General features: G+C 43.5%; 1 protein-coding gene across 1 annotated transcript; it reads right to left on the bottom strand.

The window, feature by feature from the left end:
- Positions 1-25,152: 25,152 nt before the first annotated feature.
- LOC147425306 (plastid division protein PDV2-like) lies at positions 25,153-54,451 on the bottom strand. The gene is made up of 2 exons (XM_086500705.1): positions 54,117-54,451; positions 25,153-26,501 (listed from the first exon to the last, which is right to left on the bottom strand). The coding sequence occupies exons 1-2, from the start codon at positions 54,327-54,329 to the stop codon at positions 25,653-25,655; spliced, it is 1,062 nt and encodes a 353-aa protein (XP_086356831.1). The 5' UTR covers positions 54,330-54,451; the 3' UTR covers positions 25,153-25,652.
- Between the last annotated feature and the right edge of the window lie 17,638 nt (positions 54,452-72,089).

Genomic DNA, 72,089 nt, shown 5'->3' with positions numbered 1-72,089 from the left:
GTGGGAGCAAAAGTCTCTTCATAATCTATGCCTTTTTGTTGTGCATAGACCTTTGCAACAATTCGAGCCTTGTGGCGATCAATCTCACCATCCGGCTTGCGTTTCAACTTGTAAACCCACTTCGTACCAATGGCCTTTCTGCCAAGAGGCAAATCACATAAAGTCCATGTGTCATTTTCTATAAGTGCATCATATTTTGATTGCATGGCAACCATCCAATTTTTTGAATTTTGTGCTTCATCAAAATACAGAGGTTCCTTAACATCATATAAGCTAGACACAGCCAAAGCATAACAATCTGATCATAAGATGCATGGCGAAAGCCTGAACGAGTATGACTAGACAAAGGTGCATCCAATTTACTATCATGCAATGTATGCACCAGCCATTTTGGCATACCTCTAGCCTGCTCATTTTCAGTCCTTTCCTTATCAAGTACATCATGTACATCTGCATGACTTCCACCACTGAAAAGAGGCAACAAAGTGTCATAAATGTCTTGTGAGCTTACATTACTGTCTCTAGTACATGATAGCAAGGGCTAAAAAGAATCTTCCTAAACACTACATCCCGTGAAACCAGAATACGCTTTGTTTGCGGATGATACAACCTGTAACCTTTGCTTTCAACACTATAACCAACAAAAGTACATTTGACAGCCTTATCATCCAATTTTTTGTGCTGTGTTTGTGGCACCAAAGCGTATGCCAAACAGCCCAAAACACGCATGTGCTCAATAGAAGGCTTTCTATCATGCCATGCTTCATATGGAGTAATAGACTGCAAAGCTTTCATAGGACATCTTTTTAGTGTTGGAATTAGGGTTGCAGGGAAACACACACAACTTAGAGAAGACGAAGGAATCTCAAGGCACACAATAGAGAGTGTGTTACTTAGTGTGCAATCGAAAGATAGATAGCCCTAGAGTGATGGGCGTATATACAATGCACAGGGGAAAAAAACTCCTAAAGAGGGAAAAAATGCCCAACGGTCCTAGTGTGTTCACACACACCACTACCACATGTATATGGTAACAAATCCCCCCTGGAGTGATTCGGTGAACGAGAGCTGGCACATGAGTAAAGGGAAGTGCCATGCCTTGAGGACACGATCAGTCCACAAAGGGGAGTAAGTCTAAATATTTGCAGAAAGCTTCAAGCTTCTCACGAGACCATGCCTTTGTGAAAATATCTGCAAGATTGTCCTGTGTTGGCACATAAGCCAAGGTGATCTCTCCTGCTGAGAGCCTCTCCCTGACATAGTGGTAATGCACCTCAATGTGCTTTGTGCGAGCATCAAAAACTGGGTTCCTTGCAACTGCCAATGCGCTATGAATGTCATTGTAGATAGTGTTGGCAGTGTCCTGGCCAACACCCAAATCAGCCATAAGGCGTTTGAGCCATACACACTCAACCGTAGCTGTGAAGACTACCCTGTACTCAGCCTCACAACTCGAAGTGGCCACAGTAGGTTGCTTCTTGCTCAACCATGATATACATGGACTTCCAAGCATGAAACAAAAAACACTTGTGGACACTTGCATGTCAAAACAACCAGCCCAATTTGAGTCCAAAAAAGCATGTAAGCATGGCGTCCTCTTGAGAACCTGCCAATGCTTAGACCCTCGGCTATGCATAAATTTGCTGGCCTGTGAGACTACAAACTGAATATTTGTGTTGCATACATAAATGAGGCAGCCAAGAGCAGTTTGGTAAAGAGTGACATCAGCAGGATCACCAGCATCATGTAGACTCAACTTCAAACCTGTTTCCATGGGAGTGGCAATAGGATTGCAATCCTCAAGTCCAAACTTACATAGCAATATCTCTATGTAACTTTTCTGACACAAGGCAATATCACCATCACACTACTTAAACTGTATGCCCAAATAATGATGCAACAACCCAAAATCTTTCATCTTGAAAGTAGCATTCAAATCAGCCTTAAATTCCGCAATATATCTCTCATTTGGTCTAGCGATCAGCAAATCATCTACATAAAGAACCACAATGAGAAGTACATCACCCTCACGCTTTACATACAGTGTGCTTTCTGTTGGACTGTTACGAAAGCCTTGTTTGACCAAATGAGTGTCAGTTTTCTCATACCAAGCACGAGGAGATTGCTACAACCCATACAAATCCTTGTTACATTTGCACACTTTGTCCTCTTGTCCTTTCTTGACAAAACCCAAGGCTGCGTTACATAAACTTCCTCAAATATGTCACCATTCAAGAAAGCAGTAACAATGTCTGATTGATGTACATCCCAACCAAAATGAGCTGCCAACGCACATAGAAAACGCACAGTAGTCATATGACAAGTGAGAGCAAAACTCTCTTCATAATCTATGCCTTTTTCCTATGCATAACCCTTTGCAACAAGTTGAGCCTTATGGCGATCCATCTCACCATCCGGGTTGCGTTTCAACTTGTAAACCCACTTTGTACCAATGGCCTTTTTGCCAGAGGCAAATCACATAAATTCCATGTGTCATCTTTTTTAAGTGCATCATATTCTGATTGCATGGCAACCATCCAATTTTTTGAATTTTGTGCTTCATCAAAAGACAGAGGCTCCTCAACATCATGTAAGCTAGACACAGCCAAAGCATAACAATCTGATGCATAAGATGCATGGCGAGAGCCTGAACGAGTACGACCAGACAAAGGTGCATCCAATTTACTGTCACGCAATGTATGCACCAGCCATTTTGGCATACCTCTAGAGTGCTCATTTTCAGCCCTTTCCTCATTAAGTACATCATGTATATCTGCATCAGTAATATGCAGATGTGTAACATTTTCAAAAACCCCCATAGGCTGTACATTTGCCTCATTAGAACTTACATTCACATTTCCACCAATGAAAAGAGGCAACAAAGTGTCATAAATGTCCTGCGAGCTTACATTACTGTCTATAATGGAAATGGCCTATGAACTTTGAGAGTAGCGAAATTAGGTGAAGCACTTTTGAGCGATTGCTTTGTGAGCATAACGGGTGAACTTAATTGATGGTAGCAACATAAACATGGTACTTAGTTAACTTGGCATGAACAATACTTTTGCAAGAGAGAGAGTTTAGAGAACATGACAATAGTTGAGGATCGGATTCATATGGAGCCGGTCCTCCCTCCAATAGGCATTTGTATTATAGTTTCTCCCATCAAGAGAGACTTGGTACAATACAATCTTTGTGTTCCTTGTGACCTACATGATGCAATGAAGATGGAAAGCTTCATGCATCACAAGCATAACATAAAATTGTAGAAAGCATTAACTATCCCAAGCCTCAGTCCCAAGGCCTCAAACACCTTCAAAGGTGGAGAGAGCTAGCGGGGAATGAGGGTAGGGAAGAGGAAGAAGAAACATTCCATAGGAGAAAGAAATAGTTCCTCACTTATCATTACTCTTCTTGCTAGCATACATAATAGCATAGTAATGGAGATGGAGAAGATGGCAAGCTTAAGCATTGAAGCATGGCTCTTGGTTGAATTTGCATACCATAGCCAAGAGTGTTGATGTAGGCTCTCACTTCTCACAAGCTTGGAGAAGGAGGTGGTGTTCCTCAACTTTCACCAAGTGAGAATGCCCTTGCAAATGAGTGTGTGTGTGTGTGTGGAGTATATCCCCCTAGCTCCCCCCTTCCTTGTTTTGGGCGAGTGGTGACTTTTCTACATGGTGCAAGCTCATTGGGCCCCTCTCCCCCTAGCCAATCACATGCAACATGCACTCAAGTATATGGGTAGTCTTTTGACAAGTGTCCTCCTTACCCCTTAGAGAGAGAGAGCTTGAAAATATCTAGATATTTGTTGGATGGAAGTAGAAGCTCATTGCACCCCTCTTTAGCCCAACCAATAGCATTCAAGTACACCATGTGGTTAAGCTTAGTGAGAGTCTAACATGTGTCCCATGTGCCCTTTTAGAAAAGGGGTGCCCCTTGGGTGAGTGGAAGGTTAGGTCAAAGTTTTCCCTAACTTTGGGACTTTTATGCATAGGAAGCTTCTCAAGCAACTTCCTCATTAAATGTGTAGGGTCTCTTTTTGACTCAAGCATCTTACCCCCCATGCATAGGAAGCTTCTCAAGCAACTTCCTCATTAAGTGTGTAGGGTCTCTTTTTGACTCAAGCATCTTACCCCCCATGCATAGGAAGCTTCTCAAGCAACTTCCTCATTAAGTGTGTAGGGTCTCTTTTTGACTCAAGCATCTTACCCCCCATGAATAAGAAGCTTCTCAAGCAACTTCCTCATTAAGCATGACAAGTACCTCAAGTACCTTAGTCATCAAGCATGACAAGCACCTTAGGTGGAGTTCCCACCTCAAGCTCAGCCCTAGCTTGCCTAAGGTCAAAGGCAAGTTTAGGTCTGGTTCCCACCTCAAGCACAACCCTAGCTTGCTTAAGGTCAAAGACAAGTTTAGGTTGGGTTCCCACCTCAATCTCAACCCTAGCTTGCTTAAGGTCAAAGGACTTTTAACACTAACCATTGGAGGGCTTTAATGAAGCTAACCCTAAGGTCTTTTAAGCTCCATTAGTTAACCTTGCTCTTTGACAAACCATCTCTCATTTGGGCCCCTTTACCATTGGCCCCGTATTGAGATAGATCCGTAAGCACATGTCTATATTCTAACCCTTGTTCCCGTTTATTATCCCACATTAAATGATCAATTTAATATGAGAAAATCATTTGGGTTGGTTAGATATTAGATATTTAATGACATTACCTCTCTCTTGAAATCATAGTCATCCTCGACTATGAGGTAAAAGAGATAAAGTCATAGTCATTAGTCAATTTGTCTTAGCGGGTAGAGGATCCCTTTTTACCCTACGACCTCATTCCAAGATGGATGACTAATCCATTTGGTGCTTGGGAGATATAGCTATCACAAGCATGTCTGCTCTTTAGTCCATTTCATCTTCCCAAGTAGAGTGACAAATTCTACATGGTGTTTGAGAGACGTCGTCATCCCAAACATGATTCTTAGTATGAATATTACTTAAATTTGTGCACAATAAAGAGAGAATTAGTCCTATAAGACAAAACTTTGATCATTAAAAGAAACGTGTGCATTTGCTTACTCTAATGTAGCATTGTAAGCGTTGACAAGGTTCATACTATCCTTAAGCTGGATTCCTTGCATCCATCTAGCATCTTCAAAAGGATAATTTTTGAATTTAATAAGATATCGTCGGATAATCTTACCATGTCGTAGTACCTTGTCTTCATGCCGAAGGATAGCTTCGGGTTGTAGTACCTCTTCTTGATCTTCGATTTCGCGAGGGTCTTCAATAATTGGTTCATTTGGAGGCTCTCCTTTGTAGGGCTTGAGTAGGCTCACATGAAAAGCAGTGTGTATGAGCAAATGGTTAGGCAACTTGAGTTGATAAGCGACCTCATTGATTGGCTTCAAAATTTGAAAAGGACCATAATATATATTTGCTAGTTTAGCAGCATACTACTTTTGATGGCCCGTAGGATTTTTGCCCGTCGTTTGCCTCAATTGAGCCTTACGAAACTTAAGTAAGACCCAATCATTTTCTTTGAATGTTAAGGCCCTTCTATGCTTGTCAGCAGTAGCTTTTTGCCTTAGTTGGGAGATGGATATAGCCTCCTTAAGCTTTTGAAAAGATGCTTGCAGGTCACAGCTATACTCATTGGCAGCAAGATCTTCCCATGTACTTTAAGTAGCAAGGGACTTTTAGGTCTTCCCTCTATGATTTCAAAAGGTGCTTTTCCCGTAGAAGTATGGATAGTATTATTATACACATACTCTACAAGAGGTAAGTACTTTTCCCATTGTGAGCATTGATCTACTTCTGTAACATAGGTCTTTAGTAGATCAAGAATTGTAAGATTGGCTATCTCACTTTGGCCATTCGTTTGTGGGTGATAGGCCGAAGAGAAATTCAGTCTTGTACCTAGATTTTCAAAGAGACCTTTTCAAAAATTACTGGTCATTCTAGGATCTCTATTTGACACGATGGATGTTGGCAATCCATGGTCTTTGAAAATCTGTGATTTGAAGAGAGTTGCCATTTTGTGTGCCTTGATAGTCTTCTTGACAGGGATTAAGTGTGCTTGCTTGCTAAACCTGTCGACTATTGTCCATATTTCCGTATTCCCATGGATAGATTTTGGTAATCCATGGATATACTCTCCCATGGTGAATTAGGAATTGGCAATGGCTACAGTAATCTAAGTTGCTTCCCTCTATCATACTTGGTCTTTCGGCATACCACACATTTTGGAACATACTCTTGTATGTCCACTTTCATGGTAGGCCAATAAAAGTATGTGTCTACTCCTCGAAGAGTAGGTTGAATGTCTCTATGCCCCGCATAGGGAGGAGCATGGGATTCATACATGACTTTCTCACGAAGGGAGTGGGTAACACATAGGCTATTTCCATGGAGAAGATAACCATCCTGCAAGGTGAATGGTTCCTCTTTCTTCCCCAAAGCAAGGGCTGACATTATGTCTTTAAAGTCAGGGTCAGTAGCATACTCATCTATCATAGAAGATAGATCATTGTGAGTTGCTATCGACACAGTATTAACTTTTGGTCGTCGTGAAAGTGCATTAGCCACTTGATTGTGCTTACCAGCAATGTGAGCAATGTGAAAATTAAATTGTGAAAGAAAATGTGTCCGCCTCATTTGTTTGTCGAAAAGCTTTGTTTGCGTCATGAAGTACTTAAGACTTTGATGGTCTGTTCGTAAAATGACTGGAGTCCCCAATAGATAGTGCTTCCATGTGTCTAGGGCATGTAGAACAGCTAACAACTCTTTCTCATAAATGCCTAAGACCCGTTCATCCGTGTTGAGCCTTCGGCTCTCATATGCTATGGCATGCCCTTCTTGAAGTAAGACTACTCCAAGGCAATCACCCCAAGCATCACATTAGACCTCAAATGGTTTTGAGAGATCCGTAAGCATAAGGACTGGTTGGGAGATAAGCTTCTCCTTGAGCTTGTCAAAAGCACTTTGCTCCTTAGCAGTCCATGAATACTTAACATTTTTCTTTGTTAAGTCATGTAATGGTCCTGCCATTTGAGAGAATTTTTCTATGAAGCGTCTATAGTATGCACACATACCAATAAAGCTTCTTAGCTCATGTAGATTCCTTGGATTAGGCCATGCTTTTATTACCTCCAACTTTGATGGATCCATACCGATACCATCTCGAGAGATAATATGACCTAAGTATTGAATCTCTTGAAGGAAAAATTCACTTTTCTTTTGATTAAGAAAAAGCTTATTCTCCCTTACTGCTTGAAAAATCACTTGGAGATGTTGCTTGTGTTCCTCTAAGGAATTGGAGTAGATGATGATATCATCAAAGAACACTCCAGTGAATTTGCGGTAGGGTCTAAAAAAATTCTCCATTAAGCAATTGAATGTAGTTGGTGCATTAGTCAAGCCAAAAGGCATGACTAGATATTCATAAAGGCCAAACGTTGTACGAAATGCGGTCTTTAGGATATCTTCATTCACTATCCTTATTTGATGGTAGCCACTTTTAAGGTCAATCCTACTGAAGTAGGTAGAGCCTTGTAGCTTATCAAACAGATCTTCTATCCGAGGCACGAGAAATCTGTTTTTGATAGTGATATGGTTTAGTGCGCGATAGTCCACACACATGCAGTATGTACCATCTTTCTTTTGCACTAAAAGGACTGGAGAGCAAAAGGGAGAGGAGCTAGGCCTCACCATTACTTTGTCTACCAATTCTTGTACTTGCCTCAAGATCTCGTCTTGTTGAGCTTGTGAAACTCGATAGGAAGGTTTGTTAGGCGGTGAGCTGCCTGATAGGAGCTCAATTCGATGGTCATCATCCCCTCGTTTTGGAGGTAAGTCCATAGGGATATCATCGATAAACACATCTTGGAATCTTTTTAGAAAGTTAGACAAGTCTAACTCTTCTTGATTCCTACCATTCACCTTTGATGAAACACTAGGACCTTTGAGGGATTCTTTGACAAAAATCATGTACGCAAAAACTGAGCTTTTCATTGATTTATCAAGGGCGAGAGGATTTACAAGTGGTATAGTATGACCAGACTCATTAGCATCTATATACATATTCTTTCCCCTGTAGGTGAAGTAGATTCTCCCTTCAGAGAACTTCATGTCGGCAGCCATGCTGTTTAACCATGGTATCCCTAGATAGCATCCTCATGTTGGAGAGGAGAGATAAAAAACTCTTCTTTGTCGACATAGCTTTGGACATGAAGCCTCAACTTCCCAATCAAGGGAGTAACGGAGGCTTGCTGTCCCTTGAAAGCGGCATCGGTAGTTACAGCATCTCCCATCTCAAAAGCTTGAATGCCCAACTTGGTGGCCAACTCCATTGATATAAAGTTGAGAGTAGAACTAGGGTCAAACAAGATGAAGGCATCATGCTCCCTTACCTTTCCCCAAGCATAGGAGACAGGTGATCCTTTGCAATAAGTATCCTCTTTTGGAGCTTCGATAGTGGAAGCTAGGAGTCTCATTGTGAGCATTTTTTTTGGGGCAAGAACAATAGCCATGTCCTTGCTCCCCACACTTAAAACATTTGTGATCCTTGTGAAAAGTTTCAAGCTCTTTAGGAGAGAGTTTATTTTTACCTTTGTAAACTCCTTTCTCCTTGGACCGATTGTTTTTGTTCTTGTTGGAATGGCTATGGGAAAAATTTTGGGGCATAGCTACATGACGTAGCTTGGAGGACTCCGTGAAGCCCTCGTCTCCAAAGGCCGCATCAAATTTTTGGATGAAGGCCAATACTTTGTCGGTAGCACCAAAGGTGCCATCATAGGTGAGAAAAGAGATACTCTTTCCTCCCTCTTTGAACTTCTTGAGATTTTGTGACCTTCGCCATGCAGGGTAAGATTTGCGATTTCCTCCCCTCTTATATTCTCTAGGAGAATAGCCATAGCTTTCATCGGTAGAGGAGGAAGGTGAAGAAGAAGGAGAAGAGGGTGATCTCTTTCTTGCCCTTTTCTTCCTTGGTTTCCTCTCTTCCCTTTTGGAGTGACGAGGAGAAGGACTGTGGGTTAACCGTTTCCTCTTGGGAGGAGTTGGCGATCTTTTAGTCCTCCTTCTTCATGGAGCCACATCTTCGAAGGAATTTAGAGATTCATTGCTTTCTTGATCTTTGGATTCCTCCTCTCGTATGGAAGAGAGTCTTCTTTTGGGGGTCTCTTCAAGAGACCTCGTAAGCTCTGTCTCCTCTTGGAGAGGAAAGGAAATCCCATAAGCACAAAGTTCTTGAGTAACTTCGGCTTGCAAAGTGGGGCTGCCCATAGCTTGTTGCAACCTAGTGACAAGATAATTAACAAACATGGGGGCATCATCATTGGCACCTTCATGTGCAAAATCAAAGTTATCAATGTTCATTCTACTCTCTTGGTTATTGTCAACCATGTTAATTAAACTTATATGTTTACTTAGTATATGCTTTGGCAATTCAAAACCTTAGTTGCTACTCCTCTTAGCCTTTGAAAATAGGCACTTAAGTATCTACACCCACGGCTCGAATTGGTTAATTATAGAGAGTAGTGGAGTGAGTCTAACATAGCGAAGTTGCCGAGGGATAGCTCCTTTCGGACTTCTTATGGCTCCATAATGGTAAATCCGTAGGCAAGTCTAAATAGACTCCATTATTAAGACCAAAGCTCCCGAGGTGTGCACTATAACTCCTCAACAAAATCGATAATAGATCCCAGATCAACTTACCCTAATATAATTAACAAAAACATCCATTAATAGGCTACTTAAGGACCTCTCTTCTTAAGCAAGAAAAGAGAAACCAAATGCTCTGATACCAATGTAATGGAAATGGCCTATGAACTTTGAGAGTAGCGAAATTAGGAAATTAGGTGAAGCACTTTTGAGAGATTACTTTGTGAGCATAACGGGTGAACTTAATTGATGGTAGCAACATAAACATGGTACTTAGTTAACTTGGCATGAACAATACTTTTGCAATAGAGAGAGTTTAGAGAACATGACAATAGTTGAGGACGGGATTCATATGGAGCCGGTCCTCCCTCCAATAGGCATTTGTTTTATAGTTTCTCCCATCAAGAGAGACTTGGTACAATACAATCTTTGTGTTCCTTGTGACCTACATGATGCAATGAAGATGGAAAGATTCATGCATCACAAGCATAACATAAAATTGTAGAAAGCATTAACTATCCCAAGCCTCAGTCCCAAGGCCTCAAACACCTTCAAAGGTGGAGAGAGATAGCGGGGAATGAGGGTAGGGAAGAGGAAGAAGAAACATTCCATAGGAGAAAGAAATAGTTTCTCGCTTATCATTACTCTTCTTGCTAGCATACATAATAGCATAGTAATGGAGATGGAGAAGATGGCAAGCTTAAGCATTGAAGCATGGCTCTTGGTTGGATTTGCATTCCATAGCCAAGAGTGTTGATGTAGGCTCTCACTTCTCACAAGCTTGGAGAAGGAGGTGGTGTTCCTCAACTTTCATCAAGTGAGAATGCCCTTGCAAATGAGTGTGTGTGTGTGTGTGTGGAGTATATCCCCCTAGCACCCCCCTTCCTTGCTTTGGGCGAGTGGTGACTTTTCTACATGGTGCAAGCTCATTGGACCCCTCTCCCCCTAGCCAATCACATACATCATGCAGTCAAGTACATGGGTAGTCTTTTGACAAGTGTCCTCGTTACCCCTTAGAGAGAGAGCTTGAAAATATCTAGATATTTTTTGGATGGAAGTAGAAGCTCATTGTACCCCTCTTTAGCCCAACCAATAGCATTCAAGTACACCATGTGGTTAAGCTTAGTGAGAGTCTAACATGTGTCCCATGTGCCCTTTTAGAAAAGGGGTGCCCCTTGGGTGAGTGGAAGGGTAGGTCAAAGTTTCCCCTAACTTTGGGACTTTTATGCATAGGAAGATTCTCAAGCACCTTCCTCATTAAATGTGTAGGGTCTCTTTTTGACTCAAGCATCTTATCCCCCATGCATAGGAATCTTCTCAAGCAACTTCCTCATTAAGTGTGTAGGGTCTCTTTTTTACTAAAGCATCTTACCTCCCATGCATAGAAAGCTTCTCAAGCAACTTTCTCATTAAGTAAGATAAGTACCTCAAGTACCTTCGTCATCAAGCATAACAAGCACCTTAGGTGGAGTTCCCACCTCAAGCTCAGCCCTAGCTTGCCTAAGGTCAAAGGAAAGTTTAGGTCGGGTTCCCATCTCAAGCACAACTCTAGTTTGCTTAAGGTCAAAGAAAGGTTTAGGTCGGGTTCCCACCTCAAGCTCAACCCTAGCTTGCTTAAGGTCAAAGGACTTTTAACAGTAACCATTGGATGTCTTTAATGAAGCTAACCCTAAGGTCTTTTAAGCTCCATTAGTTAAGCTTGCTCTTTGACAAAACATCTCTCATTTGGGCCCCTTTACCATTGGCCCCGTGTTGAGATAGATCCATAAGCACATGTCTATATTCTAACCCTTGTTCCTGTTTATTATCCCACATTAAATGATCAGTTTAATATGAGAAAATCGTTTGGGTTGGTTAGATATTAGGTATTTAATGACACTGTCTCTGGTACATGACAACAAGGGCTGAACAGAATCTTCCACAAACACTACATCCCGTGAAACCAAAATACGCTTTGTTTGCGGATGATACAACCTGTAACCTTTGCTTTCAGCACTATAACCAACACAAATCCATTTGACAGCCTTATCAACCAATTTTCTGCGTTGTGTTTGTGGCACCAATGCAAATCTTTCATAGGACACCTATTTAGTACATAAGTGGCACACATGATGGCCTCAAGCCAAAAGAATGCGGCAAAGCTTGACTTTTGACCATACATCGTGCCATTTTCGTAAGTGACCTGTTTTTCCTCTCAGCAACACCATTTTGCTGAGGCGTATAAGGCATTGTACATTGGTGTTTAATCCCACAACTAGCCAGAAATGCATTAAATTCATGAGACATATAACCCCCCCCCCCCCCCCCCCCCCCCCTTTATCTGAACGGAGGGTGCCCACAGTACATTTCGAGACATTTTCAGCCATAGCCTGAAATTGTTTGAGGCACATAAAAACTACGGACTTCTCTTTAAGCGGAAATATCCATGCATGCCTGGAGTAATCATCAATGAAAGTCATGAAGTACAGGTAATTGCCCAAGGACGGAGTTTGCATGGGCCCACAAATATCACTATGCACAAGCTGCAACCTGCATATGGCCGTAACTGAACCATCCTTTGGAAACTTAGAACGCTGCATTTTACCTAGAATACAGCCTTCACAAACATGTTTGACAGGTGCTTCAAGAGGTGACAAAGAAGCAACCATATCAGATTTCTGCAAACGCAGCAAACTGGCAAAATTCAGATGACCAAAACATGCATTCCAAAGTTTTGCATCTAAACTAGCCCTTGAATCTGCAACTGCATTTGCAAAATTTTGTCCACACTTGTCATACAAAGTGAGCTTATACAGCCCACGGCACAAAAGCCCAGATGCAACGATTTCATCACCAAAACTGAGATCATGAATTGTACATCTGTCATCCACAAATTTGACTACAAGTCCAAGTCTAGCAAGTGCAGATACAGACAAAAGATTCTTCTTGATCCCAGGTACATAAAGTGTATCAACAAGTGTGAAAGAACTGCCATTTGCAACAGTAAGCACAAACTTTCAAACTCCCTGAACCGGATAATAGGCATTGTTGGCACAAGTGACTGAATTCCCATAAGAGATAGACTTGAGAGAGGTGAACAATTCACAATGTGAGGTAATGTGCTTTGTAGCACCACTATTGAAATACCACACATGTGAATCTATAGCAACTAACATGTAGGCATCATGGACAACAGGATTGTAAGTGCACTCTGCACTAAAAGCCCATTCTGCATCAACATCAGCATTACAGTCTCCTTTTACGGAAGACTCAACAATGGCTGCATTTGTAGTGGAACCAGCATTTGCAGTGGAACCACCCTCTTTCTTCTTAGCCTCTTTGGCCTTCAACTTAGGACACCGCTTGATCAAGTGATCATTAGCTTTACAATAATGTCAACGCATCTTCTTTTGCCACTTATCACTAGAATTGCCAGACGAAGTGCTGCCAGCAAAAGCATTGGGAACAAAAGTTTTGCCACTCGCAGCAGAACCATAAGAAGTGGCTGCATTGTTGTTACCACCCTTTCTTTGAGAAGCAATAAAAGCATGTTCAACTGCACGTTGTCTAATCGTGTTTTTTCTTGAAAGTGACTCTTGCAACAGCAATGTGCATAATGCATCAAACTTGACAACTTCTGGATTTCCTTGGGTCATATGTCTCTAAGTACTAGCAAAAGTCTGGTAAGAATCTGGTAAGGCATCAAGGACAGTCTGCACAAGGGAACTGTCTAAAATGACTTCACCTACAAGAATAAGTTTCTCATTGATATCCTTGACACCAGCAAGAAAAGTGTCCATATCATCTTCCTCATGCATAATCTTCGACTCCAGTTCATTACGCAACAAAGCAATTTTAGCCTCATTGTGGCTTGCATAAAGACAAGCCAAAATATCCCAAGCCTGTTCTGCACATTTTGTTGAACAAATGTGAGGAACAATGGTGCGCTTCACAGACAACGCAATCAATGCATGAGCCTACGCATCCTTTACATCCCAACAAGCTTGTTCTGTCGTAGGCAAAACAACTCTAATTGCAGCAAGACCTACAACATCCTCAACATCGCGTACATCCTCAGAACCAGGACGTACATCAATGCCCTGCACAATATTCTAGACGCCCTTTGACACAAGAACGTGTTGCATCATATAAGCCCACATAGGGTAATTGTCCCCATCTAACCTGTCCTTAGCAGCAAACATCTTGAACACATATGTGTTGTTGTTAGCCATGGTAAATGTTGCACCTGATGTGAAAACCGTCGGAAAAGAGGAGAAACGGAGTGGGAACAACATGTGCTATATAGAACAAACCGTAGAAGACTGTAAGGCACCTATTATGCAGAAAACAGCACTGACAAAAATTTTACACAAAATGACAAAATTGCATGTGCAGACTTGCATGTAGTGGAAACGGAGGCCGAAACAAGCCCGAATCAGAAATCTAAGCACACTCAGCTCTATGAGCTGTCCCAAAATATTTATCGACCGATGAACGCTTGCCAAACCTCACTGAAATCGGAGTAAGTGAGGAGGCGTGTGCTGGAGCAGCTGGCGACTAAGCCCGGGAGGACGCAATCTGCTCTGATACCAATTGTTGGAATTAGGGTTGCAGAGAAACACACACAGCTTGGAGAAGATGAAGGAAGCTAAAGGCACACAATAGAGAGTGTGTTACTTAGTGTGCAATGGAAAGATAGATAGCCCTAGAGTGATGGGGGTATATACAATGCACGGGGAAATTAACCTCCTAAAGAGGGAAAAAATGTCCCGGCGGTCCTAGTGTGTTCACACACCACTACCACATGTATATGGTAACATTTAGTACATAAGTGGCACACGTGATGGCCTCAAGCCAAAAATAATGCGGCAAAGCTTGACTTTCAAACATACATTGTGCCATTTCCGTAAGTGACCTGTTTTTCCTCTCAGCAACACCATTTTGCTGAGGTTTATAAGGCACTGTACATTGGTGTTTTATCCCACGACTAGCCAGAAATGCATTGAAATCATGAGACATATACTCTCCCCCTCAATCGGAACGGAGGGTGCCCATAGTACATTTCGAGACATTTTCAGCCATAGCCGGAAATTGTTTGAAGCACATCAAAACTTCAGACTTTGCTTTAAGTGGAAATACCCATGCATGTCTAGAGTAATCATCAATGAAAGTCACGAAGTAAAGGTAATTGCCCAAGGACGGAGTTTGCATGGGCCCACAAACATCACTATGCACAAGCTGCAACCTGCATGTCGCCCGAAGTGAACCATCCTTCAAAAACTTCAAACGCTGCATCTTACCCAAAATACAGCCTTCACAAACATGTTTGACAGGTGCTTCAAGAGGCGGCAAAGAAGCAACCATATCAGATTTTTGCAAACGCAGCAAACATGCAAAATTTTGTCCACACTTGTCATACAAAGTAAACTTATACAGCCCACGACACAAAAGCCTAGACGCAACGATTTCATCACCAAAACTGAGATCATGAACTGTACATCTCTCATCCACAAATTTGACTACAAGTCCAAGTCTAGCAAGTGCGGATACAGACAAGAGATTCTTCTTGATCCCATGTACATAAAGTGCATCAACAAGTGTGAAGGAACTGCCATTTGCAACAGTAAGCACAATCTTTCCAACTCCCTGAACCAGATAAGAGGCATTGTTGGCACAAGTGACTGAATTCCTATGAGGGACAGACTCGAGAGAGGTAAACAATTCACGATGTGAGGTAATGTGCTTTGTAGCACCACTGTCGAAATACCACACATGTGAATCTGCAGCAACTGACAAGCATGCATCATGGACAGTAGGATTATAAGTGCACTCTGCGCTAAAAGCCCATTCTGCATCAACATTAGCAACACAGTCTCCTTTCACAGAAGACTCAACAATGGCTGCATTTGTAGTGGAACCAGCATTTGCAGTGGAACCACCCTCTTTCTTCTTAGCCTCTTTGGCCTTCAACTTAGGACACCGCTTGATCAAGTGATCATTAGCTTTACAATAATGTCAACGCATCTTCTTTTGCCACTTATCACTAGAATTGCCAGACGAAGTGCTGCCAGCAAAAGCATTGGGAACAAAAGTTTTGCCACTCGCAGCAGAACCATAAGAAGTGGCTGCATTGTTGTTACCACCCTTTCTTTGAGAAGCAATAAAAGCATGTTCAACTGCACGTTGTCTAATCATGTTTTTTCTTGAAAGTTACTCTTGCAACAACAATGTGCATAATGCATCAAACTTGACAACTTCTGGATTTCCTTGGGTCATAAGTCTCCAAGTACTAGCAAAAGTCTGGTAAGAATCTGGTAAGGCATCAAGAACAGTCTGCACAAGGGAGCTGTCTGAAATGACTTCACCTGCAGAAATAAGCTGCTCATTGATATCCTTGACACCAGCAAGAAAAGTGTCCATATCATCTTCCTCATGCATAATCTTCGACTCCAGCTCTTTACGCAACAAAGCAATTTTAGCCTCATTGCGGCTTGCATGAAGGCCTGCTGGAATATCCCAAGCCTGTTTTGCAGATTTGTTGAACGAATGTGAGGAACAATGGTGCGCTTCTCAGACAACACGATCGATGCATGAGCCTGCGTATCCTTTACATCCCAACGAGCTTGTTCTGCCGTAGGCAAAAAAATTCTAATAGCAGCAATCCTTGCAGCAAGACCTGCAACATCCTCAACATCGCCTACATCCTCAGAACCAGGACATACATCAATGCCCTACACAATATTCCAGACGCCCTTTGACACAAGAACGTGTTGCATCCTATAAGCCCACATAGGGTAATTGTTCCCATCCAACCTGCAAATATCTTGAACACATCTGTGTTGTTGTCAGCCATGGTAAATGCTGCATATCAGGAGGCAACCACCAAAGGTGTAAATATATCTAGATAGGCTATTGTATCCAAGTGAACATCCATGCTAGTGTGAAGGTAGTAAACTTCAAGGAGATCCAAGCAAGAGCCATATGAGGAGGTGGCATAGATATTAGGAGGTCACAAGTGTTGTACAGACTCTCTAAGAGGAGGGAGAGATCCACCCAGCTAGTATAAGAGGAGGGGAGATTGTTATGGGAGCAACCCATCATGACACTGCCATTTAGAAGTACACATATTTCTCGAGGGAAAAAACCATAAGAAGTACTAATCTCTAGCAGAGTGACAAAGAATAAGTATTCTATGAGCTGCATTATCCAAATGGATATCCATTCATGAAGTAGATGTTGAATAGGGGTAATGAATTTAAAGGTAACTGATGAGAATGAGATGAGGTGCTTCCAAAAGGCACCAATGTGTGTGTGTGCGTTGTGTGTGTGTGTGTGTGTGTGTGTGTGTGTGTGTGTGTGTGTGTGTGTGTGGGGGGGGGGGGGGGGGGGGGGGGGGGGGGGTGGGGGGGGTGATTAGTTTTAGAGCATGCTCCTCAAGTTCCTTGTCTTTCTAGATCGCATCGTCTCTCCATATTGGGTTGTTTGTGTTTGTTGTTGGTGGCTTGTTACTTTGCTCTCTACTCGCTCTACCAAATTTCTACATGTGGTTTCCATAGGATGTTGTCCTTAGAGCCTCCTTCATTGCCTTCTTAGAGTTCTCTCTTGAGCTCTGATCCTCAAGGGCTACCTTGAACAGGTGGATTGGTTTATATCATGGATGATAGGTTCTTGTCAATCCTATTTAGTAATATCATACAAAGTACTTAAAACTTCACAATAGGAAAGTGTTGTACAAAGCCTCTTAATAAGAGAAAAGGATGGACATAATAGTTTCACGCCCATTGTATCCATCGTTTCTTCAGTACATCAACCTCCATTTGAATGGCTCTGGACGCATTATTCTTCCAGATTAGTTCAAGCTAGGACTGGGATGTTTTCCACTTTATCTAATATGGAGTTGTTATCTCCTTGAGCTCGTATCTAGGAAAAGTAGCCTCAAGATCATCCCCCATTTCCTACATCCTTATGGACAAGGTTGTGTAGCACTTATGAGAGGAAAACTGTTGCGAATAAGGTCTATCTTCTAAAGAAACTCTTTGATTTGAGGATGAAAGAAGACAGCATACTTGCTTCTCATTTGAATGAGTTCATTGCCATTTTTAGCCAGTTACAAGCTCAAAATTTGAAGTTCGAATAAGGAAGTGAAAGCTATGTGTCCTATATGTGCATCACCTTTGTCATGGGACACTATGTTATGCTATGTTTGATGGCGTGTTAGGTAGCTTTCTTTTTTAGGAGATTAAATGAAAGTTTGTGGATCAAGGCAAGTAAAGTGTCTCCCTCGATGTGGATCAAGGGAGCGCAGTAAATTGCATGGACATCGTAGTAAGTCTTGGGATAAAAAGGACCTTAAATGCTTCACTATGGCAAGAATTGTCACATATAAAAAAACTGATGTCAGTGGAAAGAAGAAGGAATGTACTATTTTCTTTTTCTCTGCGTGCATATTTTTTGGTAAGGAAGGATGGCTTGTTCACCCAAGATTGGACCTTGGATTTCAATGCATTTGTGGCAAGTCAAGGAATAAAACATCAATGTACAGTGCCGTATACCAAGATGACATTGTTGAGAGGAAAAAAAATGTCACTTATGGAGAGGGCACAATGTATGGTCAAACGCAAAGCTTTGTCACTTGTATTTTGGCTTGAGGCAAAGTCATGTGTGATGTGGATTACTAAACATGTGTCCCACTAAATTATTGTAGTCTATTACTCCATATAAGTCTTGGCATCTCAAGAAACCATCCATTGATCTTTGGTTGATTGGCTTATGCTTTGCTGCCCAAACAACAATGCAAAAAAATGGATGATAATGCTTTGAAATGTATTTTTGTGGTTACGGTTCAGAAAACAAAGGGTAGAAGTTGCAAACAAAGTGTATCTTGTTTCTGTGAAAGACGGTTCAACCCTTGTTATCATGTACCAAGGAGAAAGACATGAGCTCACAAAATGTATATGATATATTGTTGCCTTAGTTTAATCGGAGGAGTACGATTGTAAATCCTAATGAGGGACATGTGTTACCTATGAGTAGCCTATGCAAGTTTCAAATGTATATGATATATTGTTGCCTAGTTTAATAGTAGGAGTACGATTGTAAATCCTAATGAGGGACATGTATTACCTATGCAAGTCTCAAATGATGTTACACATCATCCATTTTGAATGGTGATTTTCATGAGGAATTTATGTAGCACAATCTCGTGGTTTTGTTCAAAAAGGAGAGGAAAGCAAGGTGTGCAGACTTAAGAAGGCATTGCATGGTTTGAAGGAAGCTCCACGCACTTGGCATGAAAAGATTTATGCTTACTTTATTACAAATGGGTTTCAAAATAGTACAATGAGAGATCTTCGTGTGCCAAGCATATAGATGACGTATTTCTCATCATTGTGCTCGATTTTAAGATTGACATGAATGCCTCTTTTGAGATGTCAAGTTTGGGCTTTTTTTATCATGAATTGGGCATACAATTTAAGCAAATTGATGGAGGTATTGCTTTGTGTGAGACAAAATACAAAGACATTGTTGCATACATTCAATCTTAAAGATTACAAGCCTATTACTACTGAGGCGGTCCGGGGCAGGCAACAAGAAAGGCGACCTCTAAACACCCCTCAAGGCTCCCGTGCTGCTCAATTGGGGCTGGGGCAACCACAACCACAACAAAACAACAAACCCACAGCCAAACCCAAACAAGATAGGGGCACCACCTAGTTATGGTATGCGAACTAGGACACAAGAGAGATTTTGGCACAACCAAGAAGATGCACCACACAACACACACAAGCAACTTCACACCAAGACACACATGAAATGGACCAGAGAGAGCTAGAGCAAAGGGAAGAGAGAGAGGAAAGGATCTTGCGTAATACCTTATTTGTGACTTGCAAATGGAGATGGTTCGTTATGATGCTATCGTAGAACTTGTACAAAACTCACTCAATGCTTAGTGATTGCTAAACATTGCCAAAACACACACACATTGTCTTAGGGTGTGGGAGACCTCTCACCACAATACCCTCTTACAATGGACAAAAAACTGGCAATGAAAAACACACTAAAACACTTTCTAAAATCAAGATCAACCGATAAAAACTCAAAATACACAAGTCACCTTGAATTCACCAAACCGTATTGCACAAATGGAAGGACGAAGATTTGAACGTCGAATCACGCCTTTGATGCACCAAACCTCAATTTATTGATGATGAAGGAGCATATACAATAGTGGTTTTGAGATTTGTGGAACTCACGCTCTCTCACTTGCAATGTGTAGCTTGAAGGCTTCTCTCACACCAAGAGTGAAGCTCACAAGTGGTTGCTACACCTAAGTCTCTCCTCACGCATAGAGTGTTGGGGTGCTATGTGAGATGTTGGAGGTTGTTTTACAAGAAGGAGAGGGTCCTATTTATAGGTTGGAGACCCCTCATTAAGATTATTGGAAATCCTAATTTACAAGCTAACAAATCAGGATTATGATTTTTTGAATATCAAAAAATTGCGGGCCTTCTTTGTCTGCTTGAGTCATGGGTGTGGGCTCAAAAGAGAGCATTATTGATGGTAGATAAGGTGAAAGTAAGTAAGGACAGAGAGAGAGAGTTACTTTGTACATGTCTTGAGGTGAGGTGTCTTTTATGGTTAGGTCAATGCTATTTTGTGTTAATATGTTAGTGGTTAGTGTTAGTAATCACTAGAAAGTTAATGTTACATTTACAATGGGTAGAATGAGGTGGATGGTTGAAGTAAGATGGTTGAATGAAGTGATAAAATCCTTGTGATGGTGAAGCTTGAAGAAGTTTTGGACTTACTTGTGTAGGTTCTCAAAATGACTATCGATCTTCTTCTTCGTCTTCCCTTCTTTACGCCATCGCCGCCAAGGTTGATTATCACGATGAAAATGGTAATTCCATTGATGAGATCTCTTGATTTGCAGAGGTTAAGCATGGTACACATGCTGAATGTATGTATATATATATAAGGAGTAAGATGGAATTGTACTTTGGAGATAATAGAGAGAGGCATAGAGATGGTGTATGTACATGGAGAGCTCATATGAGAGCTATGGGAGTAAGTGGGGAGGTTAATGGTGAAGAAGGTGAGAGAAACCATTGAAGGTGCAAGTTTGAGTGAGGGATTGAGAGGAATGTGTGTGTGTGTGTGTGTGTGTGTGTGTGTGTAGAAGTGTGGAAAGAGGTGAGAGAAGACTGTGGGCTACTTGTGAGAAAAGTGGGCAGATTGGGGTCCACTCAAAAAATCATATCTCACCGCTGATAGCTCCAAAAATCATGAAAAAATTTGAGGTGATTATTCAAAGCGTGGGCTACATTTTCTCTTTTGACCACCGCTCCAAATTCGGAGTGGAGATGGATATTAAAAATCCCGCCAAAAGACCTGTTTTTTCTTCACAAAAAGTCTTCAGTGGCCCCCTCCTTTGTTGAATTTGTACAATGCATCCAAGAGTGAGCCCCTCCTTTGTCATATCATAATACAAAGCATCCAAGTTGCCCTTGACACATGCATGGAGGAGGATTATTCGTGAATAAAGAAATATATACATGGTGGGACTAGTGTATGGACTATTCATGGACTTTAGCTCAATGAGCACATGGTGTTAGAATAATGAGTAAAAATAATAATAAAAATATGGAGGAGTTATGGATATGGAAAGATATTGGAATCATATGATATGGTCCCTCTTTGAATTATTTTGGGTGAAAGAGGAAAAGGTATGCAAGTAAATAATATAATAAACGTGACCAATGAGTAGAAATCAATTTTTTGTTTTCACGAGGGTGAGGGTGAAAATGTGGGAGTGATTTGTACAAAGGAAAAATATAAGGTTAGAGTATGTACATATTGGCAAAAAATATACTTATGGTGTAAGAGGATGAAAGAAGGTGTACATAGGTTTAATAAAACACACACCTAAGTAGAAATATTTAAATAAATATACCAAAATAATTATTAAAAATCTCTATATTTAGGCCATATATACAATGCAATATTTACACATAAATGGACCATAATATTTTTTATTTTTTTTATTTTTTTGACTTAACCAGCCCAGTGACTAGCTAGATGAGGATTTTAAGAAGATATGGGAAAAGCCCCTAACTCACACACGTCTATGTACAGTGAAATGGTAGGGATAGCCATAGTGTTTGGGTGAATTTGGTAGGGTGAGATAGCTTACTATGGAAATTATGGAAAGCCGAAAAACGGCTATCACTACTATGGAAACAAGTTTGAATCTTAGTCTTCATAATGGTGGGAACTACTTTGATATTATTATCTATCATCAAGTTGTTGGTTGCCTGATTTCTATTTGCATTACTAGGCTAGATGTTCACTCTCATAGGTGAGCAAATTTATGCATAGCCAAGGGTCTACACAGTGAAAGTTAAGCGGATCTTTTCTACTTGAGTGACACTATATACCTTGGGTTGTTTTATCCTAACAAACAATCATTGCTACCACAATTACCTGCTTTTTCAAACTCAAATTGGCTAGTTGTTATGGCATATGGCAGTCTACTAGTGGTTTTCGTTTCACGCATATCTTGGTAGAGCAAGAAAATCCTATAGTGGCCACTTCTAGTTGAGGCTAAGTAAAGAGCGGCCTTCACAGGTATTGTTGAGTTTGTTTGGCTCAGACGTCGTTCGACTCACTTTGGTGTTGGAGAACAATCTACCACCATGATCTTCTCTAAATGTAAGGGTGCTTTGGTAATTGTGAGAAATCAAGTGGTTCATACTTGCATAAATCACATCAAGATGCATTATCGTAATGTCAATGAGAGACTCTTTGTAGGAGAGGCTAGCTTGGCACATGTGGCTACACAGGACAACCCTGCGAATCTTTTCACCAAGAGTTTGTCTTCTGAGAAGTTCGAAGCTTTTAGCATATCTCCGGGTTACTTCCCTTTGTGGATTGATCGCATAGGATCTCGCACTTCCTTATGCATGAGTGTCAACTCATGTTCACTGCATCATTCCCAAGGGGATTTGTTACCATACTATGGTAGTGATACGTGCGAACACATCAGAAGACTTTTTCTCCTCATTAGGAGGTTTCTTCTCTGGACTTATATACATATCACTCTAGGGAAAGCCTTATCTTTGTATTAGAACACTCAAGAATACTACTTCCTCCTCTATTGTGTGCTCTTGAGCTTCTTCTCCATCTTCACGTGCATTCCTACAACAATATTTCCAACGATTAAGTGCATTGAGCTTGTCAAGATTCACACACACAACAACATTTTGTTGATCTACTTACCAAAGGTCTACCAAAGACACAAACATGTTGGGATGCGAGGTTTTGTTGCACCTCTTATGTGAACAGTCTCTTCCACCTAGAAAAGGCTTATGTGCCAAGCCATGTGAAAAGCCTCTTGCAACCTTTGTAAAGAAAAATCCACTTGTATTGTGCATTGGCAACCACCTTTTGTGCTCATGTGTCAAAAGGCTGCCTACTTGTAAAAACCTATATAGAGGCAGGTTCTGCTGAATAATATTAAGCTTTATCATTTTACAAGTATACTCTATATTATATTGTACAATAGTTTCTCTCTCAGTTCTACACTAACCTCTCCAAACATGCTTATGCCATGAATGGTACACTAACATATCCACCTTAACCCTACAATTGGTATCAGAGACGTGCTTAGATTAGCATCTATTTTAGATCCTAAGCACCCTCGCTATGCTAGATTGCAGTGGCTTTCTCGCCCTTGACCATTGTAATTGCTAATTCAATACCCCTTTGCATTGCATATAAATCATCATGTCATGAATTACATCGTGAACCTTTTTCTTTTCAAGTCCTTTAGTAGTGGGATACGTACTCTCAGTTCCACTACCCATGCTAATTGATTAAAAAAGAGAAGATAATGGTTGTTCATAGCTGCATCGTAATTGGCATGTCATTAGTATCACTAATTATATCATTTCTACGTAATTTGTGTGTCTTTTAACTTGGTTCTGTTGCAAATTTGAGAACTCGCTTTCACTACTCTCAAGTGTGTATGCTCACAGTGCATAATTTTGAGCCCTCAAGCTTTTGCATTCTCAAAGGTTAAGTCACTAATGGACTTTCATGTGTGTGGGTATGACAGAAAAAGAACGTAGTGTGTCTGCTACTTTTTAGTGGGAGCCACTCCTAAATAAAACAAAAGGAGTTTGTCCATTTGAGCGCAGAGTCTTTTTAGCATCATCGACAAGTGATTCCCTTTGCTACTGCCGATTTGCCACACATTCGCAGCAGCACCTCACTATTCTGTGCTTTTGATCGGCTGCAGCTACAACTAGGCCTCCACTGCCCGTACCTGCTCTGACCTGCACCTATCTCCATCCTCGTCATTAATCTGCATGCATCGCTCATGCTGCCACTGTCTACCCTCAACTTCAACAACTCGATAGCCTCGCCATCACCTGCAATTAGCGCTGCCGTGACTCACCCACATCTGCCAATCCAACTGCACTAGGAGGGAGCCTCAATGAGGAATCATCCCCATAGGAGATGATTTTGAGTGTTTTGTTGGTGTTGCTTCTCCATCAAATGCTCTTGTCCATGTGGCTACCTTGTTATTTTTATGCATTAGGCCCATAGAGACCTAAGAAATCTTTGGGTGATGGCCCTCTTGGCATTGATGTGCTTTTCATACTACATTCAAAGAGATAGGTGGCCAAAGGGTTGCCTATGCTACTTTTGGGATTCCAAGCGTTGCATGATCACAATTGGATAGCCTCCACCATTATGGATGCTTTGATTCGCTTGAACGTTAGAGGCAGCTCAGAGTGTCATGGGCTATGATTTCGCCTTCTGGCGATTGGCTAGATTGAGGATGCCATGGGAGGCTAGTGTGGTTAAAGGTACACTGATCATGGTTCCTTGGTTTTTGTCCTGGAGGATGATATACTTCCTTCAGGCAATTTGCTTCCTATTTTGAAGAGCACATAGAGAACAGAACAAGGTCCAGCATAGTGTGGCTTTGGATGAGCAACAGGAGTGTATAAAAGTTGAAAGTGGTGTAGACGCATATAGGATACCTGATATGCTCTCTCCTGCTCCCTGTCTGTGGCATATGCTTTAGAATTTGATACTTCTCAAAAGCAAGACGCAAGCCATTCATCTTCTAAGGAGTCATCATCATTAATTAGAGAAAACTTTGTCGCACTACATACAAACGTAGCAGGCTCATATATGACCATACAAAATGAACCTTAAACTCTACCTCCTTTCTGCATAATTTGCATAACCAGGCCTCCTCAGCTCTAACCACATCAAATTGCGAGAGAGAGAGAGAGAGATCTAAACTTTAACTAATTAACCTTACAGTCCTGTTCATTGGATAGGGCCTATCAACTCACCTGCACAAAGCTACAAAGAGCTCCTAAATTAAGAAACATGCCCTCACAGAAAGCCCCATCTTAAACGCTTTATAAATGGGTTTTAAAAAACCATTGAAGCTGCCTATCCATATAAATGAAGGCAACCAAAAAAAACTCATGTTCTTGCATCATTTTCAATCATAGAATGAAAAGTGCTCATGTTGTCCAAATCTACCCTGACGCGTCTGATTAAAGGCTGCACATGGTATTCACAACAGGAAGTGTTGCGGTCCTTCAATTCGTCCCTGAATGGCACAAAATGAAGGATACATGTTGCTATTAAACTGACACTACAGAAACTATAGGTAGGATATGCGGCGCAATACAAGAACAATCGCGTCTCCAATCAAAGATCATCAGGTTGCCCAGCACAATCACAAACAGCCCACCATCCAATAAGTTGTGCGCTGCCCTTTTCACTCCTCAACACATATAGCAAGGTAAATGCAGACAGTGGTCGGGAGCGATAAAACATCCTGGCCAGTTTGATGGTGTATTTTACAACAAATACACATGCTCGAGCAGCAGATACATTTCCACAACAATGGGTCTACTGCTAAATCAAAGCACTTGCTCTGCATATGAAATGTACGTGACATTGATGAACGGCCAAAAGTTCTCTAACCTCGACCGTATAAAACATCTGGGCTTCGCAATTCTTGATAGAATGGTAGCTCAAGTCGCTCTCTGACAACACACCTGGGGAAGTCATCCTCCTCTTTCCTCACCTCGCTACCTTCAGCAGGCATTGAGCCAGGATCTTTGACATGATGATAAAATTTTGAACTTGTCATGTGAGGTCCCCTTTCACCATTAGCATTAGAATTGTGGTGCTGATGAGATCGATGAGCTGGCATCCGCGAAACCCTTGCCACAGATTTCGTCCTTCGCTCGCCTAAATCCGTTAATGAGAGAACCACAAACGTACTCACTACTACCAGCACAACTTTCGAGGGAGGCCCTGTTACTTGCCCAGAGATTTGGCCTGCAAAGCGTCTGAGAAAGCTTACGGAGCTTTTGACAACGTTAAATACAAACGCAAAGGCTCTTGAACTCATCACAGAGTACTTCATTGCATTGACAGACTTCACGGCCGTTCTGATGAGGTTGTCAGAATTCCTGTAGTCTTCATCTTCAAAAGTTGAGTCTACTTCACTACCATCATCTTCTTGAGCTTCCTCTACCTCAAAACCAAAGACTTGGTTCCTGCTTCGTTGCTCTTCATGAAAGTCCTCTCGTCCTCTGGGAATGGAGACAAGGGGAGACTCGCCATCCTCTAAGGGTGGATAACTTTGAGATGGCAACTCATCTTTATCAGGAACATTGCCCCCAGCGAATGCGAGTGCTTCTTGAACAACCTCCAGCTCCCTTCCTCTGTAATCTTCCAGCCGTTTTAAAAATAACCGGCGACTCTCTTCAATTTCAGCAAGGCCCGCATCTCTATCAGCCCGTTGCTGCTGTTGCAATGCCTGGGCGAGGGCAAATAAATGATTAGTATGTGCATAATGCAAACCCTATATCTAGCAAAAATTTTAACTGAGAAAAAAAAGGTTCCTTTAACTCGCTAACTCAGACAAAAATATTTGGGTAGGCTGTAGAACATCACATCATATTACAGCACACTGCAGTGCGCCTTTTCTTGCTGCTTCACAGGAAGCTTGTTGTTTCAGATGCATTTCTGAACCAGCCCTGAGCATTTTGTCATATGCATGGCAATATAAAATGGCAAGCCAATGAATTGAAGTAGTTCCAAAGTACACAAACACCCAGAAACCAAAGAGAGCGCAGCAAAGCACCCTGTAAGAAAAGAAAAAAGCAGGAAACAAAATATATTAAGGTGTACAGAAGAGGAGCAGACCCAAGAAGGGGGGGGGGGGGGGGGGCGGGGACACCTGCGTCTCGTGCTGGCGATGGCATGTCACAGAAAGAACAGCGTGTGGGCCGGGGCAGCAGAGGAGAGCGAAGGGAGAAGAACAGTGAGATTAGTGAGAGGTTTAGTGTGAGTGCAGAAGCTTTGAAGTTTAATGGGTAGACACGTCCTTAAAGAGGAGGAAGTTATTGTGGATGTGGGTGTTGACGGCAGGGACCGAACTGGCAACATCATTGCAGTTGCTGCTCCAGCTGCCAATGGTCTGCATGATGATGAGAGAGATCTGCAGGTGCCGTGGCCCGCTGTTAATGCCCGCAAGCCCCGAGGAGGAGAAGGCAGGATCAGAAGCTACGCCAGACCTGAAGGAGCGTGACTTGGAAGAAGAAGATGACCCTGATGTGCAAGCGGAAATAATCACCCTTGTCAGGAAGGTGAGTCTCCCTAATCTACTTCAGAATTCTTTTCTTTTTTTTCCCTTTCTGTTTTCTGTTTTCTTTTAGAGAAGAGGTCACCAGCGAGCAGTGCAACCGAACGTAGTAGGGGAGAGATGGCAGAGCGCAGAAGGTTCCCAGCAAAGCAGACCGTGAAGGGTCTCTCTCTCTCTCTCTCTCTCTCTCTCTCTCTCTCTCTCTCTCTAGAGAGCATCTTCTCCAGCTTACGGAGGACGGTTTTGTGACAAGGCCCAAATACATCGACACCCACTTGTCTCATGGGATACGATGTGCTATTGGCCAGATACGCACATCTTCACACCAGCTGCGGATCGAGACTGGGAGATACAGTGGAGTACCGGCAGAGGCCAAGGCATGCCTCCTGTGTGACATGGAGCCTGAGACAGAGTTGCACTACACTTGCCACTGCCCCGTCTACTACGAGATACGTGGCCACTTCCACTGCTTGTTCAGTGTTAGGTGCAGCGGAATGATTGTTTGCGCTTTGCTCAAGATGAGTGCTCCGAACTGTGCTCAAGGTTCCTTTTAGTTCTTATGGAAGGGAGAGTCTTCCGTTCCTAATGGAAAGTGCTATGATCACAAACAAAGAGAATGGACTCTGTGCGTGCAAGTGTATGAGACTGAGAGATAGAGAGAAGAGAGATACGACACCAGAGACGTTGTAAAACCCTTCTCTGAAGGCCCCACTCCCGTCGGCGAGAGTGGTCTACTTATGATTGCACAAAGTGGTACAATGCGTATGCAATGGACTGATGCAACTTGGGACTATGCCGATGACGACGACGGTAATGGCGACGACGACTTCAAGGCTGAAATCTGTGGTCTTCTAACTGCTGAATTTCGGGGCTGTTTCAGTGGCTGAAAATGACTGTTTTGGCTGCGTTTTCGAGGGCTGAAAATGGGTTGTATCTGCAACCAACTGGGGCTGAATTGTCTGCTGTCCTTCACTGCTGAAAACGCTGACTTTCTACTGCCAAAGGGCTGAAACCAAAAACGCTAGCTGTTCTTCTAGCGTTAGTGAAAAACGCTGGCTATCCGGGAGAGCTGGCGATCATGGAAGGCTGAAATTGCCAGGGATCTGGTAAGTGCTAGCGATTGTGAAAACGCCAGGGCTGATTGTATCTGTGGCGGTGAAGCCAATCTAGAAAACGCCAGGGGTGGAAGGTGTCTGGCGATGAAGGGGATCTGAAAACGCTAGGCTTGGGGAGGGAGGTCGCCAAGGCTCGCGGGTGCTGAGGGTACTGCGGTTTCTTGCTAAGAAGATGCCTGTTGAGCATGTGCTCCTGCTGCCTCTTCTGCCAGAAAGTGCTAACTTGGGTTTGCTTATATTATAACTTAGCAAAATTGCCCTACCTACTTTTGTTGGGAAGTCACTTAAAAATAATAAGTGAAAAATATCAAAAATAGGGAAAATAAGTTAAATGCACCGGAAAAATCCCTAACTGATTCTAATGGATTCTGATGGGAATACTGATGATCATGTTGTGTGCAACCAGAGGATATGCATCTATACTAAGTGACTGAGCATGCACGGTCTACGAATAGACTCACAAAAGTGCCAAATCACTTCTATTCTAAACTTGACTGGACTGACTGACCCTTGATCATGGTGTAGTTTGTCCACGACACATAGGGTTGGATGTATCACGTGACATCCCCTCCTTTTCAAAGTGAGGTACTGGTACCGAACTGTATGGCGTCGAGGGAGATCGCCAATAACATCCGGAATCCTGGAAGGGACTCTTCGCCGGCCCACTCTGATATGTGGATCGTGCGGTACTTGAACTTCATAAAGGTCTGCAAAGTTTGCTTCTTTGGGCCGCGCCGAAAGCGACACAAAGTCTTATGTAGCTCCTTCAACGCTTCAACTTCGTCTAGAGCCGTGCTTCTTTCGTCTTCAAGAATTTCCATGGCTGAAAATTCCTGAAACCGTTTCCAACACAAAACCATGAACATATCCATTCCATGTAGAGTGAGTGGAAAAAATCTTGTCTTCCTCAAAGACTATGCATGCAATGTGGATGAACAAATAGACGGAGTGCCAAACGGTTCACCACACACACGCAAACAATGAGATCGAATCTTTCTCTTTTGATCTAGAGCAATCAACTGTGGCAAAACACAATGGAATTGCCCACGCTTGGTGCTCATAATTTCATATGCTCGTTCGGAAACTGTGTCATGCCAAGGAAGAGACATGGAATGTGACTTCCTTACATACATACTTTTCAGCTTTTCATGAAAAATCCGCATACATTCGTGCTCATCCATGAGAGAAACGTGCTCAACATACAATATGTCATGCCTAGGAAAAGGGATCACATAAAGACGCAGACTAAAATACAGGAAACGATCACGAATGAAACACTCGAACAATGCGTGCGTATCAATCATGCGAACACATAATACTTCCTGTGAGGGTTCTTTGGACCTAGGCTTGAGAGCCAAGATCGGTTCTTCTTGAATGATCGAATCGTCCTGTGGGGGTTCTTTGGACCTACTCAAAAGCCAAGATCGGTTCTTCGTGATTGATCAAATCTACAACAAGGTTAGCTTCGCTAGAAAAAGCATCCACTAACACATCATCCTGGTGAACAATCACATCTTCTTCATGCAACTCATCATGCTTGTGAGAAATCACATCTTGATCATGCAAATCATCATGCTCATCATTATCAAGCAAATCAATGTCATTCAAATCATCATGCAAATCATTGTGCTTATCATTGTCGTTCAAAACATCATGCAAGTCATTGTCAATCAAATCATCATCATGCTTCACACAATCATGCAAACCCTGTGTATCATGCTTTGGAGAAGAAGAGACTGAGAGAGTCTCCTTTTCCCAAATCTCTGGCATCTGTGCCTGAGCTTGAGAAAAGAGTCGCAAGAACTCTTCCCTCCTTGCTTTGATCTCGCGATCAAATTCTTCTCGTCTTGCTTTGTTCGCTGCTTGTCTTTCTGCTTCGTCTTCTGCGTGTCTGCGTTCCATTTCTGCTTTTCTTTCTTTGTATTCACGATCAAATTTGGCTTGTCGTTCTTTGGCTTCCAAGCGTGCTTGCTCGCGCTCACGCGCTATGGCTGCCATTCTTGCAGCATTTCTTGCTTTGCGTTGTAAATTCTGTTCCATAAACAACAACTCCAACTCCTCCATTGGAGTTGGTGCAATCGGTGTCGTAGATGGGGAAGGGTCGGAAAAACCTCCTGGTGGGGAAAATTCTTCTTCGCCTCTCTCATGCTCATCACGTCCAAGCGAAGCATCCATTCCGCTTCGAGTGATGATCATTCTGAAGTTGTGGGTTCTTGTGGTCTTGGGTTCTTAAGTTCACGAGGAGCTTGGGTTCTTGGGGGTCTTGGGTTCTTAAGTTCACGAGGAACTTGGGATTCTTGGGGGTCTTGGTTCTTGGGTTCTTGACATTCTTGAGATTCTTGAGGTTTTCTTTCGCTTGCAAACCGCGTTTGAGAAGGATCTTCTCTTCACTCGAGTTCTACTCTTTTCCGCAGGTGCACCCCTTGGTGGCCTTGCGCTCACACCAAGGTTGCTTTTTCCCACCTCACGTCGATTGGCCGGCCGCTAAGTGCACGGTCCGCTCTCAATGAGTGAAAAGAGACACAAGGGGAGGCTGGACAAGCCCTTCTTTCTTGGGATTCCTGTCACTCTTCAACAAAACACAATTAGGAATCGACACGCCCAAGCGAACTTGGGTTCGTGCGACCTCAACAAGCAAAAAAAAATCGTGTGGTTCTTGTGGTTCTTTCCTTGAGTGATACAGAACACTGCCAAAGCTCTGATACCAAAGTTAGGTGCAAAGGAATGATTGTTTGCGCTTTGCTCAGGATGAGTACTCCGAACTGTGCTCAAGGTTCCTTTTAGTTCTTATGGAAGGGAGAGTCTTCCGTTCTTAATGGAAAGTGCTATGATCACAAACAAAGTGAATGGACTCTGTGCGTGCAAGTGTATGAGACTGAGAGATAGAGAGAAGAGAGATACGACACCAGAGACGTTGTAAAACCCTCCTCCGAAGGCCCCACTCGTCAGCGAGAGTGGTCTACTTATGATTGCACAAAGTGGTACAATGCGTATGCAATGGACTGATGCAACTTGGGACTATGCCGACGACAACGACGGTGATGGCAACGACGACTTTAGGGCTGAAATCTGTGGTCTTCTAACTGCTGAATTTCGGGGCTGTTTCGGTGGCTGAAAATGACTGTTTTTGCTGCGTTTTCGAGGGCTGAAAATGGGGTGTATCTGCAACCAACTGGGGCTGAATTGTCTACTGTCCTTCACTGCTGAAAACGCTGACTTTCTACTGCCAAAGGGCTGAAACCAAAAACGCTGGCTGTTCTTCAAGCGTTAGTGAAAAACACTGGCTATCCGGGGGAGCTGGCGATCATGGAAGGCTGAAATCGCCAGGGATCTGGTAAGTGCTAGCGATTGTGAAAACGCTAGGGCTGATTGTATCTGTGGCGGTGAAGCCAATCTGGAAAACGCCAGGGGTGGAAGGTGTCTGGCGATGAAGGGGATCTGGAAACGCTAGGCTTGGGGAGGGAGGTCGCCAAGGCTCGCGGGTGCTGAGGGTACTGCGGTTTCTTGCTAAGAAGATACCTGTTGAGCATGTGCTCCTGCTGCCTCTTCTGCCAAAAAGTGCTAACTTGAATTTGCTTATATATTAACTTACCAAAATTGCCCTACCTACTTTTGTTGGGAAGTCACTTAAAAATAATAAGTGAAAAATACCAAAAATAGGGAAAATAGGCTAAATGCACCGGAAAAATCCCCTAACTGATTCTAATGGATTCTGATGGGAATACTGATGATAATGTTGTGTGCAACCAGAGGATATGCATCTATACTAAGTTACTGGGCATGCACGGTCTACGAATAGACTCACAAAAGTGCCAGATCCCTTCTAATCTAGACTTGACTGGACTGACTGAACCCTGATCATGGTGTAGCTTGTCCACGACACATAGGGTTGGATGTGTCACGTGACATTCAGAGAGGGCTTTGGACCACTCCCCAGAGTCATGCGATACGAGCATCAGAGATGCTTGGGTCTATTTTTGCTCGAGTTGCACAGACACAGAGAGAGCCTGATGAGGGGAGAGGCTAGCTAGTCTCAAAGACGTATCACAGACTTCTTTACAGCAGACACTGGACACCCGGAGGAGCTACTACCACAGGAGAGCCTCACACCAGAGGCACACTGATCGATCGAGTGAACGAGCTAGGGAGATCGAGATGCCCACGATTGTGGAGGACTACACAACATCGACGGAGGCTGCATCAGAGGATTCGGATCACTTTGGCCCGACATGCACGACGCTTGGTCAAGCTATTGACCATGGAGGAGATTGATGAGATCCGCCAGCGACTGATGCTAGATCTTTTGTGATTTAGCTATCCCACCTAGTTGCTTAGCTCACACCTAGCAGTTTAGGATTCCATAGTATTTTATTTTGTCATTTTTGTTACTCTGACCTTGTATCAAATCCACCACATTGTAACTTTCTGGTCTCATAGGTCACTTTGGCATTTTGAAGACGTTAATATAACATTTCATCTCTCTCTCTCTCTCTCTCTCTCTCTCTCTCTCTCTCTCTCTCTCTCTCTCTCTCTCTCTCTCTCTCTCTCTCTCTCTCTCTCTCTCTCTCTCTAACACACACACACACACACACACACACAGGTATATTGTTACATTATATCATAACAACTATCTACATGCATGATATCATATCCTGAAGAGCCTGCTTCCTGTGATCATTCCCAAGAACCAAGGTATCCTCCAAGATTTTACCCTTAATGAGATGCCAGGCCATAGAGTGTATGTAGTATCTATGACCTTCAAACACTGCTATGTTAATCATTGACCACGTATATGTGAGCACCCATGCTCTGAGAGAGTGCATAAACAAAAGCATGAGAGGATCATCTATGTCAAAAGAGACCCAACAAAACTGCAAATTTAGTAAAGGAAACATCAAGTTTATGTTCAACCCAGTAAAGTGTCCATTGCCACCATGCTCTTACATCCTAGCAATTCAAATCTCTTCATTGGAACTTGAGAAAAAGTGGGGCTTGAACCCTTTGGATTACTTGCAAAATTACAAAAAGCCCAATGGCATTACACATAACCAAGTTGGTAGTAAAAAAATCCTAGGATATAGCAGGATTACAAAACGGTGAGGGAAAAACCACCGCATAAAACTAGGGAAGAGGTGGAGACGAGGGAGCAGGGGGAGACTACAGAAGAGAGCTCAAGCAAAAACACGCCACCTACCTCACACGTAGCCGAAAACTCCACCAGAGGATCTCCAAAAGCAGACTCCATAATATCAATACTTCAATTACTTCATTATCAAAGTAGACTCAAAGACCTTTAGAAGTTGCTTTAGAGAAGGAGATGAGGTTAATTGAAAGCTTAGGCACATGTAGCACATTCTTCAAGACAACCAACTCCAACCACAGACAAAGGTAGAATAATATGTGAGCAAGTGAAGAAATGAAATGAAATGATATATTAACGTCTTTAAAAGGCCAAAATGACCTGTGAGACCAATTTGTTACAAACTGGTGAATCTGATACTAGTCTTAGTACAAAAAAGAGACACTAAATTGAATCTAGACGTGCTACTTGCTAGAACTGTGTGAGGTATGTGTGATCACTGATACAATGGGTGCCCAATACAAGAGAGAGATATAGTGGGTGATGAATCCATCCTCGTCTGTACTCTGGATGTATGGCTTGAATCCTCTGTTGTAGTCTCTGTTGATGCTGTGAAGTTCCTGTCCTCAGTTGTGGGCATCTCGATCTCCCTAGCTCCAATGCTTGGTCAATGAGAGTACCGGGGTTTGAGTATGAGCTAAGCTTTGTAATGGTGGCTGCTCCTCTATCTGTCCAGTGTTTGGTGTGAAGAAATCAATAATCTGTCTCTGGGATTGTCTCTCTCCAAATCTCTATCTCTGTGTCTCTATAACTCGAGTAGATACAGTCTTAAGACATCTGGTCTTGGTAGCTCCCGACTCTAGAGAAGGGTCCATGGAGAAGGGTACGAAGCCTTCTCTAAAAAGACGGTGGAAGCGACAGCTCTCAAAGACTCGTTTCTTCCTCTTTATTGCTCCACTCTCCTTTCCTGTGTGTCGTTCTTTCACTGCCTTCGAACCACGAGTTCTCTCTCATGTCTTGCTTAATCGAGAGAGAGAGAGAGAGAGAGAGAGAGAGAGAGAGAGAGAGAGCCCTTGTTGCCTTCCTTAGCCGATATAGAAATTAGTTGAGAGAGGGAGAGAGATCTAGGTCGAAAGAGGGAGAGAGATTTCCTCCATGCCTTCTTCTTGCCCTACCCTCTTTTGCTCCGTTCCTGCCTCAGTTCCATGCTTTAACCCTAACTTCTTCTCTTCATCTGCTCACGCCCTTCGTTCATGCTTGCCTCAATTCTCCACTCTTGCCTTCGTTTCTCTCCAATAAAATCCCCTATCTCCCCTTCTATTTTTAGCTCTTTTTGTTTTGGTTGTCACGCTGCCGTGACAAGGCGCATGAAGCCCAATGATGACGTGGCAGTTGGAGTGTCGAGTTGCGTGAAAACAAGTGGGACCAGAACCGAATAGGGTTGCCATGCAATGCTGAGGCATTTTCGCTTCATGGCCGGCACCATCCAAGCCCTGCAATGGCCAGTGCGATTGCTTTCTCTCTCCTCTATGCTCGTCTCTGCCATGCACAATTTCCCCCTTCTTCTTTTAATTTCCCTTCACACTCTTAACCACCTCCTCCTTACTCAATATGGGCGGCCCTTTGCAATAGTGGGCGGTCACCATCATCCTCATGGACACCACATTTAGCATATATATGCACCAAGGCATTGCTTAGCACCACTTTTGGCATGCACATTGACCAAAGCATTGCCTCGTACCACATTGTCATTTTCAGCAGCCCTTGACTGACAATATCATCGTGAAGTTCGCTACCCATTTTAGTGTCTTGGATAGTGCCACAGGCCTTCAAGATGCAAGTATACATGATTGCTTTTCGTGGAAGCCCTTTCCCTTCGCATCCGGTTAATCCAGAGCTTCTTTGCCACAACCATATCGAGCATTGCTAAATCACTACATTACGCATATATCTCGACCACGGTAGTGCCGAGCACAAGTCCACCTGCATACCCAGTTATCAATGCACTGCAAGAGATGACATTCCGGACACAAGATGCTCCTTGAGCACTTATTGATCTTTTAAGTGCACCATAATCTAGAGCCTAGTTGAAGCCCCAAAACTCATAGATGGCACATGTCAGAAACTGCTGACGTGTCAAGTCACTGAAGAGCAAAGCCAACCTTCAAATCACGGCTGAGGGGCCTAAACCCTAAGAAGAACAAGCAACAGCAGAAGAAGAAGTCCTACCAACTTAAGGGACCCCATCCGCACACACACAAAAGACAGCGTAGAAATTGATGACGTGGCAATTGTACGGACAACCCAGAAATTGCGCTAACATGCTGACGTGGCAGCTCGTACAGATTTGCGCAACTGACGTGGCAGTTGTACAGATTTCTATAAATCACGTTGGCAACTTTTGGGCATTGCTTTTGAGTTTGAAGGCTTTTCATGTAAACTGCATTTGGGCCTAGGGCCTTTAAATATAAGGCCTTGGGCTCATTCTCTGGTACGCTTCAGTGAGAAGGTGCAGAGCGCGAGTACAGGCTTATACTGTGTTGATACAATATAAAGAAATACCGAAAGGGACGCCAAGGTTTGAGGCCAATACTCTCTACTCTGTGTCGTCTCTCTCTTTCAATTTCAGTTGTTATTGAAGTGCTAAAAGTCTGTTCAATCTATTCTTTTCTATTGGCACGTGGTGCCCGTCTTGTGATAGCACATTGATTGAGACGACCAAATTGGGACGGAACTAACCCTCGGTGAAACTTTAACAGGTAATATCTTGGCAACCAGAACTCCAATTGCCAATCTGAAAAGACCGACGCGCTCCACAAGATGAGCACTTCAGGCCCATGCATTCACTTCAGCCCTACCCCTTCATCTACAGCTGTCCAATCCGGCACAGATCTGCAATCCACTCAACTTCAAACTGTCATAACCAAGGTTGGACCAATACTGTCACGTGACACATCCAACCCTATGTGTCCGTGGACAAGCTACAGCATGACCAAGGTTCAATTCAGTCAAGTCAGTCTAGAATAGGAAGTGATCTGGCACTTTTGTGAGTCTGTTCGCAGACCGTGCATGTCCAAACACTTAAGAGTAGATGCATATCCTCTGGTTGCACACAGCATGATCATAAGCATTCTCATCATAATCCATCAGAATCCATCATGGGAATTTTCCAGAGCATTAAACCTATTTTCCCTATTTTTGACATTTTTCACTTATTATTTTTAAGCGACTTTTGTTGGAAACTAGGTAGGGCAATTTTGCTAAGATAATATATAAGCAAACCAAAAGCTAGCACTTTCTGGCAGAAGAGGCAGCAGGAACTAGTGTGTTCAACAGGCACCTTTTCAGCAAGACACCCCACATCAGCAAAGCTAGCGTTTTTGCATCTGCAAGGACCTAGCGTTTTCATCCACACGCAGCCTGGCATTTGTTGCACAACAGATCAGCCTCGGTAGCAGCAAGACAAATCAAGAAGCCTAGCGTTTTACACTTGCAGGACACTCGGCAGCAACAGCAGGACCATTTTCAGCCCTCGCGTTTTTGCATCAGCATAGCATTTTACAGATTCACAGCAACGAAACACCAAGAAGCATCAGCGTTTTCAGTTTTCAGCAAACATCGCAGAAGAAGTCCCGAACCTCACAGATCTCACTTCCCGCAGAAGATCCTCGCTGCACGGTCAAATCCCGCGAAGTTTACAGTTTCAGCCCGGAAAACACAGATTTCAGCATCTGCGTTTTCAGCGCGTCGTCGTCGCATTGTTGTCATCAACATCGTCATCGACATAGAGTCAGAATTCAGCAGATAAAAGATTTGCAGATTTCAGCCCTTAGCGTTTTCAGATTTCAGCCCCTCTCGTCGTCGTCAACATCGTCGGCAAGTCCAAGCATTGTAGAGATTTGTGCAATCAATAGTAGACCGCTCTCGCCATAGAGAGTGGGGCCTTCGGAGGAGGGTTTGACAACTTTTCTGGTGTCGTATTCTCTTCTCTCTCTATCTCTCAGTCTCATGCACCTTCATTCACAATGTCCATTCACCATGTTTGTGTCCATTGCACTCTCTCACTAAAGGAACGGAAGGCTCTCCCTTCCATAAGTAAAAGGAACCCTTGAGCACAGTTCGGAGCACTCATCTTGAGCAAAGTTCAAACACACTTCCGCTACACCTTACAAATACGTACATACGAATCTGTACCGTACATACGTATCGTACATAACGTATACTGTACAAAGCCTGTGCAGAGTTGCTACAGAGTGAAGGTATGTGCCTCTCTCGTGTGTGTTTCTCTCTACTCCACATTTGTTGAAGCTCCCTCTCGTGTGTTTCTCTCTACTCCACACTTGTTGGAGCTTCCCTCTTGTGTTTCCCTCTGTCTCTCTCTTACACACACGCTTTTTGTTTGCGTGATTTTTGCTCAATACTCAGGTAAATCACGCAAACAAAAAGCGTGGTTTTTGTGCCTGTTTATTATTTAAGGTACATAGGTAAAAGTTCAGTGGTCTTTGGCCCATAACACATGTCAGGTATGTGATTCATGAGTCTCTAGCTGTTGTGTATAGAGTTTAGACATATTCAAAGTTATGAAACATCCAATTGACAAATTCTGTAGCTTCGTCTCTGAAACTAACAATTATTTCTGGGGTGGTTTCTATCCTTATTTACCAATGCCACGTATTTTTGCGTACATAAAAAATTTACCCATACGTACAGACGTACAGTACGTACTTCAACATACTGTACAACACGTATGGTTCCACCTTGGTCATAACTTCCTCACCCGTAACTCCAATTGACGAGCCGTAAAGATAGACCTATAGAGCACTTTGAGCATTGCAGTTCTTAGATCATAAACTTCCGATTTTGACAGCTCCACTTTTAGCATCATTAGAACAACTTTTGGCCCTTTAAAGCCGCATCTGGCATACACTTAGCATACAGCTAGCTTGTTATCAAGCCCCAATCACTATTCAATAAACACATAGACTTTCAAAGAAGCTTAACTTGCATCCTTTCGTTCTTTTTCTCATCATGGAAGCGGAGCCGCACGACATCGGTTGTTGGATCCAGAGGGAAAGCTATTCATTTCCAGCTTCTTCAAAGAGAAGTGTTTGGACAAAATTTTCATCACTTCTGGAGGAGTTTAGACGTATTCAAAGTTATGAAACATCCAATTGACAAATTCTGTAGCTTCGTCTCTGAAACTAACAATTATTTCTGGGGTGGTTTCTATCCTTATTTACCAATGCCACGTATTTTTGCGTACATAAAAAATTTACCCATACATACAGACGTACAGTACGTACTTCAACGTACTGTACAACACGTATGGTTCCACCTTGGTCATAACTTCCTCACCCGTAACTCCAATTGACGAGCCATAAAGATAGACCTATAGAGCACTTTGAGCATTGCAGTTCTTAGATCATAAACTTCCGATTTTGACAGCTCCACTTTTAGCATCATTAGAACAACTTTTGGCCCTTTAGAGCCGCATCTGGCATACACTTAGCATACAGCTAGCTTGTTATCAAGCCCCAATCACTATTCAATAAACACAGACTTTCAAAGAAGCTTAACTTGCATCCTTTCGTTCTTTTTCTCATCATGGAAGCGGAGCCGCACGACATCGGTTGTTGGATCCAGAGGGAAAGCTATTTTTTTCCAGCTTCTTCAAAGAGAAGTGTTTGGACAGAATTTTCATCACTTCTAGAGGAGTTTAGACGTATTCAAAGTTATGAAACATCCAATTGACAAATTCTGTAGCTTCGTCTCTGAAACTAACAATTATTTCTGGGGTGGTTTCTATCCTTATTTACCAATGCCACGTATTTTTGCGTACATAAAAAATTTACCCATACGTACAGACGTACAGTACGTACTTCAACGTACTGTACAACACGTATGGTTCCACCCTGGTCATAACTTCCTCACCCGTAACTCCAATTGACGAGCCGTAAAGATAGACCTATAGAGCACTTTGAGCATTGCAGTTCTTAGATCATAAACTTCCGATTTTGACAGCTCCACTTTTAGCATCATTAGAACAACTTTTGGCCCTTTAGAGCCGCATCTGGCATACACTTAGCATACAGCTAGCTTGTTATCAAGCCCCAATCACTATTCAATAAACACATAGACTTTCAAAGAAGCTTAACTTGCATCCTTTCGTTCTTTTTCTCATCATGGAAGCGGAGCCGCACGACATCGGTTGTTGGATCCAGAGGGAAAGCTATTCATTTCCAGCTTCTTCAAAGAGAAGTGTTTGGACAGAATTTTCATCACTTCTGGAGGAGTCTTCTACGGCTGTGTTTTCTTCGAGGAGATGGATTGGTAGATTTGTTGTGCCTTTTGCAAATGCATGCCTTTCTTGGAATTGTCGACGGAGCTACCTATCTAATGGGTAGCAGGTTGATAATTTGGTTGCACTTTTGTACCAGATTGTGGATTATAGATCATAGAGGGGGATCCCTACCCTCCTTGAAGCAGAGGATGTTCTATGATTTTCCACTGTCCATCTAAGGATGGAAGTTTCAATTCCGGCTTCAGGCAACTCTTGTTTATCTGGTAGTTCACGTACATTTTACAGTGCATGTGTTAGAGTTGGCTTTGACATGCAGAGGGGGATACTTCTATCTCCAGAACCACTTCTTGTTTTGATCATCCAACTTCCTTGGATGAGGTTTAGAGGTGGAGCATGTGGTGCCAGACCCTTAGCCAACAATGACAACAGTTTAAGGAGGTTTTGTTGGAGTGTGCATTGTGGACCCTTCCTTTCTCCATGATCTCTCTTTCCCCGGTGGTAGTGTGGTCCTATAGAATTGGTCACTTCTTTGCCCTCTTGTGAGCTAGTCAACCAATTTTGGTAAAGGTTTGCAACCTTTTGTGGGCGGTTTTCTTGATGTTCAACAACAGATTTGTCGAGATCCTTTGGATGACGAGTTTGCAGGTACTATTGACAGTTGATGGGGACCTCTAGTTCCTACTCCAGTAATCAGTAACATTTGGATGCTTCTTCCATACCTCCCGGTGGAGAGCTCCAACCGTGGTGGTAGCCTTTTTCGGGTACAGATTTGGCCACGGCTGGCTAGTATAGCAGGTCCTTCCCTTGCAATCTTTTGCCCAGCTTTCTGGCATGTTACAAATCAGCCCCAGAGTTCTGGCTTGTTTCCCAGGCCGGTTCCTTCACTCTCCCTTTGAGTATTGGAGTTATGTTGTGTATTGGATATTGATTGCACAGTTAAGTTGTGGGTATGTTCTCTTTAGCACAAGTACAAAGGACGCATAGCACTATCCTCTTGTACCGGCCTAGGAGAGCAGAGATCCAGTTCTCTCTCTCTCTCTCTCTCTCTCTCTCTCTCTCTCTCTCTCTCTCTCTCTCTCTCTCTCTCTCTCTCTCTCTCTCTCTCTCTCTCTCTCTCTCTCTCTCTCTCTCTCTCTAACCCTAAGGGCGGTTGTCACAAAGTGATGACGTGGCGGACAGCAGAAACCCTAATTTCTGCCAAAAACCCTAAAATTCCTGCAAACCCTAATTTCTACCAAAAACCCTAATTTCCGGAAATCGCGGGGCGAACAAACCAAAAATAAAAAAATTTATAATGATGAGCGATGCAAATCCTAGCTTTTTGCTACGCAAGGATTTTGGATGAGAGAAAGAGTTGAATTGCTTTATTTTAACTCTCATTGAGAGAGAGAGAGAATTTGCTTTTGCTTTCAAGATTTTGGGGCTCTACTTTTGGGCATCGCTTGTAACCTTTAAATTAGTGGTGAGGGCCTCACTTCTCAGAGCATCTGGATGCAGAGTCTGAGAGTGAATCCCGACCCACTCTCTTGTACTTTGAACTGATTAATATAAAAAGAAATACCAAAAGGGGCGCCAGTCTTTGGGGCCAATATCTCTAGGCACGGAACTCCGCCGGGCCAGTGCAAATCTATTGTGAACTGTGAATTGTTTTGAAGTGGTTATTTGGTGCTGTCGCGGTTGATTCTTTACTTGGGAGTGTCCAAGTCTGTTACAGTGGTATCAGAGCACGGCAGATTTCTCTTCTACGGAAAATCCGATCCCCAATTTTTTTTCCGCGGCACCTATGGCTTCACGCAAGGATCAGTCGACTCCCTCTGCATCTGGAGATGCGGGCTGGGATCACAACGAAGATTCAGGCAGAGAGTATGGCCCGCCTCGGCCTACTCAGGCGGAGAGACAAGAGATGGAACGTCGTCAATTGATCGGCGATGCAACAAAGATGATGCTCAGTTTTGCGAAGGATCCGAAATTGGCAAAATATATGAGCGAGACTTCTTTTCAGGAAGTGCATGCATAGTGGCAGAAACCACTACACCACCCCCGAAATCTGCTTTCAAGAAACCTTCTGATCCCAAACAATATTCAGAGAAGGAACTAGAAGAGGTGATTGATGCACGGATTGCTCAGCTTTTTGACGCACAGAAGAAAGCCAAAAAGCACGGCAAAAAGCAGAAGAAAAGCACTGACTTTCCAGGTTACTTGGGTCGTCAGTCGACTTTTGACAAGGCAAAGAAACGGAAGAAGCGTGTTCAATTTGAAGGAGTACCCAGTTCTTCTTCTTCTTCTTCTTCTTCTTCTTCATCTGACAGTTCTTCTAGCTCTTCAGATTCGAGCGAAAAAGACAGAAAAGGTAAAAAGCGAAGCAAGAAACAAAGCTTCGAAAAGGGCAAGAAAAAGGCAAAGAAGGCTACGTCTCGCCCAAAGACTGACAGTTCTACTTAGGACTCGTCTACAGACAGCTCAGATTCCGATGACGGAAACTTTTATGCGAACAAGAAGAATTTTTACAAAGCCAACCAGTATGACTTCCTCAAAGATAAAAGCAAGAAAGTCCGAGAGTTTAAGGAAGGTGGCCACTCGATCAAGTTTGATACTTTTTCAGGATACTCAGGTGCTTCGAAGGCTTTGTCTTTTATACAGCAGTTTGACATCGCTTTCGTGGGAGGACGCTATTCAGAGCACTCCAAGATTCGGAGAGCTGCCTCTTACTTTAAGGGGAATGCTCGTACTTGGTGGTCCACGCTTCTTTTAAACAAGACTGCGCCAATTAAATGGCTGAAATTTAAGAAGCTTTTTATTTCTTCTTGGTTGACGCAAGAATATGAACGAGATATACGAGCTGCTTGGAGCCATCTTCGGATGACCAAGAAAGATACAATCGATGCTTATTGTGAAAGATTCTGGAGCTCTTTTCTACCCGCCTCTTCATTCAAGAAGATCTCGTTCAAAGAACAGATTGAGCGGTTTACCTTGGGTCTACCTACAGAGATCCGAGATCACTGCTTGGAACAGAAGTCAGCTTCTATTCCGGAGTTGATGAGTCATGCGAAGCGGGGCTTTGCCATTCACTCTGGCAGTCTGACCTACCCCACAGATGAGGCCATGACACGACGAGCCGAACAGACTTCTGGGAATGAAAGTAGAAAGAAAAAGAGCAACCCAGAGAAAAAGGATGCACGACCCAAGCTTACTCCTGAGGAGAGAGCTCGCTTCATTAGAGAGGGGAAGTGCTTTGGATGCGGGGAACATGGACATATCTCCGCGAAGTGCCCTAAAAAGGTACAGAAAGAACAAAATGATAAAGACGACGACAAGCCTAAGAGTTCGAGAGCAGCTGAGGAACGTGGCAGAAAAGGCAGATAGAAAAGCAGAACTGGTACCACATGGCGTGGGACCTGCACCGAATCTAATGTATGAAAGTACAACTTTGCCGCTTTTGGGGCAAAGTGAAGGATCAAGAAGCTTTTTTGAAGGAGCCAAGGCCAACTTCTTTTCACTTGGAATTGGCGGCTCAATTTGGAATTACGCCCAACAGACTGACGCCACAGGCGGAGGTAGTTCGACTGGCACCCACATGGGATGTTGCCATTACACCGAGCATTGGCAAACTTCGTTTGCAATGACAGGGGTGTTTAGGGCACGCGAGTGACATTCTACTCAGGATCCCTTGGTACCACAAGAATTACGCCATGGTTGACTATCGGGCCAAGAAAGCAACTTTGACAAATGAAGGGCTCAGAGATTGTACTTGATGAACTTCAGTTTCTTTACTCATTCTTTTGGGAGAGAACTGAACGATGGATAAAGGTTGAGTATGTTTTAACCTGAACAAAAGAACGCCAAGATTTTTCTCCACGCTCATGCCGATTGCTTTTCAGAGGGCTTGAAGATCGGACCGTTGACCTGATACCTGGAAGCACGTCACCGAACCGGCCACCTTACCGTGTGAGCCGAGTACAGATTGAAAAGATTATGAACCAGGTGAAAGACCTCTTGGGAAAGGGTCTTGTCCAGCCTGGTACTTCACAGTACTGCTCTCCACTGTTGTTGGATTTGAAGAAAGACGGATCTTGGAGAACGTGCATTGATTATAGAGCTCTCAACAAAATCACCATCAAGAACAGATTTCCGATTCCTAGGATCGATGATATACTCAACAGGTTACAGGGATCCTCGTGCTTTAGCAGGATTGACTTGAAGAGTGGATATCATCAGATCCGAATTGCGCCGGAAGACGTCTACAAGACAGCTTTTCGGACGACTTTTGGGTTATTTGAGTTTTTTGGTGATGCCCTTTGGTTTAACCAATGCTCCTGCGACATTTAACCGGATGATGGACAAGATTTTTCGAGAGTACACGCTATTTGTTGGCACTTTCTTTGATGATATCATTGTTTTCTCTAAGAATGAGGCAGGACACAGAGATCATCTGCTTCAGAGATACACTTTTTGGGACACTTTGTCTCAGCAACAGGAGTGCAAGTGGATTCGGCCAAGATAGAGAGACTATACGTGATTGGCCCGATTAGAAGAATGTCCATGAAGTTGGAAGCTTCTTGGGACTGTGTTCGTACTACAGGCGGTTAATACGAAAGTTTGCAGAGGTTGCTTCCCCTTTGCATATCTTGACACAGAAAGGAGTACCTTTCTCGTGGGGATCCACAGAGGTGACTGCCTTTCAGACATTGAAAGAGAAATTGACTACAGGACCAGATTTGACTTTGCCGGACTTGCAGAAGTCATTTGAAGTATTTTGTGATGCTTATGGTCGTAGTCTGGGTGCGGTCTTGATGCAAGAAGGCCATGTCATCGCTTACGAGAGCCGATTGTTCTCTAGGCCGGAGATGACAGCACAGATATATGAGAAAAAACTTTTGGCAGTGATCCATGCTCTTACTCAGTGGCGGCACTACCTACTCGGAGCGGATTTTACTGTCTTTACAAACCATCAGAGTTTGCGCTACTTCTTGTCACAGAAGCAGCTTTCGGAAAAGCAGATGCGGTGGGCGAACATCTTGTCACAGTTTCACTTCCAGATTGTCCATGAGCAGGGACAGAAGAATGTGGTGGTAGATGCTTTGTCTTGGAAGCCGTTGGATCTGGCTATTTCCGCGATACATCATAGGAGCTTCGAGGATATGGTCGATCGGTATGCCACAGATACAGATTTTGCAGATATTTTTCACACGGATACGGGATGGGGAGACAGTAGCTCGATACTCCCTTCGGGAAGGCTTCTTGATGAAAAAGACTATGTTGTGCGTTACACAACCGTTGAGGGAAAAGGTTATGACTGAATGCCACTGTCCACCTTTTACGAGTCACCGCGGCATTGCTACCACCATGAAAGGGGTAGAGAGATACTTCTTTTGGCCGAGACTCAAGAAGGATGTGGAAGAGTTTGTGCGCAGTTGCTTAGTATGCCACAAGGTCAATTTTGACAAGCATAAGGCACAGGGATTGTTAAAGCCTTTACCCATACCCACCCGCCCCTCGGAAAATATTGAAATGGATTTCATTTTTTGATCTCCCGAGAACGCAGAATGATCACGATGATTTTCCGATTACATGGCACGTCTGAGACGATTCTCTCCGACAACAGAGACCCCAGATTTATGAGTTTGTTTTGGAAGGCAATTTGGGAGAACATTGGCACGCGGTTGCAGTTCTCGTCATTGTTCCACTTGCAGACTGACGGGCAATTTGAGATTGCCAATTCAGTGATTTTAGATTTATTGAAGTCTTATATCTCGGATCAGAAGACTCAATGGAAAAAGAACTTACCTTTGGTGGAATTTGCCTACAATAACACGATACACTCTTCGACGGGGAAGACGCCATGTGAGATTGTTGAAAGTGCTGCGAAGGTTCCATCCTTCCTGAGCACGAAAGATCAGATATTTGAAGCGGATGAATATTCGCAAGATTTGGATACGGCTTTTGCCAAGGTTCACAAGACTTTGCAGGTTTCTCAAGAACGACAGAAAAAGGCAGCGGATCGCCATTGTCGCGACTTGAAATTGAAGGAGGATGATTGGGTGCTCTTACTTTTAAGAAGGCACGCCTAAGAAAGAAAAAGGGAAAGGAGAGGCTTTTTCCAAAGCTTAGTATGCGATACTACGGACCTTTCCAGATTACTGAAAAGATAAATGATGTCTCCTTCCCATTGAAACTGCCAGATACTTGGAGGATTCACAATGCATTGCATGTGAGTCTCTTGAAACCTGTTAAGGGTGATGTGCCTGATGATGGGGAGCCTGATGAGCAACCCAAAGTGGAAGAAAACGAGGAGATCCTTGTTCCTGAACAGATTTTGGCACATAACGATACGAAGAAAGGTAAAGTCCGAAGGCGGTTCTTGGTTAAGTTCAAGAACTTTCCTGCATTTGATGCGAAGTGGATGGAGGAGGAGGACCTAGCAGATACTCCTCGGACTGTGAAACTTTACCTCGATGTTTTGGTTTAGCATAGTCTACTCCAAACGGAACCCAGAATTCAGCTTGGCCGGAGATCAAGTGCAGTGGGATGCACAAGAGGGGAGTCACTCCGCTCCTTTGTCAACAGATGCCTCGATTTTGATACTAAAGTCACTAATGTCTCTTTGAGCTTCAGGGACACTAATAGCTGACAGTATTCTGCTCGATGACTTTATGAAATGGAATTCCTGATAATGATACTGATTTGTTCTTCACTTCTTTTGAGTGCAGGAACTGATAGCCGAAATGACTGCAGCATTTTGGTTTGATTGATCTCGAATAGACATGGTTGCAATAGGGGTTAGTCAATCGGACATCGATGAGGTCCCGATTGGACCTAGATGTGATTGCTAGCTACATTGCCGATAAATCATGCTTTAAGATCCGAATGAATGTTGAATGTCATGTGATGTCCTGTGATGTCTGGTGATGTCCTGTGATGTGACTGTCGATTTTGTACATGTGCTAGATGTGTGTTCCTAGTACATAGGTACTAACAGTCAGTGTCTGCTAAGACGGTTTATGGCTTTTGTCAGTTTTGCACGCGTAATCGCGGTCGATTACAATGCTTTCAAGAGGGGGGTATGTCACAAAGCGATGACGTGGCGGACAGCAGAAACCCTAATTTCTGCCAAAAACCCTAAAATTCCTGCAAACCCTAATTTCTGCCAAAAACCCTAATTTCCGAAAATCGCGGGGACGAAAAAACCACAAAAAATAATAATAATAATAATGAGCGACGCAAATCCTAGCTTTTTGCTACGCAAGGATTTTGGATGAGAGAAAGAGTTGAATTGCTTTATTTTAACTCTCATTGAGAGAGAGAGAGAATTTGCTTTTGCTTTCAACATTTTGGGGCTCTGCTTTTGGGCATCCCTTGTAACCTTAAAATTAGTGGTGAGGGCCTCACTTCTCAGAGCATCTGGACGCAGAGTCTGAGAGTGAATCCCGACCCACTCTCTTGTACTTTGAACTCATTAATATAAAAAGAAATACCGAAAGGGGCGCCAGTCTTTGGGGCCAATATCTCTAGGCACGGAACTCCGCCGAGCCAGTGCAAATCTATTGTGATATGTGAATTGTTTTGAAGTGGTTATTTGGTGCTATCGCGGTTGATTCTTGACTTGGAGTGTCCAAGTCTGTTACAGCGGCCCTGTGGGGGGGGCGTTATCTTCCAAACCTGCCTTGCTCAAGCCAAAAACGCCCACAGTCCTCGTCATCGGCTCGCATTAGTTTTTGCAGTCGGCCCTGTTGTCGACACTCTCACAATCCTCGTCGTCGGCCCGCGTTAGCTTCTACAGTTACCGCCCTGCACTATCAACGTCGCCGTCAGCCTGCGTCAACTCCTGTAGCCGCTGCGGCCGCTGTCGGCCCGCCCAAGTACTTGTACTCGGTAGCGAATTGACACCTCATCATAATAAAAAGCCCTACCTTAAGAGGGATTCCCACAACACCCGAGTAAGTCTTTTGACGCTTCATCAAAAAACCCTAACATAAGTAGGGGTTCCCATAGTTCACGGTTTTATGTGAGCACTCAACGGAAAGAGGCTTTCCTTTGGAAGCATGACGACCAGCGAAAAAACCCCGAAGACATTGGGCAAACATGACCGAGCTTTGTTGCCGTCTTAGTGGCACCGAGCAAATCCGATCGAATCGAGCGCCTCCAAGCAGATCTCAATCGGGTCATGGAAGAGAATCACGATCTCAAAGCTCGCCTTAGCAAGCTTGAAGCACGATTTGAGTCCATGGCCAATCTTACAACCAACAAAGTGAAAGAAGTTGAAGCCAAGGCCATCAAAACACACTCGGCAACACTTGCAAAGATGAAAACATGTGTGACAATAGAGCTTCGAGAACGACGACTTCAAGAAGAAAATACCCTCAAGGTCCGCATTGGCGGGCTACCTCAAGCATGGGAAACAACCAAGAACGACTTCTCGGAGCGCATCAATTTCCTCAACGAGACTCTCAAGACGTTCAAGCTCGACTACAATGTAGTAGATTGTATCACCTCGAGAGGCCCTGACAAGCCTAAACCACATGAGCATGCCATCCTGGAATTCGGAAGTAGGGAAGGTCGGCTCAAGCTTCTCCAACAAACACGTCTTCTCAAAGGTACCAAGTTTTGGATCGCAGAAGAACTCACTCCTCTACAACTCAAATGCAAAAGTGAAGAGCTCAAGAAGGTACATAAAGCCCGCAAACAAGGTAAATTGGCACTCTACCGAGGTGGTAAAGCTATCATCCAGGAGTTTCGAAATCCCAAACCGGCTCCCCCCACAAATGACCCCCCCTAGGTTTTTGTCTTCCCTCCTTTTTCTTTTCCATCTTCCCAATGGACCCTCAGTCCTTAACTGATATGTATTCATCTTTCCACCCACAAGCTAATTCAGTGCTACTAGATTTATTGAAGTCTTTCATCTCGGATTAGAAGACTCAATGGGAAAAGTATTTACCTTTGGTGGAATTTGCCTACAATAACACGATACACTCTTCGACGGGGAAGGCACCCTTTGAGATTATTGAAGGTGCTACTAAGGTTCCACCCTTCCTAAGCACGAAAGATAAAGATTTTTGAAGTCGACGAGGACACGCGGGACTTGGACACGGCTTTTGCCAAGGTCCGGGAGGCTTTGCAGAAATCTCAAGAAAGACAAAAAGGCAGCAGATCGACATCATCGCGATTTGAAATGAAAGGAGAACAATTGGGTGCTCTTACGCTTTGAGAAGGCACGCCTGAGAAAGAAAAAGGGAAAGGAGCGGCTTTTTCCAAAGCTTAGCATGAGATGCTACGGACCTTTACAGATTTCCGAAAAGATAAATGATGTCTCCTTCCAACTGAAGCTGCCCGATACTTGGAGGATTCACAATGCTTTTCATGTGAGTCTCCTGAAGCCTTTTAAAGGCGATGTGCCCGATGATGGGGAGCCACATGAGCAACCCGAAGTGGAGGAAAACCAAGAGATACTCGTTCCATAAGAGATTTTGGCACATAAAGACAGAAAGGTAAAAGGTAAAATGATAAGGCGGTTCTTGGTTAAGTTCAAGAACTATCCCGCATTGGATGCGAAGTGGATGGAGCAAGAGGACCTGGCAGATACTCCTCAGATTGTGAACGTTTACCTTGAAGCATTTGGTTTAGCATAGTCTATTCCAAAATAGAACCCCGAACTCAACTGGGCGGAATTTGGTACACCGGGTATGCACAAGAGTCGCTCCACTACTTTGTCAACAGATTGACCCGATTTTTGATACTAAAGTCACTGATGTCGCTTTTGAGTTTCAGGGATACTGTGAGCTGACAGTATTCTACTGTATGACTTTATGAACTAGAATTCCCGAATATGATACTGATTTGTTCTTGACTTGTCTATGTGGCAAGTGCAGGAACTGATAAATGAAATGACTCCAACATTTTGGTCTGAAAGATCTCGATGGACGTGATTGTAATAAGGATTAGTTAATCGGGCATCTATGAGGTCCCGAGTGGATCTAGATGCGATTGCTAAATACGTTGCCGATTAATCATGGTCTGATATCTGAATGAATTTTGAATGTGATTTGTCAAGTGATGTCCTACGATGTGACTGTCGATTGGTACATGTGCTAGATGTGTGTTCCTAGTGCGTCGGTACTAATAGTAAGTGTCTGCTAAGACAGTTTATGGCTTCTGTCTGTTTTGTAGGAGTAATCGAGGGCGATTACAATGCTTTCAAGAGGGGAGTATATCACAAACTAGTGACGTGGCATGGTGACACACACACTCTCTTGCAGGCCCGTGAAAGGGACAATGACGTGGCAAAATCCTCGGATTTCACGCTGAGTGTTGACATGTCATGCTAAACGGAATTCCGAATTTTGCGGCGCAAATCACGGCATCTGTACGGACAGCTTTACTCTACGCAAAAGCTGGGCATATTTTATGCAATGTTGATTTTTGGCAGTTTTGAAGCTTTTGGGACTATTTGCTTTAATTCCCAAGAGGCTTGTGAGATTAACTGCTTTATTTTTGCAAGGCTTTTCAGTGAGAGGTTTTGGGGCTCTGCTTTTAAGATCCCTTGTAAACCTTTATAAACGTGGGTAGGGCTCCCACTCTGTAGAGCATCTGGACGCACAGTCTGAGAGGGAGACCCACCCCTCCCACTCGTACTTTGAGCACAGATTGATACAAAAAGAAATACCGAAAGGGGCGCCAGTCTTTGGGGCCAATATCTCTAGGCACGGAACTCCGCCGCGTTGTGTCGAATCACTTGTGACCTGTGAACTGTTTGAAGTGAATCTCTGCTGTGTCGCGGTAGAATCTTGACTTAGAGTGTCCAAGTTTGTTACATCTAACCCTATGTGCATGTGCACAAGCTAACTCCTACTTCTAGGGTTAAGGACAGCCTAGGAAGTGTTTTGGCACTTTTGTGAGCCTATCCGCAGGACCTACATGTCCACACACTCTACAATAGTTGCATACCTTGTAATTGCACATGAGCACAACCACTGTCTGTTAGGAGTAGGCATTGGGAAGTGTTCCCAAACAGTAGCATAGCACCAAGCATAGGAAGTATTTGTATATGAAGCACCTCTTATTGATAGGTTCCTAAACTTATTAATGATTAATATTTTAGCCCAGTATTAATGAAGTCGTGGGGTGTAACCTGGCACTCTGGCAACTGCTCGACCCAACTTCCCTGCAGTATAAAGGTAACCCCTTGGGTCACTATTCATTTCCTAGTAGCAATACCATCAGCCCATTGGCGTTTTCCCATCAATTGTACCAACGTTTTTGCACCCAAATTTCAGCGCCAACAGTTCAGCACCAAATCAGCCATCAGCATAGCCTTTTTGAATCAGATCAATCTTTGCAGTTTTCAGCCCTCATATCCATCCTCAAGACCAACATTTTTCAATTTTCAGCCCATCCTCGACATCAGCCATACCAGATCAGCCTTAGCCTCGTCGTGTTTGCAGATCCCATAGAGCATCCCTAGTGTTTTGCATTTCCAACCTCACCCTCTCCGATCCGAGCATCAGTAAAGATCCCATCAGCATCTCAGCATCTAGGATCATCCTATCAACATTTGTGCAATCTAAAGCAAATACCTCTCTAGCGATGAGAGGGGGTGTCAGGTGCAGCGGAAGTCTTTAAGGATTTTGCTCGGATCTAGTACTTCGCATAAACACAAGGTTACTTTACTTCACTTAAAAGAACTGAACTAAACTGGATCAAAGAGAGAGACGCGAGAGAGACGACACCGCATGTCGGGTCCAAACCACCCTCAAGGGCCCCCTTGTTCTGTTGACAGAGCAAGTACTTTCTTTATTTCTCGCACAAATGCTGATACAATGATGATAAATGTTGAGATGCTTGACGGGTACTTAGATGCTGCAGTCTTGAGGTACTAACCGGTACTTGCTGGAGGTACTTGGTATTGCAACAATGTTGAGGGGTACTACGGTCGATGCTTGGTACTTGAGAGGCTAAGTGTTGGGTATAGCGGGTACTTGGTGCTTGGTACTGCGGTGTTGCTGAGGTGCTAATGGGGCTGCTAGAGATGCTTGGTATTGCGACGACGACAAGGTTATGGGCTGATCCGCTATCGCCGGTGGCGGTGATGGGCTGAAACTGAAAAACGCTAATGGTTTTGTGGCATGGATCTGCACCTTGGCTAGCGACAAGGGCTGAAAACCAATGGCTAGAAGTGATGATGTTGATGCTTCAAAAAATGCTGATGTCTAAAAATGTTGGCTGAATGATGGAAAACGTTGGCGATGGGGAGAAGGGGCAGAAAACGCTAGTACTGATCTGGATTCTACGAGTACTTGGTCCTGCAGTGCTGCTTCCGTGGTGCTTCTTCTGCCTTTTGCCTTCTCAAGCGTTGCCATAGGCTGCCTATATAGGACTTATAAGCTGGGTCGAGCAATCCTTCTGAAGCCCACGATTTCCTAAAAAAGCCTAAATGTCACTTGTACTTAAATGCCATGCTAGAGGTGGTTCACACGCACTAAAGTGCATATATGCTGGAATGACTGTACTGTGCAAGAGAGGGTATGCAACTATGACATGCCTGGTCATGCATGTCTTGCTAGAGGCTCACAAGGGTGCCAAGCTAGGTCCTAGGCTAAGACCGACGCTAGAATGTATCAGAAGCTTGTCCACGTGGCGCAATTGTAGTGCGCACGTGACAGGGCGACCCTTGGAGGGGTGTTTGGGACCCCATCCGGTGTTAAGTCTTCTTTCTCTATCACTTAGAGTATCTCTCTCTCTAGTATATTGTACATCTCTCTCATAAAGGAGCCTTGAGTACGCACTGAGCACTCATCCTGAGTTAACCTCTATGTTCATAAAAGTCATCTAGAGACCTACAAATAGGAGGGCGCCCTGTTTCAGACTGACTTGGGCTCTGATTAACCTACCACACCATCAAAATAACGACAATGGCATATAAAATTAGTAGGTTAGCCATCTCAGTAGAAATATTATACCTCGGCTGAAAAGCTAATACATGGGAAAAGATTAGCTTAGTAATGCCTATGCAGGGCCATTCTAACCATACAACCATGTTGTGCAACCTAGAATGCCACCATCTGGTGATGACATATCTCCAACACTCCTCAACAAAAAAAAGACCAACCTACCCCTATTGAAAAGGTGTTTGCGTGTGCATAGGGCATGTTGCAATTTGTCTCTAAGACAAGGACACATAACCTTGCGCTCAGCAAATTAACGTGCCACCCTTAATTTTGTTACGCATAAGGTAACACATGAAATTAAGAACGTGAATTTTAACCTGCAACGACACATGCACCTAGGTCAGCTACAACACGCAAGAAATGAGGCTGCAGCAAATGCATAGCAAACAGGCTTGAACGTAGAGCCTCTCTTGTTCATAACCTCTCTCTCTCTCTCTCTCTCTCTCTCTCTCTCTCTCTCTCTCTCTCTCTCTCTCTCTCTCTCTCTCTCTACTCCATGTCACCATCCCTTCCGTTGCACTTTGACATCTTCTTCTATATGATGACACGTCCAAAATAAACGTTTTAATTTCACTGGCACAATAAATCTTTACGTTCAATTATTCACAAGCTCTTCATACTTGAAAATTACTACGAGAGGACAGCCAAAATAACAAAAGGAAGAATAACTACCACGTCTCCGAAAGGGTCTCCAAGCTATGTAGACATGTCGATGTGTTTTTACCCTTCGCACTTTGATAACATTAAGCAGAAAAGAGAAGCAAATACGACAATAAGACAAAGACATACCCAACAAAATGTGAACAATAATCAACCTTCAACCATAACATATATACCGTGTCTACAAAATGAGACATGAGGTTCATTTGTATAGTTAAACTTGAGAGCACCCCTGAAAAACTTGTCAAACTGCATATGCATGGTATAAAACAGCCATACACTGCTTATCGGGGTTTGGAACTACTTCTCGGCCCTGGCTTCTCGCAGACTTATCGACGCTATATGCCACCGTACGGAGACAACACAGGCTCCAAGTTCCAACATGAACATTGTCCAAAATGTGAATGGCTAGTGAGCTCCTTGCACAAGCACATGAGGCAGTTGACCAACAGGTGAAGTTGGTGGAATGGAAATCCATGGCCAGCCCAAAGAGGAAGGCATTTGATTGGCTGGCTTACTTGCAAACTGCCAGCCATTTCCCTCCAGCCAGCCAAACCACTCTAAAGGCTGCCTTGTGGCTAGCTGGCTGACTTTGTGTGGTCGGCACCTCTCTCTCTCTCTCTCTCTCTCTCTCTCTCTCTCTCTAAAAGAAAAGAAAAACAACAATGTGGGGATCAAAGAGCAAGGAAAAACCTGTAAAGACTCGAGTTGCTCTTCCAAGACTTCCAGGGAATCACGAATAGCAGCAAGGCTACGGAGCTCTGAAGAACCATCTCCATTTGGCAGGACTGTTAAGCGGGAAGAAGAAGAAGGAGATTCTTCGACAGCAAAGGAGATGGCGTCGCTGAGTTTGGAGTGCAGTTCCGAGGCTCTGGTTAGCACGACGGCAATCTCTTCTGGCTCCATCGCCAAAGCAAGGACTCCTCCTCCTTCTCCTGCTTCTTCCACCTCCGCGTACTTGTCTGACGCTGCCCCAACCTCGTTCAGTCGCGCCCATGTCTGCACATCGTTAGCATTTCACATTTGTCTTCGGTGAGTGTGAGTTTTGCAAAAAAAACAAAAAAAAAATACAATTTACATTTTAGAAAACAATGGTAACATCTCCCCCCGGACACTGGCAAAAGTAGAAGGATCGACGCTGGAGTACAATTTACATTTTAGAAAACAATGGTAACATCTCCCCCCCGGACACTGGCAAAAGTAGAAGGATCGACGCTGGAGATGAATCAGCCGTTGATCTTCCCCAATGTAAATAAAAATTTTAGGGTTCCCTACATCGCGTTGTCCCTTTGAACCCACAACCTCCCCCTCCACATGCACTGTCGCGTGTTGTTGAACATAATGCGCCTTTGCACGATTAAAAACCTGCCCCCCCGTTGCATCGATCTGACGGCCCACATCACTCGCCCGGTCGATAAGTCGCCCTTGTCGTAGATCCCACGAGTCCCGCCTTGTGTCACTATACGGCACGGCTCTGGCTCAGAGGGGATCTAGAACCCAAATTTGGGGGGGCAAGGCAGCTTTAATCTCAGATGTTGAATCGTGCAGTGAACTAGGGTTGGGTTAACTGGGGATGAACTAGGGGCGGGTAAACTAGAGTGTGATCATGTGCCATGCCATTGTGGGCAGCGATGAGCGCTAGCGTGGTGGTATGACATTCGTGTGGCAACCGAGATGTCCAGGGTTCGACCCACACCCCACGAGGCGGGTGAACTAGGAGTGAACTCGGGGCACCATTTTTGCCCCAAGTTCACCCCTAGTTCACCGAGTCGACGGACGGCTGAGATTGCATTGCGATTTCCGCTTCTCTTTCCCACCATAGATCCCCCTTGGCTAGAGCCGTGCCATATAGTGAAGAGCCCCCTCCCCCCCCCCCCCCGGCGCCCAAAAAGGACACAATGGACTTGAATGGTTGTGTGTGCGCGTGCGCGTGCGTTCACAGATGGGCTAGTTGTTGTGATGGATCCCATCAAAAGGTTATTGTTCTAATACTAATCAAATATCCCTCGCCTTGTGTTAACCCTCACGGCTCACGGACACCCCATCACCTACGACGGACGTGTATTATGTATTTGGTAGAGTCAGGTACCGGGCTTGTCGGACCAATAGGAAAAGGGTAAGAGTGATCGCCGATGAGAGGCGCACTCTAACTGTGACATTCAAGGGATTGGTTGGCTAAGCATGGGCGCCCAAGTGTGAATGGGGTGAGCTCATATAAAAGCCAACTAAACCTAAAATTCACTTATTCTCTCGTTTGTGCAATAGAAGAGTGCTCTTGCTCCATCTCCATCTCCATCTTCTTCTTCTTCACCTCCTTGTGTGTGTGTATGTGTGTGTGTGTGTGTGTGTGTGTGTGTGTGAGAGAGAGAGAGAGAGAGAGAGAGTTTGTGTGATCGAGCATTGCGGCGGCACGACGGCGGTGAAGCGGTTGAGCGCGACGTAGCGGCGTCTCCTTCTTCTTCGCGGCGAGGAATCCTCCATGGCAGGAGCATAGAGCGGTGAGTGACACACCATTGCCCTCTTTTGAGCTTACTAGTTAAGCTAGTTGTGTACTTGGAACCGTCTGTGGCTCGCACACAGTGTTAGGCAAGTCCCTTGCTTCGACAGTGTGGCAAGGAGAGCATATTTTTGGCGCCGCTGTCGGGGAATCGCCCTGCACTAAGCCTAAGAGGCACCTTGTGCTTCTCCTATGAGTTGTTTGTAGTAGGAAAGAAGAGGAAGAGGAAGAGGAATGAGTTATTTTTCTGCAAGTTGTTAATTTCTGTATTGTCTGCAAGTTCTGTGATTTCTGCATAATCTTGTGTTTTCTGTTTGCACACAGTCTTTGCACAATTAGTAGTCGTTAGCTTGTTCGCAGTGAATGAATAAGTAGGTAGACAGTTAGCAATTTCTGTTTGCACACACAGTTTGTACACAGTTTTCTGTCAAGGTTTGCCTGCACATAGTCTTTGCACAGTAAGGTAGTGAGAGAGGAAGTAGGTGGACAGTTAGCCCACTGTTAGTAAGCAGTTAGCAGAGTGGTTAACAAATTAGTTAGTAGATTAGTTAGTGGTTAGCAGCACTGTTAGTAAGTAGATAAGGTAGTGAGCTGTGAGCTGTTGATAGAGAGGTTAGGTAGGTGTTGACAGTGTGTGTGGCCAAGAAAGGGTCACCTAAACCGCGCGCAGTCGTCGCCTCAAAAATAAAATAAAATAATAATAAATAATAATAAAATACCGAAAATATTTAAACGTGAGTGACTAGAGGGCTACACTAAAATTTTGAGCGGGATCGAGATTATAAGCCTAAGCTTAGGCTTAGGCTCAAGCCTCAGTCCTCAGACTTATGATATATACTAGACTCACTCTTATATATATACCCTACCCCCTCAAGAGGGAATGAGAGCATGTGGGGCAAGTCCTCCACTCTCCTCCTTTCTCTTCCCACTTGCACCCTTAGACTTTCTAATTTGGGCCTAGTTCCCTACTAGAAATTGACGGTTTTAGGGATTCTGAGGGCATAAAGTGACCAAATGGAGGGCTGTAAAGCACAGCACGTCCCTCTGACCGAGACGCTCGTTTTGAGCTATCATACGTTGTATTCTATAGCTGGGTCAAAAAAAAAGGACCAAAAAATCAAAAAATAAATAAATAAGAAAAGACTTGGGTTGCAAAACACCCAAAATTACTAGGTGAGCAGCCTTCACGGGCACTCACTGACACTTCTAGGGGATCCAAGTCATATGAACCTACGCTCTGGACAAGTGTTAGAGCACGAGCATATTGGTAGTGCCTCCATTTACGCGGGCACCCATTATTCCTCCACCCTAGGTTCTGGACCTTCGGCCGGGACTCAAGGTAGCGCGAACCAAGATCCTCATATCGCGTCTAGTGATTCTTCCTCTGACTACGAAGTCATGGAGGGGTATCCTACACCAAACCCTGATAGTTCAAGTCAAGACATGCATGCCATGGGCCCACGGCCCGGGTCCAGCATGTTTAGCCGCTTAAAAGAGACCCTTAGTAGAGCTACTCGCTCCGAACATGCGGTTAATGAAATAAATGAAGGGAGTGGGGAAGTAAATTCGTCATTCATGCCTAAAATAGACCCTATGCTTCTTGAGAGTGTGCATGTGAATGTTCCATCCATTGCACCTCCTGATCCTTTAGGACTATCTCCCTCTGAGGTTTTACTACCCGATGGTAGCAGTCTTGCTGAAGTACAAGAGATCGAACGCTATATGCAAGCAACAAGGGAGAGGCAAATTGAGAACCTACGAAGGCTAGAACAAAGTCGAGCCCTGAAAGCAAAGGCTCCTATGACAACAATCATGCAAGCCGAGCAACCGAGTGCTCCCAAGGTAGCAGTCACGGAGGGGCAAGCGATGGGGAGCAATAATGCTTCCACTTCGAGGGAAACCTCCAGCACGCCAGGCCTAGATGGGATATTCCTAAACGAAAATTGGGAGTATGACCTACAAGCAGAAGCTTTAACTGATCGGTACACAGGACACACCTATCATGTGGGTTGGTTAGATGTTCTACAATCCACATCGGGTGCTACTAGCATAGATGAGCAACAACAGAAAGTCTGTGATGTCCTCCATAGGATTGTCGAGTTAGAAAGACAGAACACAGGGATCAACATGCCTTCAACAGGCCTAATGAGATTCTTGGATACGGGAAAGGCCGACCAACCAACCCTATCACAAATGGAGACTCCCTCAGTGAGCCCCATTGATCCTCCATATGTTGTTTCGCCAGGAGCCTCAGTACAATCTGAGCCCACAAGTGGCAGTTTTACCTTCCCAGATCTAGCTCATCTTTCTCTTAATGACACTACGGTTACCATGCATATCCCAGTAGTGAGCATGACAAGAAGTACACCGTGGAGTTCATTTGTTAACACTGCGCCGATGCCTAGTAGCACAGTGCCCCCAACTATACCTACATGTATGTATCAATCATGTGCACCTGTCGTACCTCAGCCTCATGTAGCTCCTACACCTCCGATTATTCCAAGAGCTTACAATCCACAATGGCATTATCCAAGCTCTTATACAAGTGGAGCCATGCCATTTAATAATAACATGCCATATCAGGCACCCCCTATGCCTAGGGCCACGCCTGTAAACTTTGGACCACCGTCTGGTACACCACCATACGAAATATGGGACCCAAGAGCCGCGCGTATGCCAAGGCCAAGGCCGACTCCCATCTCACATGTGGTTCCAGGAGCACATACACCCATTGTACCTGCTCAAATAGGAGATTTGGCAGCATTTGCTCAAACTATCGGTCGCTCTATTGCGGAAAACATGCATAGTGCACCTGGTAGAGATCCTAGGAGCAAGGCAGTTCAAGTAGCTAAGCTCACACAGAAATTCAGTGGAGACGGAGATGCTAGAAAGCATATGGAAGTCTTTGAACATGTGTGCGATTCCTTGGAAGAGCACAATGAGCTACATAAGTGTAAGGCTTTGAGTTTGACCCTAAGCGGAAAGGCTGGAGATTGGTATAGAACCTTAAGAGTAGAAGAGAAAACGATCTACTCTACTCTTAGGAGATTGTTCTTGAAAGAGCACATGCGAGAGGGAGTACTTTGGGGTGTAGCCTCTCAGCTCCAGAAAGCCCAATGAGAAGAAGGTGAATCCGTGAGAGACTTCATTTGTTGCCTAAAGAATTTGAATTCTCGATGCAATCCAAACGAGCGATTCAACAACAACCAATTGCTCGATAGATTCATTAGGGGACTACGACATGAAAGTATCTATAATGGCCTAGTCATTAGAGGTATCACTACTTGGGAAGCAGTCACCATGAATGCAATCCAATAGGAGGATAATTTAATGATTGCAGGAGAAAGAGTGTCTGTCGAGCCAAAGTCTAGTAGCTCGCAAGCGTCAGGGCATGAGCCAATGAAGATAAAGCCAATCGTGAAAGAGCAAACGATATCTGAGATGACTTTGGCAGATCTCACCAAGGCCATCCAAGAAAGCCTTAGGGGTAATCGTGCTCCACAAAACACTCATATGTATCCAAGAAGGGAGCAGCAATGGTGCTCAATTTGCTTGGGCCCACATACTACGAGTGAATGCCCTACTTTCAGAGTAAAGTTTAACGAGACTTGTAACGCGTGTGGTAGGTATGGCCATCAAGCGAAGGGTTGCCTAATTCTTAAACGCATCATGGAAAATAGACCACCTATAGCTTGGGCAGACTCACCTCGAGTTCCTACATTGATGCCTACCCCACCCATGGAGCAACAGTTGTCATTACAGCACATGGTCCCTAGAACCCAAAATGTGGTCCAAACCACACCGTTGCCACCTCCAGTGCTAGGACCGCAACCCCCTCATCCAAGAGTTACACCTATGAACCAAATAGGTTGCGAGTCATCTAGTACTTATGTAGATTGCGAAGAGGACGTAGACTCTAGTATCACTTATGGAGTCGACATGCTTGAGGAGTGTCCCATGTACTATATGGAAGACCATTGGGGACAAATCAAACCGGTATATCAAGCTACTGCGCTAGCAGCAAGAGGCCAAAACATTAATAGTTTTGCCAGGAGACCACCTCTTCAGTGTTACGAATGTGGTGGACCACATCGAGTAGTTGAGTGCCCCATTAGAATGCAAAAGAATGCTGCACTAATGCAAACCAGTCAAGGGAGTGCATTGGCAATGCCAATACTCACTTGTAATCGTTGTGGCATAGATCATTTGATCGCACAGTGTCCTAACAATCCAAACGCACCGAAAATCACACCATTGAACTTAATAGAGATTGTTGATGGGACACCACCAACTATAAATATAGCACCAGTGAATGCACTCACACGGTCGATGCTCCAAAAGCAAAATTACATCCTCGAAGAGAGAGATGCTGCATCCATTGGCCGAGCGAGAAAGAAGAAAACACGAAGAAAGAAATCCCTTAATGCTTCTAGCTCAAAACCTAGTTCAAAGACTAACATAGGGACAGGAGAGGATCTCGTGTATATGAATGACCCTGAGGATGACTTAGATTCGATAGAGACCACGGAGACCAAAACTGTTACTACAAAGAAAAAAGCCAGTGAGGAGGATCACGAGAGGGAATTACGACGAACACCAAAAGAGTATTCAAAGTTAAACCACCCAGTTGCGAACCCCCAAGATAAGCCACGAGAGACAAAAAATGAGGATTGCAAGAGAAAGATTGGAACCTATCCAAACCCAACAGTGGAAATTGAACGAGTCCAACAATTGAGGGGTTTGGTGGAAGAAACTCAATGAACATTAGAACCTGAACCCAAACATATCCAAATGTCGGACACAATGTTTCCCACACAAGTTCAACCTCACAAGAACTACAGGCCGTTAGCTATACCCAGTATCATTCGGGAAGAGAGTGAGGGTAGGACATCTGAAAGTGGACACACACCTTTCCTACTAGAGAGAATTTTTGGTGAGGGAATGCCCGACCCCCTTGAGGAAGTGGAGATTCCATCTTCACCATTCTCTTGTCAGGGTCCTACGTCCCACAAGATGCCATTAAATATTGCTAAATTGATGGATTTCATGTCTTCAGAAGTTAGAACCACCATCATGTCCAAACTATATAAAGACCCCGAGCTAGTCTCAGCTCTTCGAGCCTTCCTCAATGGAGAATTACAGGCTGGATTACCACAGTTTGCACATATGAACAAACCTGACTCGGTAATGAATGATGAGGAACATTTAGCACCACCATCTGACCTAGCAGGACATGAATCTGTAATTGAAATACCCGTTAACAAGTTGGGGCAATACTTTGAAGGTGATGAATCTAATGCTACTCTACCAATCACTACTAGAGGATTAACTGTAAAGGGGGTCCTTGATGGTGGTGCGGGAGTCAACATGGTGACAAAGAGTTGTTGGGAGTCTATGGGGAGACCTCACCGTGAAGCCACAAGCGTAGTGGTAAAAATGGCTAATGGATCTATTGTTACGCCTATTGGAATGCTAAAGGATCTCAGGATCAAGGTCTTGGGACACAAGGTAAGGCAGACTTTCATTGTTATGGATTTTTCCAAGCATCCTATGTCATTTGAGATGATCTTAGGGCGTCCATTCATGAGGGAAGCAAAAATGGTGCATGACTGGTCCAAAAACCACGTCTACTTACAGTTCCAAGACTCTGTCATTTGAGTTGATCTTTTAAGTGGTCGAACGCATCCTCTAGGAAATAAATTCATCATTGATAATCGATCAGACACAACAATTCACTCAGCTCCATTACAGTATTGTTACACGTGTAACGAAGACACGGATATTGGGGAGAACTCTCCTTATATGGATATCCTACCCGGAATGGCTAAGTCAGACAATGTCGATTGGGTACACCTAGCGGCAACTATAGATACATGGGGAGCTAGAGGAACAACCTGGGTAACACTAGATGGGGAAGAGATACCACACATTGCACGAGTAAACATGTTAGGTGTAGCGCATGTAACATCCGATGATAAGAAAGAGGCACACCTACATGAGAGTGAAACCGATGATTCCTCAAAGGCTTCAGGCCAATACACATCAGAAACGGAATCTCAAGGAGAAATGGATTCAGAACCTGAGGAAACATCGAGTGAACCAAGTATAGAAACTGAACACTCAAGGCCTAGTACGACCATCTATGGTAATTTATATGAGAGTGAAGAAGATACAAGTGAAGACCTATCAGGCGAGTTGAGTTCAAACATTTACCAAAATCAAAACCTTAACAAGAAACAAAGGTCGTATAAGAGACGACGATATCGAGCAAATGTGAGAGCTAGGATAAACAAGGAAAGATCTACTGCAGAATGGATTAGCTATCTAGGGGCATGTGATGCTCATCAAAAGCTAGTAGACAATTGGGGTGAACATCTCCAGAGTGTCATGTGGTGCAGCCCGCGACCCATTGACCTCGCTCAATTGGAGGTTACAGAGCCGAAATTGAGTCGAACTATAAGAAGACGTCAAAACCGAGAGTTAGCACAACAACAAAAGGAGGCAGAACTAAAAGAAAGGTCTCCGTCAAGACAAGAGCCTGCTGACTTACATACGGCTCCTGAACATTTTAAATCTTATACCATGGGGGAGCGAAAGGTTGTGTATGCCAAAGCCCAACGAATACCTACCAATGGAAGCAGTGGAGTCTATGATGGTCCAGCGGTAGTTAAAGAGATAGAATTAGCAGAACCAGGTGAGGAGTCTAAACCAGTCTTTATTGCTCAAAACCTTACCGAAACTGAAGAGGCTGTACTTAAGGAGCTCCTCAAGGAATACAAGGATATCTTTGCTTGGACATATCATGACATGAAGGGCGTTCCACCTTCTGTGGTGCAACATACAATTCCCATGATCAACACTGCTAAACCCGTCCAGCAACGACCCTATTCAATGAATCCTAAGTACACCAAAATTGTACAAGAGGAGATTGAAAAACTTATCCAATGTGGATTCATATACCCTATTGAGCACTCAGAATGGGTTTCTCTAATAGTCATTGTGCCAAAAAAGAATGGGAAACTAAGAGTGTGCGTGGACCTCAAGAAAGTTAATGCAGCTACTAGGAGAGATCATTATCCCTTGCCATATTCAGAACATGTGCTTGAGAGAGTTGCGGGCAAGGAAGCTTATAGCTTTTTAGATGGGTACTCTGGTTACAATCAAATCACAATTGCATTAGAGGACCAAGCTAAAACTGCTTTTATCACAGAGTTTGGAGTGTTTGCATTTCGTGTTATGGCTTTTGGCTTAACAAATGCCCCTGCTACATTCCAACGATTAATAAACACTGCGTTTAAAGAATTTCTAAGGGAGTTTTGTGAAGCTTTCCTAGACGACCTTTGTGTTTATTCTTCTTGGGAGAAGCATTTGTTATATCTACGAAAAATATTTGAAAGGTGCAGATTTTATCGCATCTCATTGAACCCTTTCAAATGCCAATTTTGGGTTAAGCATGGAGTCATTCTAGGGCATATAGTGTCCAAGAACGGGATATCCACAGATGAGAGTAAGATTAAAGCCATTGCCGATTTGCCACCACCTACGAACTATAAAGGAGTTCAAAGATTTATGGGCCATGTTGGTTATTATCGAAGGTTTATTTTAAACTTTGCCGAGATAGCACGTCCATTGTACAAGCTTCTTATCGAGTTTCACTGGACGGACAAATGTCATCAATCTTATGAGTTATTAAAGAAGGCCCTAACAAGTGCTCCAATCCTGCGAACACCTGATTGGAATGTACCTTTTCATGTGCATATTGATGCATCAAACTTTGCTATTGGGTGTGTTCTAACTCAACCAGGAGAACATAAATTGGACTACCCTATTAGCTTTGCAAGTCGCCAATTAAATGATGCCGAGATGAACTACACTACTACAGAGCGCGAAGGTCTAGCTATGATTTACGCAGTACCTTCTTGCTACCAAGTTTGTGTTTTATGTGGATCATCAAGCATTGCTATATTTGGTAAACAAGCCGTATTCCACAGGTCGAATTACACGATGGTTTTTAATTCTTCTTGAGTTTGCCTTCACTGTTGTTGTGAGGCCTGGGAGGAAACATGTCATGGCGGATCATTTATCTCGTATCCCTAATGGCGAAGCTCCTACTGGGGTTGATGATGAATTGCCTGATACTCCTTTGTTCATTGTTGAGACAATGCCTGAATGGAGTGAAAAGATTGTTAACTTCTTAGTTAATGGTTTTCCACCCAAAGAGCTGCGAAAAGATATAGCTCGAAAATTAATCAAGGAATGCGAACCCTATTGCTTACTAGCTGGAACTCTCTATAAGAGAGGAAAAGATGATGTTCTTAGACGCTATGCCCGCGAGGATGAGTATTTATATATTCTACAAGAGGCACACATGGGCGTAGCTGGTGGTCACTTTTCAGGAAAGTTGACTGCCCGAAAGATCTTACAGTCAGGCTATTGGTGGCCCACTCTGTTTAAGGATGCATCACTTTTTGCAAAGGGATGTGCTGAATGCCAACGCTTCAAGAAGCCACAAAGAAGTGATAGGATGCCTCTACATCCCATCAAGGTAACCCAACCATTTGAAAAGTGGGGCTTAGACTTTGTAGGACCGATTAGTCCGGCTGCACGTAACACGCAATCACGATATATCATTGTAGCTACTGACTATGTAACCAAATGGGTTGAAGCAAAAGCAACAAGAAAGGCGGATGCAAAAACAACAGCTAAGTTCCTCTTTGAGAACATTATTACACGTTTTGGATGCCCCTTTGAACTTGTGAGTGACAATGGAACTCATTTTATAAATGAAGTAATAAAAGAACTCACATCAAACTTCATGATATCTCACCACAAGTCTACACCTTATTATCCCCAAGCAAATGGCCAAGCTTAGAGTACCAACAAAACTCTCATCTCCATTTTGACAAAGACAGTTGAGGCTCATCGCACTGATTGGGACCTAAAGCTTACATCAGCTTTATGGGCTTATCGTACTGCGTATAAAGTTTCTATTAATTGCACACCGTTTAAGATGGTGTATGGCCAAGAAGCAGTTATGCCATGGGAGTTTGTCATTCCTAGTCTTCGAGTAGCTTCTCAAGAAGGTTGGGATGGTAACCCCTTAGTGGAGCGATTATATATCCTGAAAAGCCTAGATGAAGAAAGGCAATTAGCTGTGTGAAATGCTCTAGTGAAGAAGGATAGGAGAAAGAAGTGGTTTGATAGCCATTTAAAGGATAAAGACATCAAGGTTGGTGATAAAGTTCTTATGTATGGGGTACATAATGAAAAGAAGAAATTGAAATACACTGGTAAGGGACCATATCGAGTGTGTGAAATTACCCCACAAGGTACCATTCATGTGGAGACTCTAGATGGAGTTGAAACCATTGGATTCCTTAATGGGAGTAAATTCAAAAGATATTATGATCCTCTAAGCCAAGAAGAGTTGCAAGCTATCCATCAAAAGAAGGCTGCCAAGGAACAAGCAGAGCTTAGAAAAATCCAAGCAAGAGTTGAGGCTCGAGAACGACAACAACGTCTTAGACGCCAACGAGAGGCTAATCTGGGAATCACCCAAGCATTTTTCGAGGACACAGATGACGACTCATTAGAATCTGAGCCACCCCTACGATACCCAATTGAGCTAAATAGCCCCTATGGGAAAGTACTATACAATGCCTTATTAGATACGGGAGCTAAACACAATTTGTTATCCTATGGAGTTTGGTGTCAATTAGGGAAACCGACCCTATCCCCGAGTACGATGCAAGTCAAGGGCATTAATAAAAAGAAAACTGCTATTCTTGGAGTCCTTCAGACCCTTATTTTCTATGACAATGGAAGCATAGTGCAGAGGTTTCTAGTCATGCCCGCGGGAGCTATGGAAGGCAACGTAAACCTGGGACGCACGTGGATGTTGGCAACCAAATGCACTATTGATTGGGATACTGGTAGTGTCACGATGCGACCATCGACTCTTACCCCTATCATTCAAGCAAAGTCACCTACGTTGCAAACTCTAACAAAGTTGAAGGATAGCCAACATTCACAAGCCAAGGTGGTTAACTCGTCCTTGCCGGCTACCCATGAACCTAACACTTCAACACTTGTAGTTGCAGCAAGCAGTAATATTGCAAGTACTCAACCTGCACGACCTAAGAGTACATATCAATGGGTCCCCAAGGCCTTACTTCCAACTACCTCAACCCTCCCATCCGTTCCAAGAAAAAATTTCCCTGGAAAACCAAGAGCGTGCTCTAGGAGGGTCAAGACCAAATCACGATGGATTCCAAAACGACTATTAAAAGCCCAAGGCTACTATGATGGAAATGAGCAAATCTGGGTACCTAAACGTAAAATGTGTCCTTCCCTATCGACAACAAACCCATATGAGTCAAACAGTGTAACGCTAAAGCCAATGGCAGACCGTGGGAAGGGAAAGATCACAGAATGCTAAACACCTAGTCCAGAGCTAGTTTGGGCTCCAAGGCAAAACCAATTTATTCCACCTAGCTCAGGAAGGGGGGAGTTCCATGAAGCTTCTAGCTCCTCATGTAATTCATCCATAGAGGTAAAAGCTTCTACACAGCCTCCATCTATAGTAGTGGACCTCCCAGTGTTCAAGAATCACCTGATGAACCACTTCAAGTTCCTGATGAACCACTTCAAGTTCGATCCTGGGAGAGTACCTTACCACCCTTGCAACTTGACGAAGCACCTAGGGTAATAGAAAACTACTGGCAAAAATCCTCACCTATTACCAACTGGAACAATTGGTTTCAAAGGGTGACGAGCTCATTTCAAACGGTATGATCTACCCAAGGAAGGGGGGAGTGTATGCTGACAATCATCACTCACTCACTTTCCTCTCAACCTTTCCCCCTGACCCCTTAATCTCCAATCTTAGGGAATGTATATATAAAGCCTTATACTCACAAAAACAAGATAAAAAAAGTAAAAGAGCAAGAGCCATAACACAAAATCATAAAAACAAATTATGCACAAGAACACGACCCTTGTAATATTTGCACTCTAACCATCATCTATTTGCGTGTACAGATATGGCTAGTACGCTAGAGTCATCCACTCCTGCCTTGGGTGAGAGGTACCCTCGTTACTTTTCACAAATATTTCACATGGTTTTTCCAGTGCTTGCATGTGAATGGGATTTGATAGGTACGCTAGCATGTGAGAGGAATTTTGAGGAGTTAGAATGGCTGGTACGTCTCTTGACCGCGTCTAATCCATACTTAGTAGAGAGCGTTTCTCCCATTGCACAAGCCTACCCTTTTGACCAAGATGACTATAGGCGTCTAGTGACCTTCTTAGTAAACATGGGCACTTATGATGAATAAGAAAATTTACAGGACTACACAGATGGCACATATGGTATCATGGATGATGACTTTGTTTATCTCGACGACGAGGATAGGGGTTTAGCCTTAGGGTTTCCCCCCAACCTCTACAATATCCTATTCCCTTGACTCTCTAGGGAGAGTGCAAATAATTAGGTTAGGGTTCCTTATGTTTTTTGTTGTGTTCAATAAGTGTTGGTACCTTTTTCCACTAATGTGCCTCCTGGAGGTATTCCTTTTGTTTCCTAGTGTGTACAGGAGCGTGTTGCTATTGATAGGATTTGGACCTTCATGGAATCTTTATCTCGACTCACTCTTCAAATCAAGAGCGACCATCGACACAAACAGGTGTTTCTTGTCCATTAGCATTGCCCCTTATCTTTTTTGCATCTATGATTGTCTGCTTTAATTGTGATTGGTAGCCTAATATTCACCACATTTGCTTAGTATCAAACATTTAATTCAATGTAATTTTTTGTCATAATCACCTGTCTAGGTTTAAAAATCAAGCAGTCCGACTAAGCTAGTTTGACCAAGTTAGGTGTTAGAGATCTTCTCTTAATACCATGGGGAATGCCTTCCTAATAATTAATGGTTACTTAAGTTCTTAATCCGATTTAGGCAGCATTGTGTGAAATGTACTAGGGCTTTCTAGTGGGCTTGACCCTATTGACCTTTAGCTTAAGTATTATAAAGAAAGTTTACTAGTGTGATGAGCCTGGGGAGGTGTATCAGTGTTATATGACCCCCCAAAGTTACAAAATTAAAATGATGAAAATGAACAAACAAAAAATCAAAGTGCCACATTGTAAAATCTTAAGCTGGAAGAGAAATCTCAGCTTGATTGGGTACTTCACTCACATGTATTGCCTATGGTACTAGAGCCCTAGAGGTTCCCAGTATGGGCGCTTTTTCTTGAAAAGCAAAAAACCCAAGGCATACAAAATAAGCACACACATCAAATTGAATCACTGTGAAAAGACTTTGGGGGGTCAAAGAAAAAGTAATCAGTCAGGCGATGATTTCATGAGAAATTCCTTTTATGGTAGCTTAACTACAAGGTCTTCTAGATATAGCCTCTAGTCAGCCCTCGAACATGAACACTTGGCTCTCGCGATTAAACAACTTAATTGACCACAGAAAATTAAGAAGCTTACCCATGGTATTAATATTCGATCTCTAGTGCCTTTCGACCGCCAAATTAGCGACCCCATACTTGTTTAATTTTTTACCTTTACATCTGTTTATGCATTTGATTACATTGCAATTTAATGTTCATTGCTGACAAATTGTTTGAAATTCTTTTACCAATCAATTTGTCTACCTAAAACTGCATATGCTTTTTAATCACTTATGAGAATGCAATTACTGTGCCAATGTTGTTTGATTTTGCAGTGACTGAAGAAGGCTAAGGACATTCATCTCAAATGCTCTTCCACCTCGACGAACGAGCTTCAACTCAATAGCTTCCAAGGACGGAATCTACATCAGGAAGGGGGGCATGTTAACCCTCACAGCTCATGGACACCCCATCACCTGCGACGGACGTGTATTATGTATTTGGTAGAGTCAGGTACCGGGCTTGTCGGACCAATAGGAAAAGGGTAAGAGTTGTTGGAGTATAAAGCCCAATGTGGTCGCCCAGGTAAGTGGGCGGCCCGCCAGGTATGTACACATATTCTTTTGTAAAAACCTAATAAGAACTCGCTATGCTCTACACATTACAGTAGAGCGAGTTCACCATATCGTCGTGCTCTTCTTCTCGCACTCTCTCTCGCGTCGCACTTCCGCTCTTACTCCTTGAACTGGTATCAGAGCTCAGATCGAGGCTCGGGGCAGCACTGCAGGAGGCTAGAGTCACCAACTCAGATTGGAGTGAAATTCGATAGGCGAAGACACGGACCCAAATCCTGTGGGCAAGCCCGAAGGACTTGGTGTTCTCAGAATTTCATTCTGAGGTCATCTCGGCCACTGTTCGGCTTCGACAAAGGTCTGCGCAGGCCATTTTCGACTACGTGGTCTCGGCAGGTGCAGATCAGACTCTGCAAATTTGGGGTTTTCGGCCTACGACTACAGGTGCTGAGGATATCGACACTCCCAGAGTGTTGATTTGTGGATGTCTACACATCGAAGGACGGCTCACAGTTCTTCGAGGCGTGTCACATACGACACGGGCGCATCTACACACAGACTATAGGCGACATCCACTAGTTCATCAGGTAGCTTGTGTTTGCTGCTTGATATTCCAGATTTCATCCTGACATTGCAGGCACTTCCACATGGGATGTATTGTCAGAGATGATGTATGTTTGTTGAGGGTTTGCTGGCTGTGAGTCACGCAGCAAACAACCGCCGTAGCGGTTACAGCATAGAGTGGGAAATTTGTGGATGTATGACTTTGTGGGAAGTCTATGTACTGTCAAATTTACTGCAGCCTTTGTTGAGGGTCGAGTGAGGTTTTATTGAGCTGGGGGATTCTCGAATGTTGAGATCCTTTCGGTGATACAGGTCTTGGAGCGATCCCTCGAGCACCCTTAGATAGGCAGCTAGGATGTATTGACTGTGAGTTAGACAGTTGGGATTGCATCTTTGCTTTACTGCCATTGAGGCAGTGTCACAGTCTATGCTTACAGGACAGTGAGAGACAGTACAGGTGCAGGACAGGTTTACCCGCAGCTTACAGTGTCAGAGAGACAATGTTTTTTGAGCTGTTTTTTGGTCTGTTTTTGAGTACACCAGAGCCATTTTACAATGGAGACTCTGCCAAAATTTATGCAGAATCTGAAGCTTTCTTGGTTCATTTGACAGGTTGATATTGGTTCAGAGGTCAGTTTACAGGGGAAACTCTGCCGAATTTTTCCCAGGAAAGTAAACCACTGTGAAGCGTAGCTATGGCTGGATCACAGGACACTACTCTTTACAATATCAAGAAGCTGGATGGAACCAATTTCCCATTGTGGAAGAAGCAAATTTGACACGTGTTGGTACAAAAGAAGCAGATAAAACCTATAAAGCTCAAGGGGATAAAACCAGAAGATATGGACGAAGATGAATGGAGCGAAATGGATGAATTGGCACTTTCTACCATTATGCTGACTTTGGCAGAAAGCGTTTACTTCAATGTAGCAGACGAGATGTCGGCTTATCAAGCATGGTTAAAGCTGAGTGATCTTTATGAGAAGCAGAGTGCAGCTTCACAGGTATACTGGCTTAAGAAGCTTGTTGACTTGAAGATGAAAGAAGGGACACCTATGTCCAATCATCTGAATGAATTCAACACAATCTACAGTCAGTTGTCAGCTCAAGGTGTCAAGTTTGATGAACCTGTTAGAGCTATGTTCCTGTTGATCACATTGCCGTAAAGTTGGGACACTTTTCGCACAGCTTTGAGTAATTCTGCACCTCCAGATGGGTTGAACATAGCAGGTGTAGAAGGAAGTCTGCTTACTGAAGAAACCAATAGAAAGACAATGGACAAAGGCAAAGGAACATCCTTAGTTGTCAGAGGAAGGACCAAAGAAAAGTACAAAGGTGGAAAGAGGAATCAGTCTCGTAGCAAGTCCCGCAGTGCTAAAGGCAAGAGTGACATAGAATGCTACCATTGTGGCAAGAAGGGTCACATGAAAAGAGACTGCAGAGAATGGAAAGCAGAAAAAGGCAAAGAGAAAGCTAAAGACCATGGTGAGAAGAACAAGTCCTCACTGAAGATTCAAGAAATAAATGTGACAAACACTGTTGCAGAGGATGACAGTAGTGTCAGGAGACATCTACTTCTTGAAGAATACAATGGACTCAGCTCTTCTTACAGCATCTGATGGAAATGCACTGAGTGGCTGGATTATAGACTTAGGGGCATCACTTCATGTGTCTCCAAACAAGGAGTGGTTTACCTCTTATGTGACCACTAAAGATCATGTTCGGCTAGGCAATGGGTAGACATGTGAGATCTTAGGTGTTGGAGATGTTCAATTGAAGTTTCAGAATGGCTCTTCTTTCACGCTGAAGAATGTGAGACATGTTCCCGCAATTACAAAGAGCTTGATCAACACAGGTTTACTTGATGATGCTGGCTACGTCACCACTTTTGGACAGAACATGTGGAAGATATCCAAGGGTTCTATGACAGTAGCACATGGAGTAAAGTCTGGAGGACTTTACATGATTTATGTATCAAATGTCTCTAAAAATGTAATCAATGTAACCGAGCAGCCAAACGTTTCTTTGTGGCATAGCCGGTTAGGACATATGTCCAAGAAGGGAATGGAAATCTTGTCTCGTTCTGGTTATTTGCCTGGCTTTTCATTTAATGATTTTGAATTCTGTGAACATTGTCTGTATGGTAAGCAAACACAGCAGCCACATAAGCATAGAAGCAGTAGAAGAGATACACAGTTGGCACTTGTTCATAGTGATTTGTGTGGACCTATGCCTAACCTATCTCTAGGGGGAGCTTCTTACTTTATGACATTTATAGATGATTACTCGAGGAAAGTATGGGTTTACTTTCTCAAGCACAAGGATGAAGCGTTTAGTGTTTTCAAAACGTTTGTGACACTTGTGGAGAATCAGAGTGGCAAGAAGCTTAAATGCTTACGCACTGACAATGGTGGAGAGTATGTTTCAAAGGCCTTTCAGGACTTTTGTGAGTCAAAAGGTATAAAACGTGAACTTACTGCTCCTTACAATCCTCCTCAAAATGGTGTTGCTGAGAGGATGAATAGGACCATACAAGAGAAGGTCAGAAGTATGTTTTCTAATGCACAACTGCCAAATGGGTTTTGGGCTGAAGCTGTATCAACAGCTGTTCATCTTGTAAATAGATCTCCTAGGAAG

This window comes from Adiantum capillus-veneris, chromosome 25 (genome assembly GCF_014529385.1).
Source record: "Adiantum capillus-veneris isolate H3 chromosome 25, ASM1452938v2, whole genome shotgun sequence".
Lineage (NCBI taxonomy): Eukaryota > Viridiplantae > Streptophyta > Polypodiopsida > Polypodiales > Pteridaceae > Adiantum > Adiantum capillus-veneris.
This window is presented reverse-complemented; position numbering and strand designations above follow the sequence as displayed.

Coding starts and splice junctions, on each gene's coding strand:
- LOC147425306 (XM_086500705.1), bottom strand. CDS start 54,329: ATGGAGCCAGAAGAGATTGCCGTCGTGCTAACCAGAGCCTCGGAACTG. Junction 26,502..54,116: donor AGCAACTCGAGTCTTTACAG/GTTTTTCCTTGC, acceptor GCCCTCGCCCAG/GCATTGCAACAGCAGCAACG.